The sequence below is a fragment of the Rhinoderma darwinii genome, chromosome 10, assembly GCF_050947455.1.
Source record: "Rhinoderma darwinii isolate aRhiDar2 chromosome 10, aRhiDar2.hap1, whole genome shotgun sequence".
In the NCBI taxonomy this organism is placed as follows: domain Eukaryota; kingdom Metazoa; phylum Chordata; class Amphibia; order Anura; family Rhinodermatidae; genus Rhinoderma; species Rhinoderma darwinii.
This window is the reverse complement of record NC_134696.1, coordinates 100,934,917-100,995,864: the sequence shown is the minus strand read 5'-3', so window position 1 is coordinate 100,995,864 and position 60,948 is coordinate 100,934,917. Positions and strand designations below refer to the sequence as shown.

Below are 60,948 nucleotides of genomic sequence, written 5' to 3'. Positions count from 1 at the left end.
GAGCCCAGGTGCTAGTAATACCTCCACGATTGTGCAGGTCATCAGGCGCTTATCGATCTCCTCCACATCCGCCTCAATGGACATCTTCCCGTTCCCAAAGCAACAGGGCAGATCGTTGCCTCCACTTTCCCTCCTTCCTTTCATATGTGTAAGCTGAAGCGCTGCCCTACAACTGATGAACCTGGGCAAGAAAAGCCATACGGGTCACTTGTTTCTCTATTTCTTGCCGGATGACTCCTCGCCAACTACAACTGGGCAACGTAGGCAGCGACCATGGCAGGAGTATTTGGAGAATATAACACCTGCTTCCTGTATGGCGCACGTCATGTATTTGGTGGTGCAAAGTTTTAAAAAAAATATATTGTGGCCTGACCATGTCCCAGGAAAGTGTCCGCACGTTTCAGCCATTCTTATGTGGTCAGGAACGCCCTCCTGGACTTGCAGCGACAGACCGGTCCGCCTTGATCGGTGACATTTCCTGGACGAACATACGCTGTCCCATGTAGTCATGGCGGTGGAAGTGGTGGATAATATATATATTCTGTTTAAGATAACACCAAACCTGTTGCTACTCCCCAAAAAGGGAAATTTTTTGAACTGCTTGTCAAAAAGCCATTGTTTCTCCTGATGTCACCGTGTGTATAAACATGGGAAGGCATCTGCCCCCAAAATGGGATAATTTTTGGATCGTGTTTTAATTTTAAAATGCAAAAAATATCTGACGGTGCGGTGTGTTATTTAACAGGCTGTCTGTTACCACCGGCCACCATCCGTTTACCCATGGCCGTACATGTCGCTGCCACGCTGACATTACTAATGCGGTCTTGGTGATAAGGAGCTTGTAAGGGGCTGGATACAGTCCTAGAAGACCCCACAGGGCCATGCATGACTTTTTAGCCCAATCGGGGCACTTTTGATTCGCAAAGAATTTATTCAAATAGATTCTAATGGTTTTCTATTATTTTATTCTGTATTTTCAAGTAAAACGCTATCTAAATGCTGCAAAGACTCATAAAAAAACCTTTGAGTCCTTCTTTCTCCGCCCACTAAAAAAATGATTGACAGCTTTCTCTATGAGTGGTCGGGAGAAGCAGGACTCACAGGCTTTCTCTATGAGTGGTTGGGGAAGCAGGACTCACAGGTTTTCTCTATGAGTGGTCGGGGGAAGCAGGACTCACAGGCTTTCTCTATGAGTGGTCGGGGGAAGCAGGACTCACAGGCTTTCTCTATGAGTGGTTGGGGGAAGCAGGACTCACAGGCTTTCTCTATGAGTGGTGGGGGGAAGCAGGACTCACAGACTTTCTCTATGAGTGGTCGGGAGAAGAAGGACCACAGGTTTTCTCTATGAGTGGTCGGGAGAAGCAGGACTCACAGGCTTTCTCTATGAGTGGTTGGGGGAAGCAGGACTCACAGGCTTTCTCTATGAGTGGTGGGGGGAAGCAGGACTCACAGGCTTTCTCTATGAGTGGTGGGGGGAAGCAGGACTCACAGGCTTTCTCTATGAGTGGTGGGAGGAAGCAGGACTCACAGGCTTTCTCTATGAGTGGTTGGGAGAAGAACGACTCACAGGCTTTCTCTATGAGTGGTCAGGAGAAGCAGGACTCACAGGCTTTCTCTATGAGTATTTGGGGGAAGCAGGAATCACAGGCTTTCTCTATGAGTGGTCGGGAGAAGAAGGACTCACAGGCTTTCTCTATGAGTGGTGGGGGGAAGCAGGACTCACAGGCTTTCTCTATGAGTGGTGGGGGGAAGCAGGAATCACAGGCTTTCTCTATGAGTGGTCGGGAGAAGAAGGACTCACAGGCTTTCTCTATGAGTGGTTGGGGGAAGCAGGACTCACAGGCTTTCTCTATGAGTGGTGGGGGGAAGCAGGACTCACAGGCTTTCTCTATGAATCCTGATAACAGTTAAACAGCTTTTTACACAAAAATACTTATATCAAATCTTAGAAAACTACACTCCAAGCTCAGCGTCTCCCCCTCTACTATATCCTACCCTCATATAGAAACTTGACATATCTTCTTTAAGTGTAGGGATCCCCCATGAAAGTTATGAAACCTATTGATAATGTATCACCTAATTGTTTATCTCCATGGTTCCATACCAGAAATAAGTGCCAGACTATTGGAAACAGATTAGAGGGACTTCACATTTGTATGTATTGGAGTATAATGTACTGTGATGGGCGAGAGATTATAGTATAGGACGACAATACAAATAAAAGAACTATTTTTATGATTGGCTTCGGATGTTTCCCTTTATTGACATATAAGGTACATATGAGCCACACAAGAAAATTTATATATGAGTCTCCCCTGTGTCCCAAAGTCTTACATTCAGATGAAGAATTCTCTCATTGTAGGATATTGGAAATAATGGAAGATGTTAGAATTTTATAATAGATAATGCTCTAGATCTAAACTATGGAATAAACCAAAAAGAATCCTTCCCCCTAAATTTAAAGTACAAATCAAGTATCTCTTATAAATCAAACGTCCAGGCAAATAATATTCCATGTGGGTCTGTTAATTTTAGGACTGCTCCATCGAGCTACATATGGCTATAGAGGACCTACCCAAAAAATGATCTGTTGGCATGTCATAGATACACGTTAGAAGACCACAATGGTGGAAGTTGTAAGCTTAGACCAATGGTAATATCAATAACAAAGGACTGGAGCTTCTTATAGCGTGCCAAAACCCCTCTGGCGCCAATCTGAGATACTTGTTACTGGAAATCTCTGACTCAATGATCTATGACAAGTCAGAAGAAGATAGGTTAGAGAAATTACTGCTAAATCGCTATCAAAATTACCATTAAAATTCTAGACTATACTGTCCCGGCTTCTGATTCCTTGGCAATTAATCTCTTGCCAGGCTTAGAAGTTCCTCGTTCCTGCTCGAGTTTTTGGTCAAGTGGTTGGAGCACCTTCTTCTTTTTAAATCAGAGGGTTCAATAGGTTGAGTTGCCACCAACTTCTAAGAGAAAACTGCCCCACACCCAAAGTTCCATCTTCTTGTCCAAAAAGTTGAGCAGGAACGAGGACATATACAGTCTGGAAATTGGAAATCTTCATTCTCAAAATCCTTTCCCTACTCCTTGTGAATAACGATGGACCCTGGAGAAGTAAGAATGACTGCAGAGAACACGAGAGCTGAGCTATTTATTTAATGTCTGGCTAAAAGGAAAGAATGGAGGATCCACAAGCAAAGGAATGATAGACACCGTTGACTGACTTCAATCTTTTGACCATGGTTGAGGGTTCAGTAACACTGGAGACCAGAGAAGGACACCATGGAAGGAACCCGAGAAGAGAAGTCTTCTTCTGATCCTGGAGGAAATCTGGCTGGAAGAATTTGGCCGGATTTCCATCATGTGACACCAGAAATGATGAAGTCTGGAGACGTTTTATACCTTTTTGGATGATGCGATGGTGGAACATAAAGGGATAGGTTTGGTCTATCATTTATACCTAAATAATATTGTGTGAGATAGATGATAGGCTGAGAGAGTAATGCAAGCAAGGGAAAGAGGTCCGAGGCTCTAAGACCCATCACTAGATCTTTAGGTGGAGACCTAACAGTCTTTCTCGTTGATCTGGCACAAGTAGTGTCGACCTGCGGGCAGACAGACAAGACCTTCATCGCAGTTCTTGGTCTCGCACTCCACTGCCCCGCTGCGTTTACAGGAACATTTATCGGCACAAGCTTCGTCACTCCAAATAATTTGTCCATAATGTAGGAAACTATCTGGAGATAGAACAAAAGCAAAGAAAGAGCTTTATGAGCAGATCTGAAACATGATCTCCATCAAGTCCATATTCGTATTTAAATTACTTCCTACAGAAACGTTGGTAGAAGTTACTTTCCTTTCTGGCAAAAGTCTGGTTCTTTCATGGCAATTGTCAAAACATGTAAATCTACATTATAAGTTTACATACAGTATGGGGACAGGTCTGCTCACCTATTAGCCAAAACGGCGCCAAAAAATATATTGTGCCGTTTGGCTAATAGAATCATTCACAGAAAACACCGGACTCAGTGATTGGCGGGCCGCTGTAGATACAGGAACACAGCAGCCAGCCGCCAACCACACCCCTGAGGAAAAGGGGAAACACTCCCCCGAGGAATACACCGGACTCACAAATATGAGTCCGGCACATTTATAGATTGCTCCTATTATGATAACGGCACAACATTTTTATTGTGCCGTCTTGGCAGATAGGAAATCAGACCCTAGTAACCAAACTTGTCTCAAATGACTCAGTTGTTGAGATTAAAGGGGTCTTCCTAAGACATTGATGACATACCGCTAGAATATTCCATCTATGGCTGATTAGTGAAGATCCATCCCGACAATTGACGTATGGCTTCGAAAGCTACACACTGAAATTATCCATTCCCCATTCGCCTGGCTTATGCCAAAAGAGCACGGGCATACCTTTTTTTTGGAGTAAAAGTGAGTGTGGTAGGCTACGCTATTCTATACAGTAAAAAATGTATACCGTGCAGTATACGGTTTTTACAATGGGATCCTATTAGCGACATATCCATTTGTATGCCTATAGGGTACGATACGTTGCAGCCTTTCATAGGGGTATATACTGAGAGACCCTTCCGATGTAGGGCACTAACGTGTTGTGTACCCTTCGTTCTATACATCGGTAGGAATCCCACAGTTCGGACTCCCACAGATCAAACATTGGTGCAATATCTTAGCAATATGTGATCAATGTCTATAGTAAGAAAACAGCTCTGTACAATGCAGAACAGATGCTTGAGCGCCGCTGGATTAGGGACCCCCCATACTAGTGATCGCTCGGGGACCACTATAACTCTAAATACACACCTAGGAAAATGCAGCCACCGGGCACCCTGAATTGATTCACTTGGAAGACCCAGCGTCCAGGCATCCCAGCATTAGTGGTAGTCTTAATATTTAATACATGCTCAGTTCTGGAGAGGGGCATGTTGAAGTATTCCTCACCCGTGTTAAACCCGGCCTGTTTGAAAGAAAAGTTCATTAACTTGGTATTACCAAGCACAGGGGCATAATAGCCCTCCCCCAATCTATAATGATGCTTAACTGTTGGCAGCCAATGGTCTTTTTCTCCATGACACCTATTTTCCCACACCACCAAATATGTGTCAGCCTCCTCCACCCCCCAATGTAATGTCCCTTCCCCTTTACAGATGTCATGTAATAACTAAACTCCAACCTGAGTGGCAAAAATTTTGGAAAATGTCGGCTGGAAGTGATGCATCATGGGAGAACAATTTGAAACTTTTTGTTTGTACATTTGTAGTGCCCTCAATCGGTCTTGTGTTTCCCATTAGAATTTTACCGCTGTGCCTTTAAGAAGCGAACTCCATATAAATACCTGGGCAGGGATGCCTCCAAGACCGGTCAGGGGGTCTCCTCCGCTAGCTGTGCCTGTTGTCCATTGAATATCATGGTAGTTAAATATAACAACAGACCTTAGACCGTCAGCTACAAGGACGACCTGGAAGGTGTTCGTCTGACGAGAGAAATTAGAGAGGAGCATTTGTTAGACCTTGAGATTTTCGGTAACTGCCACTTAATTAGGTAAAAATTATAGGCGCCATCAGACGACTTTGACCAACTGATCTCAGGGGAAAGAGATCTACAAAGTTGAAATTTTTAATTGATCACTATTGCTTCACCCAAGATAAGCTGGTGCCGAGTCCGTGTGACCTCAGAAGCCTAAATATTTTTGAAAAAAGATTTTCAATCACGGGAATGGGAGTTGGCGTCCCTTGGGGCTCCCTCAAGCTCGCTCTGGATATTCACCTTGTTGGATTCAGTTCCATGATACGCCACATTGTCCCAGGTTGCAATGAAGGCCCATTCTGCTACAAAGTCTAGATTTTCAAACAATTTGTTTATATCATCAGATAAACGCTTCAACAAATCCACATCTTTCGTCTGCCTGTAATATATCAACCCTTCACATTCATTATCCACGTCTCCCCAGAATGGGCAGATCATACAGAAATCATCAATGGGGAATGCATCGGGAGTGTATTCAGTCACCGGCCCTTTAAATGAGATAGCCCCATTGTTGTTTACCTGTTAGTAGAAAGAAAAAGAGAGTTAACAATGAGATGACAAGCAACGAAGACAATGACCCCATAAATAGTGTTATCCAGAGAGTGCCCCCATAAATAGTACAAGAGTACCCCCCATTATCAGTGTCAGACAGAGAGTACACCCATTAATACTGCCATCCAGAGAGTGCCCCCATAAATAGTACAAGAGTACCCCCCATTATCAGTGTCAGACAGAGAGTACACCCATTAATACTGCCATCCAGAGAGTGCCCCCATAAATAGTACAAGAGTGCCCCCCATTATCAGTGTCAGACAGAGAGTACACCCATTAATACTGCCATCCAGAGAGTGCCCCCATAAATAGTACAAGAGTACCCCCCATTATCAGTGTCAGACAGAGAGTACACCCATTAATACTGCCATCCAGAGAGTGCCCCCATAAATAGTACAAGAGTACCCCCCATTATCAGTGTCAGACAGAGAGTACACCCATTAATACTGCCATCCAGAGAGTGCCCCCATAAATAGTACAAGAGTACCCCCATTATCAGTGTCAGATAGAGAGTGCACCTATGAATACTGTCAATCAGAAAGTGCTCCTATACACAATACCAGAGTACACCCATTATCAGTGCCAGCCAGAGTGTATACCGATAAATAATGCCATCCATAAAATGCCCCCATAAACAGAACGAGAGTACCCACATGAGCAGTGCCAGCCAAATACTGTCACCCAAAATGTTCCCCTCATAAACAGTATCAGATTACCCACATAAGTAGTGCCAGCCAGAGAGTACTCCCATAAATAATGCCATCCAGAAAGTGCCCCCATAAATATTACCACAGAACCCACATGAACACTGCCAGCCAGAAAGTGCCCCTATTAATACTGTCGGCCAGAGAGACGCTCCATGAATAATGCCAACCAGAGAATGCCCCCACAAGCAGTGCCAAGGTATCCCCATAAATGGTACCAGAGAACTCACATAATCAGTGCCAGTCAAAGAGTTCCCCCATTTACCAAGGCATCCAGAAAGTGCCCTTATTAACTATGGCAGCTAGATTATGCCCATACATAATGCCTGCGTCCATAAACAGTGTCAGACAGAGAATGTTGCAATATACAGAAGCAGACAAGAGGGCCGCTATAAATGGTGTCAACTATAAGATCCCCACTTGGACAGTGTTTTGTTTAGCCGTGCGGTCATCTACATGTCTGCCCTGCTGGGGATTTGGGAGATCTTTTTTGGGAGACAATGCGCGAGAGTCAGTAGTGGATTGAATATTAACATGGGGTCACATACTTCCACAAGACTGGACACTCCCATGGCAAGCTATACCCATGTGCACTCACAGAAACAGTGAATGAAATATTGCATTCTTGCTATATTGTACTCCGAAAACTTTTACGAGGTGTCACCCTTTAAATCCCCTGGGCTGTGGATCTAATAAGTGGTTTGTCTTGGTTTTTATCAATCTCGTGGTCGTGTCGTGGACTTGTAACCCAGCAAAAGGATTGTATGGCATTGAGAAATGGGAGGTTGTGGCCGGCCACTAGAGGGCGCTGTGAGGTTAGTACATCGACAGTGTTTAGTGTGTGGAGTGATATACAAGAGAGGTCTAGTAAGGAAGTGTCGGGGGAGAGGTCTGAGAAGCGCTGGACAGGAAGAGACAGAGACTGGACTGAGAGAGCTGTAGCAAGTAAGGAAGACATTGTGGCTCAGATAACTGTAAAAGATAAAGAGCATTCTGGCCAGCAGCAGAGCATAAGTAATGTGAAGTATCAGACACGCATTTACTGGAGTTCCAAGTTAAGGAGATCCGGCTGTTAAGAGGAGAGTGTTTAGAGCAAGAAGCTGAAGACGCCATTTTTGAGCATAAGGTAACATAGAGCATTAAGTGCCGGATCATCAGAGAGTGCATTGTATTACATTGCCGGACCTCAAAGATCACATTACACTAAACCTGGAAGCTAAGAGACTTTATTATCCTAAGGCACCGGATAAAGAGAACATATTTTAATCATTACGGATTATAAGAGACTGTGTTATATTGAAGTGCCGGATAAAAGCAGAGACTGTATTGTTTACCGAGCACCAGTTATATTTTGCCTAGAGCTCAAGTTTTCACTGTTGTCATATTTTCTGCATGTTCAGTAAAGACAAAACGAATATAATCCCGGTGTCAGTAATTATTGTCCTTAAAGTCATATTACAACTTGGCGTAGTGCGGCAGGATGGATGCAGATACAATGGACGAGACAACATTATCATCCAGTGTGACCCATCCAATGATACCGGTGGGAGCCCTCTTAAATCATTTGCCAAAGTTTAATGGATCTGATCTATTGTTGGAAGATTGGAGTGAACGGCTGGAAGGAGCGGCACGGCTCTGTAATGTCGCTCCACATTTAAAAGTAGAATTGGCGCTAAGTACCTTAGAAGGAGAAGCTAGGAAAACCGTTTTGTTACAGCCAGCACGACATCGACAAACCTTCGAACAAATTCGGCAGCTATTAGATGATGTGTATGGGGATACGTCCTCTGAGGGCATGATAAGGAAGCGATTCTTTGCCCGCCAGCAGAAAGAAGAAGAGACACTGGCGCAGTTTGCAAATGGATTACAGGAAATAATGGCAATGTTGCAACGTAAAGAAGAACAATCAGCCGGGTCCTTTACCAATGTACACGTAGTATTGCGGGATCAGTTTGTAATAGGTCTCAAGAATCCACCGTTAAGGAGAACTCTGAAGGAAAAGTTAAAGAAAGAACCAGATATGACGATTCATCAATTATTGACGGAAGCTATCGCATTGGAAAGAGAGGAATCGGCCAGCACTGATACGGTGGTCAGGCAAGCAGAAATTGTAACCAAGAAGAACCCCGACATGGAGGCAAGGATGGAGTCATTGGAAGGTGCCATGAGAGAGTTGAAAGCCGCTATTACTAATAAGCCTGACCCTGGAACTCCAGTTCGATACTCACAAGAGAGACAGTCGTTTGCGGATAGAAGGAATCAAGGTAGGAATGCTCCAGACCCTACCATCTGCTATAATTGTGGCCGAGCAGGACACATTGCTAGAAATTGCATGCGTTCTCACTATCAGAGCAATCGCAGGAATTTAAACTAGAACGACCTGTAGTTGAGGGGCAAACTACAGGAGAGTCCACGGATACATGCCCTGCGTTAGATGCTACAGATATAGTGGGGGAATGTCCCGTCGTTGTAGCAAAATTCAATGGCGTTGAGTTGTCATGTTTAATCGATACTGGATCTCAAGTGACCACTATGGATAAAGTTGTGTTTGAAACTTATTTCCCTTCCTTGTTATGTGAGAAGAGTGACACTTGGATAAGACTCAAGGCAGCTAATAGTTTACCTATCCCTATCCTGGGAGTTATACAAATGGACATTTCAATATGGAATCGTGATTTGAACAAAAAGGGGGTTATCATAGTAGAAAAAGCTATGGACTCTGACATTCCCGTGATTCTAGGAATGAATATATTGCGGGACTTAGATGGAGTAATGTCACAAGAGCTGGGCCCAAAATACTGGAAACAAATACCCACTCAACGACCTTCTCAAATGGCTTTACAGCGCACTTTAAAACATTGTCGCATTAATGGAGAACTGTTAAATTGGCCTGGAAGGGTAGGACTGGTTAAGATACCAGCCTCTCGAAGTATACAAGTACCAGCAGGCCATGAAATGTTGTTACCCTTGCCAGTGGGTACTAATAAAGTGTTAAAGGGCACCACTGTGTTAATTGAATCAGCTCTGCAGAAAGAAGGAGTAGCCGTGGCCCGGTCGATATGCAAGGTACAGGCTGGACAAGTATTATTACGAGTGGTTAATATCACGAAACAAAATGTAACCTTATTTCCCCGGGAACTAGTAGCTGAAGTGTTTCCGGTGAGGGAGGAACAAGTGGAAAGCCGTTCAGATTGGCAAGTGAGTTATCCTTGTGAAAGTGTAGCTGTGGTTACAGTGTGTCGAGCCACCACTCAAGCTAATGACACCATTGGGAGGCGATTACTGGAGCAAATACCTTTAGAAGGAACGGATTTGACTACCAGGCAAATAGATGAAGTGGCGGGAGTGTTAGGAGAGCACTACAAGGCTTTTTCCAAGAATGAAGCAGACTTTGGGTTGACAACAACTTTAGAACATGAAATACATACGGGAAATGCTCACCCGGTACGAGAACGATACCGTACCATTCCGCCCGCTTTTTATCAAGAAGCCAAAGTGTTGCTAAAACGCATGCTAGACAGTCATGTTATCCGACCCAGTAAGAGTCCATGGGCTTCTCCCATAGTATTAGTAAAGAAGAAAGATGGAAGCTTGCGGTTCTGTGTAGATTACCGGCGATTGAATGCCTGCACCGTCAGAGATGCATACCCTTTACCACGAATAGAAGACTCTTTGCTGGCTTTGGGTAAGGCCAAATACTTCTCTACCCTGGATTTGGCCAGTGGGTACTGGCAAGTACCAGTTGCAGAAGAAGATCAAGAAAAGACTGCATTCATCACCCCTATGGGGTTATACGAATTTTTGAGAATGCCGTTCGGTCTAACCAATGCACCAGCTACATTTCAGCGCTTGATGGAAGTTTGTTTGGGAGATTTAAACTTTGAATGTTTGCTCATCTACCTAGATGACATCATTATCTTCTCAGACACTTTCACAGAACATTTGGAAAGATTGAAAGTGATTCTTACGCGTATCGAAGAACATGGTCTAAAACTAAAACCGGGCAAATGTCACTTGTTTAAAGAAAGAATTGAGTACCTGGGACACGTGGTTACTAGAGACGGTGTACAACCAATGGATGCCAAAGTACGAGCCGTGCAACAATGGCCGGTACCAAAGACAGTAACAGAGCTTAGAAGTTTCCTAGGACTGATTGGATATTACAGACGGTTCATACAGAATTTTGCTAAGGTGGCTGCTCCCCTATATGTGTTACTGAACGGAACCAAACCGGGAGTCGATCATAAGAGAAGTATCACTTGGGGAATAGCGGCTGAACAAGCCTTCCAAGAGTTAAAAAGACGACTAACTGGTGCTCCTGTCTTGGCGTATGCAGATTACTCTCTACCATTTGTTTTGTGTACCGATGGAAGTTTAAAAGGATTAGGAGCTGTTCTTTCTCAAGTGCAGAATGGACGGGAACGTGTCATTGCTTATGCCAGTCGGACGCTGAGAGATGGGGAAAAGAATCCGGACAACTATAGCTCATTCCGGTTGGAACTTTTGGCAGTCGTATGGGCGGTTACCGAGCGATTTGCAGATATCTTGCTGGGCGCAGAGTGTGTGTTATGGACTGACAATAATCCATTGGTTCATTTAGACTCGGCTAAATTGGGTGCTATGGAGCAACGTTGGCGAGCGCGACTTAGCAAATTTAAATTTACTGTAAAGTACCGCCCAGGACGAGCTAATGGGAATGCAGATGCCCTGTCCCGTAATCCAGTAGATTTGCCTGAAGGACTGACTGAAGAGGAGTTAGAGGAAACAGAGACTCCTAATTTCCTTGGCAATGAAGTACATGATCAGATGCCAGGTGAGAATATTCAAAGTGCTCCGGTGCATACTGTGGAGCCCATAAGAGAAACCATCGATCAATGGACTGCTGAAGAATGGAAGAAACAGCAGTTGCAAGATATTCAAATTCGGACTGTAAGAAGATGGGTGCTAGAGAGATACCGACCCAATCAACGAGAGCGATTGCGATTGTCTGGAGTGGGACAGAGAATATATCGCCAACGAGATAGATTGGCAGTAAAACAAGGGATATTGTACCGCCGAGTATTCCTACCGACCATGGAAGGACCCGTCTGGCAAGCTGTGTTGCCGGAGCGAGAGTTAGAAAGTACGGTTAAGTGGATGCATGAGAAAAAGGGGCATTATGGTCCTGAAAAGACTTTCCGTTGGTTGCAACAATTCTACTATCATCCTCTGCTGTTTGCAGTGGCACAGAAAGTGTGTCAGAACTGTAGAAATTGCACCCTGGCCAGAGCGGCTGAACAACAAGCTCCGGTGGGCCATATACAGACGCATTATCCATTACAGTTGGTCATGATGGACTATTTGACAGTAGATGAGTCTTTACAAGGGTACAGATATTTATTGGTTGTGATAGACCACTTCACCAAATTCACAGTGGCCGTACCTACCAGAGATCAAACGGCTGAATCTGCGGCACAGGGATTGTGGACTCATTTCATCTTACCCTATGGATGTCCTTCACAGCTTCACTCTGATCAAGGAGCTTGTTTTGAGGGGCGAGTAATAGAAGAATTATGCAGATTGTACCAGATTAAAAAGACCCGCACGACCCCGTATCACCCTCAAGGGAACGGGGCCTGTGAAAGGATGAATCGGACCATATTGCAGTTGTTGCGAACACTGGAAAAACAAAAAAAAGAGAGATGGCCTGACTACATTGCAGAATTAATCTGGATCTATAATAACACTGTACATGCCACTACTGGATATTCTCCTTTTCTGTTAATGTTCGGAAGAAATGGACGATGTCCCCTAAATTTAATGATGCCTATCCCGGAAGAACAAGAAGAGTGGATTCCGCAGACCTGGATGTGGGGTCATCGACGCAAGGTACAAGAAATGTATAATTTAGTGGCGCAGAGACTGGGGCCTCATGATCTTACAGTAAATCAGAAATTGAAGGAACTACCTTTGCAAGTGGGTGATAGAGTAATCGTGCGAAATCAGGGTGCAAGAAGAGCAGGAAAGCTGCAATGGAAGTGGGAAACCTTGGCGTATGAGGTGGTGCGTCAGCCCAATCCATATATTCCTGTATTTGTGATCAAGCCGGAGGGTAGTAGTGGCCCTTTGAAAACCGTACACAGAAATATGCTGAGACCCTGCACATTTATAAGTCGTGAACCAGAAGCAAACACTAGAGATCCTCCTGTTGCAACACCCGTTCCCATAGATGAAGGTTGGTGGAGTCCGCCGGTTCAAGTACCAGAGAGACAAGAAAGTACCAGTGAAGTACAAGAAGAGAATGTTACTCCTGTGGAAGAAGAGTTGTCGCAGGTACGTCATTCTCAACGATCCAATTTTGGAAGACTTCCTTCTAGGTTTGAAGGATTTGTGACGCCACAGCAAGTTGCCGGGACGGCAACTGATAAACCTGGGGGAAAAGATGTAACCCAGCAAAAGGATTGTATGGCATTGAGAAATGGGAGGTTGTGGCCGGCCACTAGAGGGCGCTGTGAGGTTAGTACATCGACAGTGTTTAGTGTGTGGAGTGATATACAAGAGAGGTCTAGTGAGGAAGTGTCTGGAGAGAGGTCTGAGAAGCGCTGGACAGGAAGAGACAGAGACTGGACTGAGAGAGCTGTAGCAAGTAAGGAAGACATTGTGGCTCAGATAACTGTAAAAGATAAAGAGCATTCTGGCCAGCAGCAGAGCATAAGTAATGTGAAGTATCAGACACGCATTTACTGGAGTTCCAAGTTAAGGAGATCCGGCGGAGTTAAGAGGAGAGTGTTTAGAGCAAGAAGCTGAAGACGCCATTTTTGAGCATAAGGTAACATAGAGCATTAAGTGCCGGATCATCAGAGAGTGCATTGTATTACATTGCCGGACCTCAAAGATCACATTACACTAAACCTGGAAGCTAAGAGACTTTATTATCCTAAGGCACCGGATAAAGAGAACATATTTTAATCATTACGGATTATAAGAGACTGTGTTATATTGAAGTGCCGGATAAAAGCAGAGACTGTATTGTTTACCGAGCACCAGTTATATTTTGCCTAGAGCTCAAGTTTTCACTGTTGTCATATTTTCTGCATGTTCAGTAAAGACAAAACGAATATAATCCCGGTGTCAGTAATTATTGTCCTTAAAGTCATATTACAGACTTACGTAAAGATCCCTGTAAATTTCACCAAAGAAGGTAAATGAATGTGTCAGGGCGATGCTGTCTGTGCCACCGTCATCCTCAATTTCAGTGGTCAGGTCATCATAAGCCGGTCCATAGGGGTAAAGGAGCGAGCCTGCGGGAGAGACACAGAGATGTGACAGTGCACTGGAGAAAACCATCCCAAATACCAACCCCAACCCTAAAATCCAGACAGTAATACACATTGGCTTAGTTTTATTAAGCTGCACAGCACACATGGTAAGTTAGTGCCCCCCTTTAAGAGAACCTTATATAAATCCCATTAGGAGATCCCAAAAATGGACCTGCAGAGAGGGTTGGAGGGGGCACTGCTTGTTTATACGTGATACATCCATAGGAATCAATTTATCAATCTCATCTACAATACAAATCGTTTTTATCCATTAACAAAAGTGAATGAACAGAAAATAAATCTGAATCAAATCAATATTTGGTGTGACCCCCCCTTTGCCTTAAAAACATCAATTCTTCTAGGTACTTGCACACAGTTTTTGAAGAGACTTGGTGGGACGTTGTTCCAAACATCTTGGAGAACTGACCACAGATCTTCTGTGGATGTCGCTTCCTAAAATTCTACTATCTCTTCATGTAATACCAGACAGACTGGATAATGGTTGAGATCTGGGCTCTGTGGGGGCCATATCATCACTACCAGGGCTTCTTGTTCTTCTTTACACTGCAGATAGTTCTTAATGGCAATGGCTGGATGTTAGGGGTCGTTGTCCTTCTGCAGAATAAATTTGGAGTCTTTCAAACACCTCCCTGATGGTATTACATGATGGATGAGTATCTGCCTGTATTTCTCAGCATTGAGGACACCAATAATCCAAACCAAATCCCCAACTCCATATGCTGAAATGCAGCCCCAGACTTGCAAGTACCCTCCACCATGCTTCACTGCTGCCTGCAGACCCTCATTATTGTACCTCTCCCCAGGACCTTCCACCATGCTTCACTGCTGCCTGCAGATCTTCATTATTGTACCGCTCTCCAGGACCCTCTCCCATGCTTCACTGCTGCCTGCAAACCATCATTATTGTACCGCTCCCCAGGACCCTCCACCATGCTTCACTGCTGCCTGCAGATCTTCATTATTGTACCGCTCTCCAGGACCCTCCACTATGCTTCACTGCTGCCTGCAGACCCTCATTATTGTACCGCTCTCCAGGACCCTCCACTATGCTTCACTGCTGCCTGCAGGCCCTCATTATTATACTGCTCTCCAGGACCCTCCACTATGCTTCACTGCTGCCTGCAGACCCTCATCATTGTCCCGTTCTCCAGGACCCTCCACCATGCTTCACTGCTGCCTGCAGACCCTCATTATTGTACTGCTCTCCAGGACCCTCCACCTTGCTTCACTGCTGCCTGCAGACACTCATTATTGTACCGCTCTGCAGGACTCTCCACCATGCTTCACTGCTGCCTGCAGACCCTCATTATTGTACCGCTCTCCAGGACTCTCCACCATGCTTCACTTTTGGCTGCAGACACTCATTATTGTACCAATCTACAGGACCCTCCACCATGCTTCACTGTTGCCTGCAGACCCTCATTATTGTACCACTCTCCAGGACCCTCCACCATGCTTCACTGCTGCCTGCAGACACTCATTATTGTACCGCTCTCTAGGACCCTCCACCATGCTTCACTGCTGCCTGCAGACACTCATTATTGTACCGCTCTCCAGCACCCTCCACCATGCTTCACTGCTGCCTGCAGACCCTCATTATTGTACTGCTCTCCAGGACCCTCCACCATGACTCACTGCTGCCTGCAAACACTCATTATTGTACCGCTCTCCAGGACCCTCCACCATGCTTCACTGCTACCTGCAGACACTCATTATTGTACCGCTCTCCAGGACCCTCCACCATGCTTCACTGCTGCCTGCAGACCCTCATTATTGTACCGCTCTCCAGGACTCTCCACCATGCTTCACTGCTGCCTGCAGACCCTCATTATTGTACTGCTCCCCAGGACCCTCCACCATGCTTCACTGCTGCCTGCAGACCCTCATTATTGTACCGCTCTCCAGGACTCTCCACCATGCTTCACTGCTGCCTGCAGACCCTCATTATTGTACTGCTCCCCAGACCTTCAGCGAACAAACTGCCTCCTGTTACACCAAATATTTCAGATTTGACTCCTCAGTCCAGAGCACCTGCTGCCATTATTCTGCACCCAAGTTCCTTTGTTTTCATGCATAGTTGAGCCGCTTGGCCTTGTTTCCACGTGGAAGTTATGGCTTTTTGGCCGCAATTCTTCCATGAAGACACTTCTGGCCAGACTTCTCCGAACAGTAGATGGGTGTACCGGGATCCCAATGGTGTCTGCCAGTTCTGAGCTGATGAGACTGCTGGACTTCTTCAGATTTCAAAGAGAATTAAGCATGATGTGTCCTTGATCTGCTACTCTACATTTCCTTAGCCGACCACTGCGTCTATGCTCCTCAACGTTGCCCGTTTCGTTGTGCTTCTTCAAAAGAGCTTGAACAGCACATCTTGAATCCCCTGTCTGCTTTGAAATATTTGCCTAGGAGAGACCTTGCTGATGTAGTATAACTACCTTGTGTCTTGTTGCGGTGCTCAGTCTTGCCATGGTGGACCTGTGACATGAAACTGTCTTCCAGAACCTCACCTTTGAAGCAGAGTTTGGCTGTTCCTTACCCAGTATTAAGCCATCTATTTCTGTTACAGTTATTGACTGTGTTTTGACCTACATATGAAAATGATGATCATTATCACCTGTTTGATTTAATTGGTTAATCATACACCTGACTATAATCTTACAAAATCCATAACTTTGTGCAAGTGTACCTAGAAGAATCTATGATGTTTTGAAGGCAAAGGGTGGTCACACCAAATATTGATTTGATTTTGATTTCTCTTCTGATCATTCACTTTGTATTTTGTTAATTGATAAAAAAAACTATTAACACTTCTATTTTTGAAAGCATTCTTACTTTGCAGCATTTTTCCACAACTACCTAAAACTTTTGCACAGTACTGTATAGTCCCACAAACCCTTTTTAAAAATTGGTGCTCACATATCATGTCTTTGTATGCCTGAAGAGAAGGTGCAATTAAGTCAGGAAATACGTGCCTGACTTAATTAACATGTCCCCTTTTTTTTTTAAAGGGGAAGTGTCAGTCCACAATACTGTAAAACCTGTATCGTACATCTATGGCAGATATTAGTTTTTAAAAAATTGGCGCATATGAACCGATACCAGGCTGGACAGGCTTCACTCCACTTTTAGAAAAAAAAAACACAGACGCCATTATTTTTGCAAGAGAAGCAAAAAGTGATAATTCTCCAAAGCTACTTACAGTACCTGGGTGTGTATATGCCATTGAGAGAACTGACGGCAGCGCTGCAAAACAAGTGTGGACAGAGATTAGTAACTGGTAACCGTTAAAGGGGCCGTAAACCTCAGTCTATCATCAATTTGAATGTGATATATTGTTCTATGTTATCAGCCATTTCAGGCTGGGGAGACGCTGGCTGTTGGGTTCTTCAATGGGATGAATGACAGGAAGTGCAGAAACCTCCCCCTCCCCCGTGATCCCTACTTTATGTCACATATCTTCAGTGTTGGGATCCTTTAGCCGCAGAAACAACCACATTTAGATAAATTCGGATAAATGGAACCGATTTTCAGTCCCAGAAATTTCTGCAACAAAATCTGCTGCGTGCGACTGCATCATTCTAAGATTATTAGGGCAGCACGGGGGGTCCTGGGTTCAAATCCAACCAAGGACCACATCTGCATGGAGTTTGTATGTTCTCCCCATGTTTGCGTGGGTTTCCTCCAGGTACTCCGGTTTCCTCCCACGCCCCAAAAACTTACCAATAGGGATATTAGATTGTGAGCCCCAATTGGGACAGTTAAAATGAGGACTGCTGTACAGCGCCATGGAATATGTTGGCGCTATATAAGTAGCTGAAATAAATAAATAAATAAAGTTAAGGGTTTGTTCACACAACTTATTTTCAAGCGTAAAAGCATCATTTACGCTCCAAAATACACTTGAAATACGTCTGCCAACAGTGTCCTATTGATTTTAATGGGAAATATAATGTGCTGTTCACACGAGGCGTATTTTTGCGTTGCTTACGTTTTTAGAGCTGATTATCCATTGATTCTACAAAAAAAAAACGGCCTAAAAAAATAAGCTTCAAATTAAAAAAAAAAAGCTTCATTTTTATAGCCTCGTAATTTTCAGCCATTTTTTTCTAAAATTTTTACGTGTGAACATACCCTCAGGGTTGCTGGCCCTTTAAGTAAGGCCCTATTCAGACGAGCGTGTCCGTTTTGCATCCGCAAAAAAACGGACTGTATTTCATGCATTTCCGTTCCGTGTGGCATCAGTGTTCCTGTTTTGTTTTTTTCTCATCATTTCTTTCGCAACTGGTGCATAAAAAACACGGACAGAACATCGATGTCGTCCGTTTGCAGTCCGTGTTTTTTACAGACAGGACACGGACGTATATTACGCTCGTCTGAATAAGGACTTAGAGTCGATGGTTTATTATACTCAAAGCTTTAGACACAAGACCAGCGGTCCATATACTTACCCAGGAGCAAGACCATAAAACAGCTGCAGGTTTCCATGTTAGAGTTTATTTCCCTCTGAAACACAGGAGGACGTCACACAATGAAGTAGAAATAATGTGACGAGTCCTGAAACACTGGAGCAAGAGATTATAATCCTATAATGTACAGCAAGACCGTCCTGTGCGGTACCAGAGAAGCAAATAACATTACATTCACCATCGCAAACTGATGTATCTAATCCTATCATGTGTGATACTGTCTGCTGAGCTGTGTATCTAATCCTATCATGTGTGATACTGTCTGCTGAGCCGTGTATCTAATCCTATCATGTGTGATACTGTCTGCTGAGCTGTGTATCTAATCCTATCATGTGTGATACTGTCTGCTGAGCTGTGTATCTAATCCTATCATGTGTGAATTTTGTCTGCGGAGCTGCTGTATCTAATCCTATCATGTGTGAAACTGTCTGCTGAGCTGTGTATCTAATCCTATCATGTGTGAATTTTGTCTGCGGAGCTGCTGTATCTAATCCTATCATGTGTGAAACTGTCTGCTAAACCCATGATCTAAGCCTATCATGTGTAATACTGTCTGCAGAGCCAAGTATCTAATCCTATCATGTGTAATACTGAATACTGTCTGCTGAGCCACTGTATCTAAGCCTATCATGTGCGATACTGTCTGCTGCACTGCTGTATCTAAACATATCATGTGTGATATTGTCTGCTGAGACGCTGTATCTAAGACTGATGTGTGATACTGGCTGATAAACCGCTGTATCCAATCCTATCATGTGTGATACTATCTGCTGTATCTAATCCTATGTGTGATACAGTCTACTGAGCTGCTGTATCTAATCCTATCATATGTGATACTATCTGCTGTATCTAATCCTATGTGTGATACAGTCTGCTGAGCTGCTGTATCTAATCCTATCATGTGTGATACTGTCTTTTGAACGACAGGTTGACAAACAGTGGAAGTATACTGAAATATAGGGGTCAGCAACATGTGGCACCAGTGAAACTGCTGGCATGTGGGGCATGTTTGCTGCCAGACTTCCCTTTCACGGTGTCCAGTGCCGTTGTGTGCGTTGCGGCGCTGATCACCAGTAGAGCGGTGCTTTATTGTGTTTGACACTGCTGAACACTTGGCTAGCACACACAGCAGCACTGCTCTCTCTCTCCTGGTGATCACGCTGCAAGGACGGAGTCTCCTCTGTGCGCACGTCAAAACTGGTGCTCAGTAGCCATGGTCTCTCCTATGTGCAGTCCCCCTAGCTGGTGCTCAGTAGCCGTGGTTTCTCCTAAGTGCAGCCCCCCTAGCTGGTGTTCAGTAGCCGCGGACTCTCCTATGTGCAGTTCCCCCTAGCTGGTGTTCAGTAGCCGCGGTCTCTTCTGTGTGCAGTCCCCCTAGCTGGTGCTTAGTAGCCGTAGTCTCTCCTGTGTGCAGTCCCCCTAGCTGGTGATCAGTAGCCATGGTCTCTCTTATGTGCAGTCGCCCCTAGCTGCTGCTCAGCAGCCGCAGTCTCTCCTGTGTGCAATCCCCCTAGCTGGTGCTCAGTAGCCATGGTCTCTCTTATGTGCAGTCCCCCCTAGCTGGTGTTCAGTAGCCACGGTCCCTCCTTTGTGCAGTCCCCCCTAGCTGGTGTTCAGTAGCCACGGTCTCTCCTATGTGCAGTCCCCCTAGCTGGTGCTCAGTAGCCGCGGTCTCCCCTATGTGCAGTCCCCCTAGCTGGTGCTTATTAGCCACGGTCTCTCCTATGTGCAGTCCCCCTAGCTGGTGCTCAGTAGCCACGGTCTCCCCTATGTGCAGTCCCCCTAGCTGGGACTCAGTAGCCGTGGTCTCTCCTATGTTCAGTCCCCCTAGCTGGTGCTCAGTAGCCGCAGACTCTTCTGTGTGAAGTCCCCCTAGCTGGTGCTCAGTAGCCGCGGTCTCCACTATGTGCAGTCCCCTAGCTGGTACTCAGTAGTCGCGGTCTCTACTGTGTGCAGTCCCCCTAGCTGGTGCTCAGTAGCCGCGGTCTCTCCTGTGTGCAGTCCCCCTAGCTGGTGCTCAGTAGCCGCGGGCTCTCCTGTGTGCAGTCCCCCTAGCTGGTGCTCAGTAGCTGTTGTCTCTCCTATGTGCAGTCCCCCTAGCTGATGCTCAATAGCCGCAGTTTCTCCTATGTGCAGTCCCCCTAGCTGGTGCTCAGTAGCTGTTGTCTCTCCTATGTGCAGTCCCCCTAGCTGGTGCTCAGTTGCCGCAGTCTCTCCTGTGTGAAGTCCCCCTAGCTGGTACTCAGTAGTCGCGGTCTCTCCTGTGTGCAGTCCCCCTAGCTGGTGCTCAGTAGCCGCGGGCTCTCCTGTGTGCAGTCCCCCTAGCTGGTGCTCAATAGCCGCAGTCTCTCCTATGTGCAGTCCCCCTAGCTGGTGCTCAGTAGCCGCTCTATCTCCTATCATTCTTCACCTGATTAATGACATAATCTTTCTTTATAGGGGGGAGTTCCGCTTTTCTGATACAAAACTCCATGTCGCCTGTATACCCATAAGAGGGAATTTATTAGGAACAGCGGTCAGATACCAGTCTTATTCTAAAACACGCATGAGAGTTATATTATAACATTTATCATTACAATAAAAATTCTTTAATCCGGCGTCAATGGGACTATTTAAATGCCAGATTATAAAATATTCTGGATTACCGGATAGAGAAACTTCAGGAAGGAAACTCAAATAAGATGTGACCACAAAAACTACTATTATCTTATATTGCAGCTCTTTGCTGGAAACAAGGACCAGATTATCAAACATTGTGGATTACTGGATGCTGGATTAAAGGAATTTCACTCTATATTATTATTACCTTTTCTGTTTTGTTCTGAGAACTTCCAAGTGCAATTATTGCACTAAAGGGGTTTTCCCATTAGAGACATTTATGACATATCCACAGGATATATAATAAGTGTCAGATAGATGCGGGTCCCACCTCTGGGACCTGCACGTATCTCTAGAACGGGGCCCCTAAACCCCGTTCTGATGCTCTGTGTTGCGGCAGAAGCAGGTGAATTCTGACCATGAAAAAGATTATATATTGGTTACTCCCGGCCATATAACCAGAAAGTGTCCGGGAGGCAGCGAGAGCCGGGAAGGGCAGAACGGGGTTTAGGGGGCCCCGTTCTAGAAGTGGGACCCGCATCTATCTGACATTTATGACATATCCTGTGGATATGTCATAAATGTCCCTGATGGAAAAAGCCCTTTAATGGAAAAATTGTAAAATTTGTTGAAAAACTTCTGAAGGCAAAAAGTTGAAATTGTGGAACCAGAGAGAACTTGCTGTGACCTTGTGATATGACCTTCTATGTGTCCTTTTATTATCACATTCTAAAGTCAAAATCGACATAAGATGTTGGTAAAAACTTTACTTGACTTATTTTGTAATAATATTGAGTTACATATTTCCTTCTCCATTCACATCCAAAGCTGCATCAATACTTTTTCAAAGAGTAGCGTATTGTGAGAGCTCATAGGCACAAACAGTGGAATTTGGAAGCAGCCCTGGAAGTGAATGGAGGAAACAGCATGAAATAACTCAACACAAACCTGCAATGCAAAGTGTTTGTAGCCACAGATGTAGCAGAGTTGAAATTATAATTTTACTCTGTTGGGCTGCATCATTCGTCCCTCATCCTAAATCACTAACTTAAGAGTTGTAGCCACAATGCAAACATTTTTACCAACCCCCGTCATGTGCCATTCACAGTAGTAGTGGCAGAAGGACCATTGGTCTTATTTAGGAAATGCAACCTCTGCACCCGCAATAGTCGTTACGCCCCTGGTTAAGATAATATTTTAGGGTCACCCTATTGTGATCTCACCATAAGTTATTTGAAATTACAAACTCAGCTCTGCTACATCTGTGTATATTTGGAAATTGTTGTATAAGCCTCTCCTGACCGGGTAACCTAAAATCTTCTGTGGTGTTATTATAAGCAGTCCTAGAGCGTTATACACAGATAAACATATCCCGCTGCATGAAGCTGCTCCTACCTCCTCCTCCTGTGCTTCTCCGCTGTAGTGAAGGGCAGAGCCTGCAGGTATCACACAACTTATAACTGTGGATTTGGGGGAGTTTCTTACATGACAGCACACTATTCCATTATGTCGTGTTTGTTTGCATATTAATGATGGTCCATACAGTATAATGCCCCCACACAGTATAATGCTCCCATAGCTAACCCCATACAGTATAATATCCCCATAGCTGCCCCCATACAGTATAATGCCCCCATAGCTGCCCCCATACAGTATAATGCCCCCATAGCTGCCCCCATACAGTATAATGCCCCCATAGCTGCCCCCATACAGTATAATGCCCCCATAGCTGCCCCCATACAGTATAATGCCCCCATAGCTGCCCCCATACAGTATAATGCCCCCATAGCTGCCCCCATACAGTATAATGCCCCCATAGCTGCCCCCATACAGTATAATGCCCCCATAGCTGCCCCCATACAGTATAATGCTCCCATAGCTAACCCCATACAGTATAATATCCCCATAGCTGCCCCCATACAGTATAATGCCCCCATAGCTGCCCCCATACAGTATAATGCCCCCATAGCTGCCCCCATACAGTATAATGCCCCCATAGCTGCCCCCATACAGTATAATGCCCCCATAGCTGCCCCCATACAGTATAATGCCCCCATAGCTGCCCCCATACAGTATAATGCCCCCATAGCTGCCCCCATACAGTATAATGCCCCCATAGCTGCCCCCATACAGTATAATGCCCCCATAGCTGCCCCCACACAGTATAATGCCCCCATAGCTGCCCCCACACAGTATAATGCCCCCATAGCTGCCCCCATACAGTATAATGCCCCCATAGCTGCCCCCATACAGTATAATGCCCCCATAGCTGCCCCCATACAGTATAATGCCCCCATAGCTGCCCCCACACAGTATAATGCCCCCATAGCTGCCACCATACAGTATAATGCCCCCATAGCTGCCCCCATACAGTATAATGCCCCCATAGCTGCCCCCACACAGTATAATGCCCCCATAGCTGCCCCCATACAGTATAATGCCCCCATAGCTGCCCCCATACAGTATAATGCCCCCATACAGTATAATGCCCCCATACAGTATAATGCTCCCATAGCTGCCCCCATACAGTATAATGCTCCCACACAGTATAATGCCCCCATAGCTGCCCCATACAGTATAATGCCCCCATACCGTATAATGCTCCCACACAGTATAATGCTCCCATAGCTGCCCCCATACAGTATAATGCCCCCATAGCTGCCCCCATACAGTATAATGCTCCCACACAGTATAATGCTCCCATAGCTGCCCCCATACAGTATAATGCCCCAATAGCTAACCCCATACAGTATAATACTCCCATAGCTGCCCCCATACAGTATAATGCCCCCATACTGTATAATGCCCCCATAGCTGCCCCCATACAGTATAATGCCCCCATAACTGCCACCACACAGTATAATGCTCCCATACAGTATAATGCTCCCACACAGTATAATGCTCCCATAGCTGCCCCCATACAGTATAATGCCCCAATAGCTAACCCCATACAGTATAATGCCCCCATAGCTGCCCCCATACAGTATAATGCCCCCATAGCTGCCCCCATACAGTATAATGCCCCCATAGCTGCCCCCATACAGTATAATGCCCCAATAGCTAACCCCATACAGTATAATGCCCCCATAGCTGCCCCCATACAGTATAATGCCCCCATAGCTGCCCCCATACAGTATAATGCCCCCATAGCTGCCCCCACACAGTATAATGCCCCCATAGCTGCCCCCACACAGTATAATGCTCCCATAGCTGCCCCTATACAGTATAATGTCCCCATAACTGACCCCACACAGTATAATGCTCCCATAGCTGCCCCCATACAGTATAATGCCCCCATAGCTAATTCCACACAGTATAATGCCCCCATAGCTGCCCCCATACAGTATAATGCCCCCATAGCTAACCCCACACAGTATAATGCCCCCATAGCTGCCCCCACACAGTATAATGCCCCCATAGCTGCCCCCACACAGTATAATGCCCCCATAGCTGCCCCCATACAGTATAATGCCCCCATAGCTGCCCCCATAGCTGCCCCCATACAGTATAATGCCCCCATAGCTGCCCCCACACAGTATAATGCCCCCATACCGTATAATGCCCCCATAGCTAATCCCATACAGTATAATGCCCCCATACAGTATAATGCCCCCATACAGTATAATGCCTCCATAGCTAACCCCATACAGTATAATGCTCCCATAGCTGCTCCCACACAGTATAATGCCCCCATACCGTATAATGCTCCCATAGCTGCTCCCACACAGTATAATGCCCCCATACAGTATAATGCCTCCATAGCTAACCCCATACAGTATAATGCTCCTATAGCTGCCCCCATACCGTATAATGCCCCCATAGCTGCCCCCATACAGTATAATGCTCCCATAGCTGCCCCCACACAGTATAATGCTCCTATAGCTGCCCCCATACAGTATAATGCCCCATATATGCCCCCACATGCAGTATAATTTGCCCATACAGTATAATGCCCCATAGTTGCCCCTACAGTATAATGTCCCCATACAGTATGACGCATATATGCCCCCCAAATGTAGTATAACGCTCCCATACAGCATAATATCCCATAGCTCTCCCCATACGGTATAATGCCCCATACAGTATAATTCCCCCGTAGCTGCCCCCATACACTATAATGCCCCATAGCTGCCCACACAGTATAATACCCACATACAGTATAATGCCCTCATACAATATAATGCCCCCTTAGTTACCCCCATACCTAGTATAATGCCCAAGAAAAAAAAAATACTCACCTAATCCAGTTCCCCTGACGAGTTGAGGAGATCCCTCGGCTCATCTGGTCTGCGCTGTGAGTGGCCCGGTGCAGACAGGGGTGATGACGTCACTGCATTGCTCACAGCCGGTTTTACATAGTGAATGGTGAAGCAGGGAGCTGACAGCTCCCTGTCTCACCATTGGATTCCACTGTATCTGCATCCCGAGGACACAGATACAGTTGAAACTGGGACATACTACCAGCCATCCAGGACTGTCCCGCTGGATACAGGACAGTTGGAAGGTATGCCTTATCCAGAAAGCGTCTGGAGGAGGCCCAAACCTCTCGAATCTCATTTTAAATGCCCATCTGGTGGATGCCCACTGTACAGTCTGCTAATATTGCAAGGTGGGCAGAGGTGTAACTTAAAGCTCCTGGACCCCAATGCACAATCTGAAGCAGGACCCGCACGTACCACATTACTGGTGTCTTCCCTTGTGGCAGAGGGAACTTTGGGCCCCGGGTACGACTTCTACCTGTGCACCCCCCATACCTACACCCTTGAAGGTGGAGTAATGGAGGCTCTTAGATGATAGATGTCAGGAAGGGGGGGTTATTGGTCAACTATCCCATTTGTGGTTCCTAAAGTCCAGCTCTGTATTTTACTCAAAGTTATATAAATTCAAATGTATATTAGAATATACATGATCAATACCGGCCGATAGCTTGTGCTGTGATTGGATTGCCCTCTGAAGCTCCCCTTTCTTTTTTTAAAGAGCTTCTGCAGCAGCAGTTTGTATTATAATTAATAATAATGTACCCCCTACAATAAATTACTAAACACTCATTTGTTCAAACATTAAAACATACATAGCTATGTTCCAGCAGCCATTTGTAGCAGCTATGGAGCTATCATTTGGTCACAGAGTCACCGAGTCTTTAAAGAAGTTTACATAGAATTCAATCGTAGCCCGAAAGAGAAAAGTTTGACAAATCAGGGAAGATTGTGTTTTATTCAATGGCTGGATCACAAATTTTAGTACATTTCTATATTGCGGTTGTGAACGCCCTAGATCAGGGGGGAGGGGGTTTTATGTACCGGTAATGGAAGATGTTGTCTCTCTGCTGATGATTTTCCTTTTTCCAAGGACATATCACATGACTTATTCTTGCAAATTTGTATTCTGAATTAGCATAATTTTCCAGATGTATTCAAATGGTGGTCACACAGACAGGAAGTGGTGGTTGCTAGGTAACCTAAACTCACTCACCCAAAAGAATACCCCATCAGGGAGCTGCAAGAAGAGAAATAAATATAGATTGTGCAAAAGTACGTAATACTAAATAAAATACTGTAAAGTTAGACCTTAAAGGGGTATTCCCATCTGAGACCTTTATGGGGTCCAATCCCCGTTTTACCAGGTCAGGTGGCCAAGTCTATTGTAAAAAGTATCTGAGAGATTGTAGAAACCTACCCCAAAAAATAACCATTGGGAATCCTTTATGCGGCGTCATATGTCCCTGACCCTCGGGGCTATACGCGGGATGAACAAGCAAAGCTACAAATTTAACAGGGGAAAGCGATCACTCATCTGGGACACGGTTCAATGGCGGCTTCTAATCCATAACGTGTGTGCACAAGAGATTGACAAAGGTTAAAGTCATTATAGGCGTACGTAAGTGACGTTCTCAGCCGCTCCATTGGCCACTACCATTTTACTGTGCTTCATGCTTTTGCCCGCGACCGTCTAGCAGTCACGGATCTGTTTGACGAGTCGTCCATCATGCATAATACAAGGATTAAAAGGGATTTAAAGTCATAAAAAAAAAAAAACTTCAATGTGACGATTCTAAATACATTGTAGTCGATTTTCAAAAAGGTTGGAGTCAACTTTTTGAGCCAGTCTTTGAGCTTCGAGGGCTCCGAGAAACTTTGGAGGGGATTTATACAAAGTGGGGCAGAGTAAAATTTGAAGAGTTAACCCATCAGGTCATAGAGAGGTCTTTGGTTTCCAGCTGTGTTTGGATTCGGGGAGGGGGTCACTCGAAAGAAACCTAATAAAATGACAAAGTCTAAATGGACGTTGAAATGGATTGGGACCCTTGACCATGGTGGGTTTTGTCAAATAGATTTAGTCCTCCAAAACAGACATAGCTACTCCAAAAGTCTTTAGAAAAACATCCAGTGGTATTTACCACACCACAAATCTGGCACCGGGATCATAAGTCCACTTATAAATCAAAAATGTTGTGTAGTTAACCCCTTGGTTCAGGAAGCCGAGCTCTATGGGGATGTTTAGTGGGGTCTTTTCACTAGAGCCGTTTTAGTTGCCCATGTGCCGGGCCGTGGCAAAGAGGGGGAAAAAGGTGGTCACTGACTAACAAGATCTAAAATAAAAAAAGTTCCACTTTACCCCCTTGTCCCCGCAGAGCCGCTAATTTGTTGATCAGGGACTTGAGAGCCAGTCTTAAAGGGAACCTCACAAGGTTTTCTTTTCCTTCCTGGAATTGATCGGCAGCACCCAAAAATCATCTGTGCCCTTGCTTAGCAAAATGGCCCAGGAGGCCGTGGGTGACAACTCCAGAACTCCCCCGTTCTATATGCCCAACATTGTCGCCAAACAATTTTTTAAGTACTGCTGATAGTTCAGTTGATGCACCAAGACTTTCACCCCTCTGGACTTTTTTCAGGCAAGATCTAGTTTAGATTACCCAGAGAATATTTTTAAAAACCAGTGGGGGAAGAAGGCAGCTTTTTTTTTTAATGGGGTTGTCTACTATGAGGAAAATTATCCACCCCGGACCCTCCTATATTAGCCAGAAATAACCGCTACCTCAAAAGGGCCGGATTTGATGTGAAGGACCTGATGCAGCCATGTATTACAGAATACAGTAATTGCCCATTTATTATATTTCAACTAGAGCTTTGAATGATACTTGTTCTGAAATGGCCCAAAACAAAAGGGGTGAAAATGGTTTAGAATTGAAAACCTCATATAACAGATCTGAGTCTCTGGTAGAGAAACGTCGTATGTTGATCCATTGGGTTGAACCGGGAAAGGTTTAACATGGGAATAATAATGAGTCACACGTTTAAAAGGTAAAGTTCAGAGAGAGCAACTAAGATCCTGGGCAGAACCAAGAGCATCTCCGCCCTGACCATCTGTATCACACAACCACCGAGCATATCAGAGGCTGTAATATGCTTAACGGAGCACGGAGAAAGCTGTCCTAGAGCCAAGAGATACATCTACAGCACACAGAAACAACATGCCCTCAGCCGCATGACGCAGCTTGTATAACCCACTAAGGTAACACTGAATATAATACTGCTCCTATATACAAGAATATAACTACTATAATACTGCCCCCTATATACAAGACTATAACTACTATAATACTGCTCATATATACAAGAATATATCTACTATAATACTGCCCCCTATATACAAGAATATAACCACTATATTACTGCACCTATATACAAGAATATAACTACTATAATACTGCCCCTATATACAAGAATATAACTACTATAATACTGCCTGTATATACAAGAATATAACTACTATAATACTGCCCCCTATATACAAGAATATAACTACTATAATACTGCCCCTATACACAAGAATATAACTACTATAATACTGCTCCTATATACAAGAATATAACTACTATAATACTGCTCCCTATATACAAGAATATAACTACTATAATACTGCCCCCTATATACAAGAATATAACTACTATAATACTGCCCCTATATACAAGAATATAACTACTATAATACTGCCCCTATATACAAGAATATAACTATTATACTACTGCTCCCTGTATACAGGAATATAACTACTATAATACTGCCCCCTATATACAAGAATATAACTACTATAATACTGCTCCTATATACAAGAATATAACTACTATAATACTGCTCCTATATACAAGAATATAACTACTATAATACTGCTCCCTATATACAAGAATATAACTACTATAATACTGCCCCTATATACAAGAATATAACTACTATAATACTGCCCCCTATATACAAGAATATAACTACTATAATACTGCTCCTATATACAAGAATATAACTACTATAATACTGCTCCTATATACAAGAATATAACTACTATAATACTGCTCCCTATATACAAGAATATAACTACTATAATACTGCCTCCTATATAAAAGAATATAACTACTATAATACTGCTCCTATATACAAGAATATAACTGCTATAATACTGCCCCTATATACAAGAATATAACTGCTATAATACTGCCCCTATATACAAGAATATAACTACTATAATACTGCCCCCTATATACAAGAATATAACTACTATAATACTGCTCCCTATATACAAGAATATAACTACTATAATACTGCCTCCTATATACAAGAATATAACTACTATAATACTGCCTCCTATATACAAGAATATAACGACTATAATACTGCTCCTATATACAAGAATATAACTACTATAATACTGCCCCCTATATACAAGAATATAACTACTATAATACTGCTCCTATATACAAGAATATAACTACTATAATACTACTCCTATATACAAGAATATAACTACTATAATACTGCCTCTATATACAAGAATATAACTACTATAATACTGCTCCCTATATACAAGAATATAACTACTATAATACTGCTCCTATATACAAGAATATAACTGCTATAATACTGCCCCTATATACAAGAATATAACTGCTATAATACTGCCCCTATATACAAGAATATAACTACTATAATACTGCCCCCTATATACAAGAATATAACTACTATAATACTGCCCCCTATATACAAGAATATAACTACTATAATACTGCCCCCTATATACAAGAATATAACTACTATAATACTGCTCCCTATATACAAGAATATAACAACTATAATACTGCCCCTATATACAAGAATATAACTACTATAATACTGGCCCCTATATACAAGAATATAACTACTATAATACTGCCTCCTATATACAAGAATATAACTACTATAATACTTCTCCTATATACAAGAATATAACTACTATAATACTGCTCCTATATACAAGAATATAACTACTATAATACTGCCCCTATATACAAGAATATAACTACTATAAGGGCATGACCACACATGGCGGAATTCCTCCGCAACTGTCCGCATCAATGCCGCACAGAATCTGCGTTGCAGATTCTGCAGCGGATCTGCACAAAATGTGCAGAAAATTGATGCGGACTGGCCGCTGCGGACTGGCCGCTGCGGACTGCAGGAAAAGTGCTTCTCTTCTCCCTATTCAGTGCAGGATAGAGAGAAGGGACAGCACTTTCCCTAGTGAAAGTCAAAGAAATTCATACTTACCGCCCGTTGTCTTGGTGACGCGTCCCTCTTTCGGCATCCGGCCCGACCTCCCTGGATGACGCTCCAGTCCATGTGACCGCTGCAGCCTGTGCTTGGCCTGTGATTGGCTGCAGCCGTCACTTACACTGAAACGTCATCCTGGGAGGCCGGACTGGAGACAGACGCAGGGAGTTCTCGGTAAGTATGAACTTATATTTTTTTTTACAGATACATGTATATTGAGATCGGTAGTCACTGTCCCGGGTGCAGAAACAGTTACTGCCGATCGCTTAACTCTTTCAGCACCCTGGACAGTGACTATTTACAGACGTCTCCTAGCAACGCTCCCGTCATTACGGGAGCCCCATTGACTTCCTCAGTCTGGCTGTAGACATAGAAATACATAGGTCCAGCCAGAATGAAGAAATGTCATGGTAGTAAAAACAATACGCTCCGCAGCACACATAAGATCTGCGGACTTCATTGCGGAATTTTGACTCTCCATTGAAGTCAATGGAGAAATTCCGCCATGAGTCCGCAACCAGTCCGCCACTGCTCCGCAACAGACAGAGCATGCTGCGGACACCAAATTCCGCTCCGCAGCCTATGCTCCGCAGCGGAATTGTACGCATCGTGTAAACGAACACTGCTAAATTAAAGTGAAAGTCAATGGAGAAACGGCTCCGCTGCGGATTAACGCTGCGGAGTGTCCGCAGCGGAATTTAAGTGAAATTCCGCCATGTGTGAACCCGCCCTAATACTGCTCCCTATATACAAGAATATAACTACTGTAATACTGCCTCCTATATACAAGAATATAACTACTATAATACTGCCCCTGTATACAAGAATATAACTACTATAATACTGCCCCCTATATACAAGAATATAACTACTATAATACTACCTCCTATATACAAGAATATAACTACTATAATACTGCCCCCTATATACAAGACTATAACTACTATAATACTGCCCCTATATACAAGAATATAACTACTATAATACTGCCCCCTATATACAAGAATATAACTACTATAATACTGCCCCCTATATACAAGAATATAACTACTATAATACTGCCCCTATATACAAGAATATAACTACTATAATACTGTCCTCTATATACAAGAATATAACTACTATAATACTGCCCCCTATATACAAGAATATAACTACTATAATACTGCCCCTATATACACGAATATAACTACTATAATACTGTCCTCTATATACAAGAATATAACTGCTATAATACTGCCCCTATATACAAGACTATAACTACTATAATACTGCTCATATATACAAGAATATAACTACTATAATACTGCCCTCTATATACAAGAATAGAACTACTATAATACTGCTCCTATATACAAGAATATAACTACTATAATACTGCCCCCTATATACAAGAATATAACTACTATAATACTGCCCCTATATACAAGAATATAACTACTATAATACTGTCCTCTATATACAAGAATATAACTACTATAATACTGCCCCCTATATACAAGAATATAACTACTATAATACTGCCCCTATATACACGAATATAACTACTATAATACTGTCCTCTATATACAAGAATATAACTGCTATAATACTGCCCCTATATACAAGACTATAACTACTATAATACTGCTCATATATACAAGAATATAACTACTATAATACTGCCCTCTATATACAAGAATATAACTACTATAATACTGCTCCTATATACAAGAATATAACTACTATAATACTGCTCCCTATATACAAGAATATAACTACTATAATACTGCCTCCTATATACAAGAATATAACTACTATAATACTGCTCCTATATACAAGAATATAACTGCTATAATACTTCTCCTATATACAAGAATATAACTGCTATAATACTGCCCCTATATACAAGAAAATAACTACTATAATACTGCCCCCTATATACAAGAATATAACTACTATAATACTGCTCCCTATATACAAGAATATAACTACTATAATACTGCCTCCTATATACAAGAATATAACTACTATAATACTGCTCCTATATACAAGAATATAACGGCTATAATACTGCCCCTATATACAAGAATATAACTGCTATAATACTGCCCCTATATACAAGAATATAACTACTATAATACTGCCCCCTATATACAAGAATATAACTACTATAATACTGCCCCCTATATACAAGAATATAACTACTATAATACTGCCCCCTATATACAAGAATATAACTACTATAATACTGCCCTATATACAAGAATATAACAACTATAATACTGCCCCTATATACAAGAATATAACTACTATAATACTGCCCCCTATATACAAGAATATAACTACTATAATACTGCCTCCTATATACAAGAATATAACTACTATAATACTTCTCCTATATACAAGAATATAACTACTATAATACTGCTCCTATATACAAGAATATAACTACTATAATACTGCCCCTATATACAAGAATATAACTACTATAATACTGCTCCCTATATACAAGAATATAACTACTGTAATACTGCCTCCTATATACAAGAATATAACTACTATAATACTGCCCCTGTATACAAGAATATAACTACTATAATACTGCCCCCTATATACAAGAATATAACTACTATAATACTACCTCCTATATACAAGAATATAACTACTATAATACTGCCCCCTATATACAAGACTATAACTACTATAATACTGCCCCTATATACAAGAATATAACTACTATAATACTGCCCCCTATATACAAGAATATAACTACTATAATACTGCCCCCTATATACAAGAATATAACTACTATAATACTGCCCCTATATACAAGAATATAACTACTATAATACTGTCCTCTATATACAAGAATATAACTACTATAATACTGCCCCCTATATACAGGAATATAACTACTAAAATACTGCTCCTATATACAAGAATATAACAACTATAATACTGCCCCCTATATACAAGAATATAACTACTATAATACTGCTCCTATATACAAGAATATAACTACTATAATACTGTCCCCTATATACAAGAATATAACTACTATAATACTGCCCCTATATACAAGAATATAACTACTATAATACTGCCCCTATATACAAGAATATAACTACTATAATACTGTCCCCTATATACAAGAATATAACTACTATAATACTGTCCCCTATATACAAGAATATAACTACTATAATACTGCCCCCTATATACAAGAATATAACTACTATAATACTGCCCCTATATACAAGAATATAACTACTATAATACTGTCCTCTATATACAAGAATATAACTACTATAATACTGCCCCCTATATACAAGAATATAACTACTATAATACTGCCCCTATATACACGAATATAACTACTATAATACTGTCCTCTATATACAAGAATATAACTGCTATAATACTGCCCCTATATACAAGACTATAACTACTATAATACTGCTCATATATACAAGAATATAACTACTATAATACTGCCCTCTATATACAAGAATATAACTACTATAATACTGCTCCTATATACAAGAATATAACTACTATAATACTGCTCCTATATACAAGAATATAACTACTATAATACTGCTCCCTATATACAAGAATATAACTACTATAATACTGCCTCCTATATACAAGAATATAACTACTATAATACTGCTCCTATATACAAGAATATAACTGCTATAATACTTCTCCTATATACAAGAATATAACTGCTATAATACTGCCCCTATATACAAGAATATAACTACTATAATACTGCCCCCTATATACAAGAATATAACTACTATAATACTACCTCCTATATACAAGAATATAACTACTATAATACTGCCCCCTATATACAAGACTATAACTACTATAATACTGCCCCTATATACAAGAATATAACTACTATAATACTGCCCCCTATATACAAGAATATAACTACTATAATACTGCCCCCTATATACAAGAATATAACTACTATAATACTGCCCCTATATACAAGAATATAACTACTATAATACTGTCCTCTATATACAAGAATATAACTACTATAATACTGCCCCCTATATACAGGAATATAACTACTAAAATACTGCTCCTATATACAAGAATATAACAACTATAATACTGCCCCCTATATACAAGAATATAACTACTATAATACTGCTCCTATATACAAGAATATAACTACTATAATACTGTCCCCTATATACAAGAATATAACTACTATAATACTGCCCCTATATACAAGAATATAACTACTATAATACTGCCCCTATATACAAGAATATAACTACTATAATACTGCCCCTATATACAAGAATCTAACTACTATAATACTGTCCCCTATATACAAGAATATAACTACTATAATACTGTCCCCTATATACAAGAATATAACTACTATAATACTGCTCCTATATACAAGAATATAACTACTATAATACCGCCCCCTATATACAAGAATATAACTACTATAATACTGCCCCCTATATACAAGAATATAACTACTATAATACTGCCCCTATATACAAGAATATAACTACTATAATACTGCTCCTATATACAAGAATATAACTACTATAATACAGCCCCTATATGCAAGAATATAACTACTATAATACTGCCCCTATATGCAAGAATATAACTACTATAATACTGCCCCTATATACAAGAATATAACTACTATAATACTGCCCCTATATACAAGAATATAACTACTATAATACTGCCCCTATATACAAGAATATAACTACTATAATACTGCCACTATATACAAGAATATAACTACTATAATACTGCCCCTATATACAAGAATATAACTACTAATACTGCCTCCTATATACAAGAATATAACTACTATAATACTGCCCCCTATATACAAGAATATAACTACTATAATACTGCCCCCTATATACAAGAATATAACTACTATAATACTGCCACTATATACAAGAATATAACTACTATAATACTGCCCCCTATATACAAGAATATAACTACTATAATACTGCCCCCTATATATAAGAATAGAACTACTATAATACACTCCTATATACAAGAATATAACAACTATAATACTGCCCCTATATACAAGAATATAACTACTATAATACTACTACTATATACAAGAATATAACTACTATAATACTGCCCCCTATATACAAGAATATAACTACTATAATACTGCCCCTATATACAAGAATATAACTACTATAATACTACTACTATATACAAGAATATAACTACTATAATACTGTCCCCTATATACAAGAATATAACTACTATAATACTGCCCCTATATACAAGAATATAACTACTATAATACTGCCTCCTATATACAAGAATATAACTACTATAATACTGCCCCTATATACAAGAATATAACTACTATAATACTGCCCCTATATACAAGAATATAACTACTATAATACTGCCCCTATATACAAGAATATAACTACTATAATACTGCCCCCTATATACAAGAATATAACTACTATAATACTGCCCCTATATACAAGAATATAACTACTAATACTGCCTCCTATATACAAGAATATAACTACTATAATACTGCCCCCTATATACAAGAATATAACTACTATAATACTGCCCCCTATATACAAGAATATAACTACTATAATACTGCCACTATATACAAGAATATAACTACTATAATACTGCCCCCTATATACAAGAATATAACTACTATAATACTGCCCCCTATATATAAGAATAGAACTACTATAATACACTCCTATATACAAGAATATAACAACTATAATACTGCCCCTATATACAAGAATATAACTACTATAATACTACTACTATATACAAGAATATAACTACTATAATACTGCCCCCTATATACAAGAATATAACTACTATAATACTGCCCCTATATACAAGAATATAACTACTATAATACTACTACTATATACAAGAATATAACTACTATAATACTGTCCCCTATATACAAGAATATAACTACTATAATACTGCCCCTATATACAAGAATATAACTACTATAATACTGCCTCCTATATACAAGAATATAACTACTATAATACTGCCCCTATATACAAGAATATAACTACTATAATACTGCCCCTATATACAAGAATATAACTACTATAATACTGCCCCTATATACAAGAATATAACTACTATAATACTGCCCCCTATATACAAGAATATAACTACTATAATACTGCTCCTATATACAAGAATACATAGTTACATAGTTACATAGTTAGTACGGCTGAAAAAAGACACATGTCCATCAAGTTCAACCAAGGGAAGGGAAAAGGGAAGGAAAAATTTCTACACATAGGAGCTAATATTTTTTTGTTCTAGGAAATTATCTAACCCTTTTTTAAAGCCATCTCCTGTCCCTGCTGTGACGGCTCCTGCGGTGTCTCCTGTCCCTGCTGTGACGGCTCCTGCGGTAGGCTATTCCATAGATTCACAGTTCTCACTGTAAAGAAGCCTTGTCGCCTCTGCAGCTTGAACCTTTTTTTCTCCAGACGGAGGGAGCGCCCCCTTGTTTTTTGAGGGGGTTTTACAAGGAACAGGATATCACCATATTTTTTGTATGTGCCATTAATATATTTATATAAGTTAATCCTGTCCCCCCTTAGTCGTCTTTTTTCAAGGCTAAATAGGTTTAATTCTTTCAATCTTTCCTCATAACTTAGATTCTCCATGCCCCTTATTAGCTTCGTTGCTCTTCTTTGTATTTTTTCCAACTCCAGGGCATCCTTTCTATGAACTGGAGCCCAGAACTGGACTGCATATTCTAGATGAGGCCTCACTAATGCTTTGTAAAGTGGCATTATTACATCCCTGTCCCGCGAGTCCATGCCTCTTTTAATACACGACAATATCCTGCTGGCCTTTGAAGCAGCTGATTGACACTGCATGCTGTTATTGAGTTTATGATTTACAAGTACACCCAGATCCTTCTCAACAAGTGAATCCGCCAGTGTAGCGCCCCCTAGGACATATGATGCATGCAGGTTGTTGGTACCAAGATGCATAACTTTACATTTATCTACATTAAACTTCATCTGCCAAGTGGACGCCCAAACACTTAGTTTGTTTAAATCTGCCTGTAATTCATGAACATCTTCCATAGTCTGAACTATATTACATAGCTTGGTGTCATCTGCAAAAATAGAAATAGTGCTATTAATCCCATCCTCTATATCATTAATAAATAAGTTGAATAATAGTGGTCCCAGCACTGAACCCTGGGGTACACCACTTATTACCGGGGACCATTCAGAGTAGGAATCATTGACCACAACTCTCTGGATACGGTCCTTGAGCCAATTCTCAATCCAATTACAAACTATATTTTCTAAACCTATAGTCCTTAATTTACCCATTAGGCGTCTATGGGGGACAGTGTCAAATGCCTTTGCAAAGTCCAAAAACACTAAATCCACAGCGGCCCCTCTGTCTAGGCTTCTGCTTATCTCTTCATAAAAACAGATTAGGTTAGTTTGACAACTTCTGTCCTTAGTAAAACCGTGCTGGCTGTCACTTATAATGCTATTTATTGTCACATAATCCTGTATATAGTCCCTCAATAGCCCCTCAAACATTTTCCCCACGATGGATGTTAAGCTTACTGGTCTATAATTACCCGGGGAAGACCTAGAGCCCTTTTTGAAAATAGGCACCTCATTTGCCCTGCGCCAGTCCCTTGGCACTATACCAGTCACTAGAGATTCTCTGAATATTATGAAAAGGGGGACAGAAATAACTGAACTAAGCTCTTTAAGAACTCTAGGGTGTAACCCATCTGAACTACTATAATACTGCCCCTATATACAAGAATATAACTACTATAATACTCCTCCTATATACAAGAATATAACTACTATAATACTGCCCCCTATATACAAGAATATAACTACTATAATACTGCCCCCTATATACAAGAATATAACTACTATAATACTGCTCCTATATACAAGAATATAACTACAATAATACTCCCTATATACAAGAATATAACTACTATAATACTGCCCCCTATATACAAGAATATAACTACTATAATACTGCTCCTATATACAAGAATATAACTACTATAATACTGCTCCTATATACAAGAATATAACTACTATAATACTGCTCCTATATACAAGATACTGCCCCTATATACAAGAATATAACTACTATAATACTGCCCCCTATATACAAGAATATAACTACTATAATACTACCCCTATATACAAGAATATAACTACTATAATACTGCTTCTATATACAAGAATATAACTACTATAATACTGCTCCTGTATACAAGAATATAATTACTATAATACTGCCCCCTATATACAAGAATATAACTACTATAATACTGCTCCTATATACAAGATACTGCCCCTATATACAAGAATATAATTACTATAATACTGCCCCCTATATACAAGAATATAATTACTATAATACTGCCCCCTATGTAGAAGGTAAGACGACGCATCTGTTAAGGAAGAACGTTGATACTTTAGAAAACAAATCTTTATGAATTTTGTTTAAACCTACAAACCGGGCATACATTTTTCTCATCAGCGGTTACTAGTGAATTGGTAGTAAATAGGGAAACATGATTTAATTTCATCAGGACCCAAAAGTGACAGACCCCCCCCCCCAGCCCACTCGTAACAATCAGTGCAGATAGTAAATAAATGTGCGTTTTTTTTATTAAACTTTATTTGCGAACGGTAAGGGTATGTTCACACGCAGCAGCAAAACATGTCTGAAATTACAGAGCTATTTTCGCCTGAAAACAGCTCCTGATTTTCAGACGTTTTTGTAACAACTCGCGTTATTCGTGCCGTAATTTACGGACGTTATTGGAGCCGTTTTTCAATGGAGTCAATGAAAAAAGTCTCCAAAAACGTCCCAAGAAATGTCCTGCACGCGTCTTTTTACGTGCCGCATTTTGACAGCGATGCGTAAAATTACAGCTCGTGGGAACAGAACATCGTAAAGCAATGGGCAGATGTTTGTAGGCGTAATGGAGCCGTTTATCAGGCGTAATTCGAGGCGTAAAACGCCTGAATTACGTCTGAAAAACGCGCGTGTGAACATGCCCTAAAACATTATAAATTCATGGATCAATTTAATCCTCTGTAATCCATCACACTGGATAAACTAGAACTCCTCATTGTGTCTCGTGGTCTTGGTCTCCGACATTTTCCACTCCGGGCTGGGAAAACTCGGCTACTACTGGTGCGTGAGCGGCCATATTGGTTGTCATTCATCTATTCCTAAAAACTGATGTAAGAAAAGGCGAATGAGAAGGTTTAGACTTAGGTTGTGTTCATATGTTGTGGGATATGTGTTCAGAAACCACACGCGTTTTGCGACGCGGTTGTTTTTTTATTTACACTGAAACACATTTTAATGTGTGAACCCAGACTTAAAAAGGGGGTTGTAGGAGATGAATAAAAATAAATTATATATATATATATATTTACATCTCCTACAACCCCCTTTTTATGGCTTTGTTCACACACACATTCTATATATATATATATATATATATATATATATATACACACACACACGATCCAGAAACAGCGCCACCCCTTGTCTACAGGTTTTGTGCGGTATTGCAGCTCAATCTCAAGAATTAAAATTGTGCGGAGCTGCAATACTTTAATACGCTTTAACATAAGAAATTAAATTTACTGGAGATTAAAAAAATCAATAAAAAAAATATATGGAACAATGGAGGGAGACACACTTCATCCACAGGGCTATATATGGTTTTGATATTCCACCACATCCGAACTGTCCTGATAGACTCGTGGCATGTCCACGATGCCATGCACCCAAAACTAATCTTTTTCATGGTTTGTGGACTTGCCCCAAATTATTGACATATTGGAACGAGATTTCTGGGGTTATTATAGATACATGGGAGGTGGCGGTCGCGGTGGAGCCATTGCCCCTTTTGTTTCATGCCTTCCCTGATACTCAGCATGTTCCTGACGCACTTCATTCCTTCCCTGATACTCAGCATGTTCCTGACGCACTTCATGCCTTCACTGATACTCTGCATGTTCCTGACGCACTTCATTCCTTCCCTGATACTCAGCATGTTCCTGACGCACTTCATGCCTTCCCTGATACTCTGCATGTTCCTGACGCACTTCATTCCTTCCCTGATACTCAGCATGTTCCTGACGCACTTCATGCCTTCCCTGATACTCTGCATGTTCCTGACGCACTTCATGCCTTCCCTGATACTCAGCATGTTCCTGACGCACTTCATGCCTTCCCTGATACTCTGCATGTTCCTGACGCACTTCATTCCTTCCCTGATACTCAGCATGTTCCTGACGCACTTCATGCCTTCCCTGATACTCCGCATGTTCCTGACGCACTTCATGCCTTTCTTCTGGTGGCCAAAAGGTCCTTGCTTGCCCTTTGGCTTAAGCCACAGCTACCGTCCGGTCTAGAGGTTATTTCTCAGCTCAAAAAATATATATATAAGGATCGGCTGGATATTGAACGAACAGCGGAATCTGGTTTATCGAAATTTTTCAAAAAAATGGAAAGTTTTTATATGTAAACATTTCCAGACCGACGAAATAAAAGATCTGATGACACCGTTCTATTATACCGCATGGTACCTGACGAGAGATGTGGCAGGGACACTAGGAATACTGAAAAGGTGACTCGGTTAGGAGCCAAGGGGTGACCGGGATTCATCTTTCTTTCCAGACCCGGTACGGTTATATGACCATTTTACATTTGATATCAGAAACTTGCATTCATCGGAGGTCAGGGGGGGGAGTTTCAAGGGGTTAAAAGTTGATAATGTTAGTCATGCATGGAACTCTGTCAAATTAGTCTGTCAGCTCTTCACAAAATTGTATTGGTGATTTGTTGAATACTTTGAATAACTCACATGTAATGTCCAATACAATTACCACCTCATAGTGACGCTACATCTTTGACATGGTAAATTCAAACAAACCTCCTTAGGGTGATGCGTCTTCCTTACCCTATTGAGGTATTTTTCATTTAATTTCTTACTATTTGCACTGCAGAAAAACTTTCTGCAGTGGAAACAGTCAACAAGCTGCTGTTGACAGATCTTATGTCTGTACTTAGTATGCTGAGTGCACAAGGGTGTTCTGTTGGATGTTCATGACCATCAGGTAATCAGCCGCACTACTCCGGGCATCCGTAAAAATAAGGAAAAGCGTCCGTAGCCCATAGAAAATGATCCATAATTACAAATAAAACATACGGTCGTGTGCAGGGGGCCTTAGTTTTTAAAAAGATGTAGAATAAGATCAGCAGCCAGCCTGCTTGTTGACAGTTTCCATCATTTTTCCAAACAGTCAGACCATATTAAGAGTGAGATATATTAGTACATGAACGAGCTCTAGAAAAATCTTTAACACCTTCCCGACCGCCCACTGTCTTTTGACGTCAGGCGGTGCGGGTGCTTAATCTACAGAGACGTCTTTTGGCGTCGCTGCAGATGAGGCTGATGAGCGCTCGTCCTCTAAGCAGGAGCTGTTACTAACAGCTCCTGGTCTCAGAGCAGCCTCCTGAACACAGCTGGGGTCGGCAAACATTCCAACCCCAGCTGTTTAACCCTTTGATTACCGCAGTCCGTGACCACGGCAAGATCAAAGGGAATTCCCCTCTGATCGCATCACCGGGATTCCAGTGATGCCATCAAACACCGGGGAATCCCTCTGCAGTCAGCCCTGGGGACCTAGAAAGGACCCCAGGGCTGTCTGTTCCGTGTGCCTGCTGTTCGGGCACATTATGTGCTGCCCGATCAGCAGCCTGTGTCATTGTGACACAGTGTAATGTATTAGCGTACAGAAGTATGCTAATACATTACAAGTAAAAAATAAAGTTACAAATAAAGTTATCCCCTGATGGGATTAAAAAAAAAAAAAAAAAAAAAAAAGTAACAAAACAAATAAATAAATAAAAAAAGTCCCAAAAAGAGGCTTTATTTTGCATAAAATACATTTTATTGCCCCTACACTAAATAAAAACAAAAAAACCTACACAGATTAGGTATCTACACGACCGTTATAACCTGAAGAATTAATCTAATGGGTTATTTAGCGTGAAACGTAAACGGGATAAAAAAAAAACAAAAAAAAACTATTCCGAGAATCGCTTTTTCCTATATTAACGCCGTAAAAAAAATATTTTTTACCACCAATCTGTGGGGAAAAAAATATATACTATTTTTCTCGCATAAAACAAGGCCTCATACGGCCACGTCAATGACAAAATAAAAAAGGTTATGGCTGCTGAAGCGCAGAGAGGCAAAAACAGAAAAATTGAGCTGGTCATGAACGTCTTTTCAGGCCCGGTCATTAAGGGGTTAATAAAGTTCTACTTGAAGATATTTACATCGGATCGATTCATCCCACATAAATATGCGATCATAATTGCGGGGGGTCGCAATCCGTATTTGTAACGCAGCTCCTACCGTATACATCTTTGGTGACAGCCTTCAAGATTATTTTTGGTCAGCGTCATTAAAACGTGGAAGGATTACACAACTAAAAAAGTTAAAAGCTTCCGTTTCTGGCAAAGCTGGGTGACAACCAACATGGCCGACTTTAAAAGGGGTAGTCACCCAAATTTTCCAGGGTCTCAAAAAAGGTCAAATTTGCTTAGTTACGCACCACTAGAAAGCTTTGCCATTTAGGACTTTAGAAAAGATGGGTCATAAATCCCTTGTGAGCCCTTTTGATCGTCACCCAGCTTTCCCAGAAACGGATAAAACTGCTAAAAAGAATATTAAAAGTCTTTACATACAAAAGGTGTTTCGAGGGCACATCATTTTGGTGTTTTTGGGGGTAAAGGGTAATAATATTGGGTGTATTTAGTCATCAGAATTCCATCGCTTTCAGCTTGCGAGTTTCTGCTTCGCTCAGCGGCTCCCGCGCCAAAAGCTTATGGTGAAGTTTATGGTGTTTGCCGATTCCCAGCTTGGGTAGTCCTCGGTTTAAGCCCTCTAACAAAACGCAGGCCTTGCAGAGTCCCTGGCTGGAGATGTAGCCGCAACGCGGGCAGGTTCCTTGCACCGGCATGCGGACGTCTTCCTTCACCGACAGGTTCTCCCCGGAATGGACGATGTCCACGATGGCGCTGGCCCGCAAAGCCTCCAGATCTTTCAGAAAAGCGCGGGCATGGCCTCGATAGGCATTAGGGGAGTAGACGCACTCGGTAGAAAAGTAGTCCAGCTTCTTAAAATAAGCGTAAAGCACGATCTCCTTCTCGTAGGCGTATTTCAGGGGCTTGCATCGCGGGATGGCGCCTTCGCTGCCGGTAGTTACTGCCGTGCAGCGCCGCAACCTTGCAATGTCCCCTCGGAGGAAATTCATCAGGACGGTCTCGGCTATGTCGTCTGCATTGTGACCTGCGGATACAGAACCAAGAGGTCGTTAAGTAACATGCCATTGATACAAGTCTGTGCAGTCTGAAGAGGCAGTCCCCTGTACGGCATTGGTCCCAGGAAGCTCTATATACTGTATACGCAACTACAGCGTCCACCGTTTTTTTTTATGCTGAAACGATAGACTTTTGTATTCTCCTGCCGCTTCCGGTTGTCTTGGCGAAAACATATAACAAGTCTGTGAAGCGTGCAAAGGCAGTCCGCTGTACAGTAGAGAGAGCTTCCGGCAACCAGATCCATATACTCAAATAGTAATCACCAAAAAGAAAGTCAAGCAGTTTCAAAAGACCCTGCCAAATACAAACAATGGGGAAAGGGTTAAATACAAGGAAGAATACAAATGTATCAAATATCAGTTACATTATGGACTAAATGTGTCAAATCGGTCTTAAAGGGAAAGCGTCCGTGTTCTTTTCCATTGTTAGAGTCTCTGCAGCCATAATAAATATTCCAGAATATTAAAGGGCTTTTACCGGGAAAGTGTTTGATCGGTGGAACCCGAGCAGATTCAGAGAACGGGCCGGTTCTGGTCTTCATTGGAAAGATATGATCACATGACCACAGATAAATGGCCTGGATAGGAGGCTATTCCCTTCGCACGCTCGTCCTAAATTTTCTAAAACCGTCCGACCCTTTAAAGGCCCGGTTCCCACGGGGCGGATACGCTGCATAAAAAAAAATCACGCAACGTGTCAGACCTGAAACCCGCAGTACATTCCATCGGAAAAACCGCACCACATTGTGGTACGGTTTTTTTAACGGAATATCCGGGGCGGAAGAAAGCCGTCCATACTTAGCCCCTCCTTCCTCTAACGTCCGCTCCGGCCTCCCTGGAGGATGTTGCAGGCCATGTGATGATGAGGCCTGTGATTGGCTGCAGCGGTCACATGGGATGCAACGTCATCCCAGGAGGCCGGACTGCAGGGAGGAGGAGGGTGTTCTGGGCATGTAGGATTCTTTTTTTTTTTTTCGTAGTTGCGTTTTGTGGTGTAATCGCTCCGAATATGCCGCAAAAGTCACAACACTTTCTGTTGTGGCTTTTGCAGCCCCATTGAAAACCCGCGACGGAAAAAGCGACAGAAACTAAGCATAAATTGTTATGCTGCACAATGAAATTCCGCGCCGCAGGTTACCTCCGATCCCGCTAGGAGTCCGGCTGTGTATGGAAGCCGCGCACCCGATCCCACAGGTACAGCGGCCGTACCCACGAGACCATCGGAACTGAAATATTTGTCATAGAGAAGTAACTAGCACTGGCCTGTGACCGATATATGTCACGTGGTATGAAGGGGGTTAAAGCTCAGCTTCGCTTGCGATCCCTATCTTCTACTCTACTCACATCCAGAGCTGCATTCAGGATTTTGCTGTACGGACACTGAACCAACATCTTGCTGCCTACACATGGACTGCATTGTGGAGATTTAGTATGTAAACAGCTCATAAAGTGCTCCACTATTAGGGGCGTGTCTGACAACACGGCGCTGACAGATTCCAAGCAGCAGCCAGAAGAAAACTAACCGCAGCCCTGAATGTGATTTGAGTCAAATGTGATGTAGCTCTATAACTTAAGGTGCTGCTCGGTAGGGGTGCCACCTTATAAATGGTCATCCACCTTGTGGAGAAGAGGACTACCCCTTTACATAAAGTGTCCTAATTGACGACAATACGTTACTAACCTGTGCAGATCTTGTGGACCCCCAGCATCATGGCACCGCGGTCCAGAGCTTGCCTTCTGAATACCCCACAGAAGGTGCAATTATTCTTGAGTCCCACTTGCTTGACGATCTGGTCCATGGTCCAGCCATAGAGTTCTCGATAAGACACGATCTTCAGGGGCAGCTCATACTGCTGTTGGTTCCGTTTCACGGTCTCCAAGGAGTCATCTCTGTATCCCGAGATCCCTTCATCCACGGAGATGAGAACGAGCTCCAAACCATAGCCGTAGCGTTCATTCAGGACTTTTAAGACGTGGGCGAGGACTGTGGAGTCTTTCCCACCCGAAGCTCCGATGCCAACCTTCTCCCCCGGCTGGAAGAGCTTGGCCGATACTACGGTGTGATGGATCTCCTCCTCGAAGGCATGGAAGAAGCATTCTTTACACACCGAATGGCCGGTCTTGGGTCTCCGCAAGACTGCACGTTGTGTCTCACAACTGCTGCAACTCGCGGGCATCCTGGCAGCTCTAATACAAAAAGAAACGCGTCAGGAAACGATGACCTAGGCGGTCTACTGGATATCTGCCAGCGAAGCATCTACAGACTCAAACTGGGCCCTCAACTTAATCTTCTCAGCCTGGAAGAGCCGGGCCAACGAGGACTAGAGATAAAGCTGGTGGAGGTCCCAGAGGGATTCTAAAAATGGTAGGAGAAACTTTTGGCACTGCTAAGAGACGTCCGGCGCAAAAATGGTGTGGTTTTTGGCCCCCCTCGGGCTCCAGGTCTAACTACTACCTTTGAACCCCCTATAACTACACCCCAGTCTAGTCCCTCTACCCCAGTCTAGTCCCTCTACCCCAGTCTAGTCCCTCTACCCCAGTCTAGTCCCCCTACCCCAGTCTAGTCCCCCTACCCCAGTCTAGTCCATACAAGATGCATTCCTACCTCTATGACTATTGGGGTATGTGCACACGGAGTGTTTTCAGCCGTTTTTTGGGTGCGTAAAACGTCCCGAAAAATCGAAAGCAGAACGCCTCCAAACATCTGGCCATTGATTTCAACGGGAAATACGGCGTTCTTTTCCGACGGGGCAGTTTTTTTACGTGGCCGTTTTTCAAAAGCGCCAGCGAAAAAGAAATGCATGTCACTTCTTGAGCTGTTTTTCATTGACTCTATAGAAAAACGGCTTCAAAAACGTCCGTAAATGACGCAGCGAAAAACGCTAGTGGCTTAAAAAACATCTGAAAATCAGGAGCGGTTTTCCCTTGAAACAGCTCCGTATTTTACAGCCGTTCTTACTTTAGCGCGTGAACGTTGCCTTAAACTGGTTGTACAGGATTAGAAAAACATGGCTGCTAACTTAAAGAAACAGCGCCACACCTGTGCATGGGTTGTGTCTGGTATTGCAGCTCAGCCCCATTCACTTTAACGGAACTATGCTGCAATACCAGACACAACCCATGGACAGGTGGGGCGCTGCTTCTGATCCTGTACAACCAGTTTAATATTCATGTAGGCAGGAAGGCATCTTATATGGACCTTCCTGGCACTGCCTATATATATATATATTTTATGACTGCGAAAAAAGAAACGGTGCAGGCAATAAATACTAAACCACCGAGATCCCCGCCGATCGCTACAACAGGGGATCCCCACTTCTGTTCAGCAGGCGTAGAGTTGTATCGTGTGGCAGTCACTACTCCACACAACTACTCCTTGCTGAGCAGTGTGGACATGGCCCCCAGCTCAGCGATTGGTCCCCCACCGGTCTAACATTTATCCCCTCCCCCCCGTAGATCCTTTCAAAAAGGTTTTCTATTCAAGTTCTGCAACTTTATAAAAGACTTTGCTCTTCAGTTTCTCCCCATTTTCAAAGACCTATGCTTGCCATCAGTGAATGAAATCATTTTGGTTTACACCCAGAAGCGGATAACCCCTCCTGACCTAGTCTTGCCCACACAGGTGCATGGCTCGGTACAAGACAGAGCTCTGATAGGAGGAACAATTTGTTACAGTGTATCTTAACAGGACACGATCAGGAGGAGTTTTCAACAAACATTGAATGTTGTCATTCACTGAAAGCAAGCACAGATTAGGCGAACACGTATTCCATCAGTCAGGTTAGTAATTTCTGGTTATTGCACTCCGGATAGAGAACATTTGACCCAGAATTTCATACGTGGGGCAATGCACGTTGTCTGTGGGGATGCTATTCACTGACAGACATGCTAGATAACGAGAAAACATCCTATTACATTAATAAGGGAGCGGGGAGAAGTCTGTGCCTGGCTTTATATAGGGTTCAAGTAACCAGATGCAACGCCCCACTATTGGGTCGTGGAGTCCTAAAAATAAAAAATAATAATCTGTGCCCCCAAACGCTAGATCTCACAAGTCTCCAGCGCTGGCCGTGCGCCCTTCCAAACTAGTCCCCGCAGAAGAAAGGAGGGGACGACCAAAAGAGAACCAAAAAAAAACTTGTCGAAGAAAACGGAGCGGGTGTTGCAGGAGCGGAGGGTCAAGTGACCGCCGACATGTGGACGTCCTTACTATCGAAAGTGCCCAGGAGATGGGGCCAGAGGTAGGAGAGTAATAAGAAGAAAACCGCAACGTATGGACCGAGGATCAACGCTGGACAGAAGATGGTAAAGAACCGGACGGAAGAGCCGACAAGGGACCCAAACCCCCGAGTCGCACGTCTCTGGCAGCTCCACTTTTCAGGAGTTTGAACATCTGAGGGTGATTGGTGGAGAAGTGGGTCTCCAGCGCCAGGTCCCGCACGTTCTGGCTCCGTTCTCCAGACAACACTAAGGCGTGGCAGACCTCACAGAACATGTGCACGCTCCCTAGAAGACGTTCCCGCAAAGCCTGGCAGTACGCAGCAGACCCGGCACCAATTTGACTCGGTTTATCGGACTGGAAGCTGGAGGTGGTAGAAGGTCCGGACGAAGTAGCGGGAGCCGTCGTGGCCGGACGTTTGGGCTTTTCATCCTCGTCATCTGAAGACGAGGGGAAGACACCTGGTCTTTTAGAAGGTGCGCGGGCGTGGCGGCTTCCACTACCAACACCACCGCTTTCGGAGGACAGCGCAGCAGATGTCGTATTGGGGCCACAATATCCTGAAGCCACCGCTTGTTCATAGACCTCTTGTCTGGTCATGCTATGCCGCCTCTCAAGGTGAGTAAAGAGACAGGTGGTGCCGACCTTGCCAGGATTAATCCCCCTTCGCACTTTGGCTCGGCAGAGCATACAGGTGACAACCAGCTCACGCTGTATGTTGGAGGATCCACCAGGGACTCCAAAGAAGCACCAGGCAGGTGACCCAAAGGCCCAGGGACTAGTAGTCACTCGCTCGTTGTCCACATTCGGGAGTGCCTGACCCTCCTCTGAAGGCTGGTTCCCACCCGTACCGCCCGCTTCTGGACCCGAGTTGCTGCTCGTCTGGGGAATACCGGCAGTGGTGTCAGCATAGCCATCGGCCAGTGGAAGCAGCGACATAGCCGAAGACGATGGCACCGGGACACAGGTCAAAATCGGCAAGACTCCCGGCACCGTCTGTAGCACTTAGAAGACCATGCGACTATTTGCAAGATCTCCAAAAACACTCGGTCCCAACTGCGTCTACAGCCGCAATGACGTCACTTGTTGGATCTCCTGACTCGGCCCTCTGACAGGAGGAACTTTTCATCCTGTAACAAAAGCAACAAGATCTTCAGTGTCTTCCCCCGAATCTCAGGTCCAAAAAAAAAAAAAAGAAGATGGTAAGAACCGTAGCGCTAGGAAAGAAGCCAAGTCCCCGGCTCCTACTGCCCCAATACTACAGGGGTAATTCATGGTGAAGAGGCGGCCTGGTAGCTGGGGGTCCCACAAAGCTCCGCAGGGTGCTCACTCATTTTTTGGGGATGCCTATAGTCCCTCCGCGGGACCAGACGATGTCAGTCTGAGGCCGTGCCCAGAGGACAGGTCATATATGATAGGAGGCCGCGCACACACCGTTCTATGGGAGCAGCGGGAAGAGCCGAGCGCACCCTCACGTTTCCATAACTCCCATACAAGTGCATGGAGAGAGCGGTGCGCGCGTTCACACTGGAGTCATGGGTTCTGTTATTGCAATTTAGAAGAATCCCTTCAGTGTACATTAAAGGGTTAACCCGATCATACCACAAGGATACGCCATAGAGGCTTTCGATAGGGACGACCCATTAAAAATGTGAATTTTTTTTAAATATATTTTCTAGGCGGAGATCTGATCAACGTCAAGTTATAGGCCCAAAGCCTGAGGCTGCACTACTGAGAGATTCTGATGACAACGTCTCTGTTCTCATTTCTGTCTGTGCAGTGTTGTCATGGGGACATGGTGCGGATCCAATTTACCAGGTACATCAGCGTTCCCACATAAACCCACCGCCAGGCCATGTAGGATATAGGCATTGATGTGGACCCTGTTGCCCTCTCAGGAGGCCGGGGAGGGGGGGTCATTAAGTACCAGGGCCCGGATTGAGGAACATACATGGGACCACTGATTAGTACTTATAAATATGATAGACCCCACTAGTTCAGTTCTGGTTGCCCCACAGACGGCCATAGTGCAGGCACGGAGCAGGTCCCTATTCTTGGAGATAGGAGCCGGCCATAATTATTTAGAACAGAAGCCATTTTTTTTGGTCAGCGTTGCTCCGCTCCGGCTAGTAGAGGGTTAATGATCGGCTTTACCACGTGCTGCAAATAACATGGGCGCTAAACCGTGATCGGCTCAGCGGCCGGTTACAGATCCAGAGACGGCCACAACCAAGAAAAAATGCCGCAAAAATCCGCAATTATTGTGTTTTTTGTTTTTTTTAAAAGTGCCATATTTAGGCTTCAATGGAGAAAAAAAACCTAAAAAACGGACTACGGTACCGACTGCAACGCCGCAGGCTGAACCATTTAGGTGATCGGAGTGCGGGATTCAGCTAGAAAATGGGGTTTTTATTCAAGAAATCTTGACTACAACGGCAGATTAACACAGCGCTAATCACTTTTTCATCGGTTGAAGTCCGACAGCTGGGACCGCCAACGATATGGAGAGCGAAGGGGCCGCACGGCTTTAGTTTAGGGATCACAGGGGGGGGGGTCTCGGCACTTCTTGAGATGGGTATACCCCTTTAAGGCTATGAGGCCCTGCACTACAAGTCCCCTTCAGTCTAGCGGTAGAGGAATCGCAGCCCAAGGACCCCTCAACAACACGTCAGGGGGCTCTTAAAGGGATACATACCCGTAAACGAGAGCATAACACGGGATCATTTTTGCGCTCGCATTACAACCACAAATCCCAGACCGATCGCAGATCTATTGAAACGGACCAATGACATCATTGGGATTTATTGGGACAGGATTTTCCACCATCATATGGGTACAAAAACGCACCCGTATTACACTTGTGTAAAACCGGCCTTACGTGTGGATGCTGCTTACACCTCCGTATGAGACATTTCAGCATGGACTTGCCCTTTAAACTCCTTATATCAGGGTAATATATGATAAAAGTGAACGTACCCATAAACACTATAAATGACTACCCCTATACAACAGGCATTATACCTAAGAAATAGGAGTGATAACCCCCTGACCCGTTCCATTCTCCCTTCTCACCTTCCTGGTCTTTTCTCTGGTCGATTCTATCCAGACAGCACGACCCAAGCACGTTTATTCTCCGGTTCAGCCCCCAAATCCCGTGTGAAACTACAACTCCCGATACGCAACGCAGTTATCCACATTCAGCGATACGTATGTGGGATGCCGGGAAATGTAGTTTTTCTAATGCGCTGTAGGACGTTGCATTTGGTGGCGTCAAAATCACATGACGCGGGCAAACACGTGATCCCGAGACGGACATTTTCTAGGAGCTCAATCTGATGACGTCTACGTGGTTGGCGCACGTAAAATGGCTCCTAATGAGAAGACATAAGTTGGGAAAAGCTGATTTAATGCGTGTAAGGGATATAATAATAAGTAAAAATGTAATTATTTTTTTTTATTTCATTCTGTCTTGCAATTGGCAAAGTTTGTAATATTTTTTAGGTAATTCTGATTTTGGACACTAGAGGGCAGTACAGGACCATGTCATTGACGGAGATGTGAACAAAGCCCAAAGTGAAAAAAGTACCATGCTGCGCTAATGTTTCTGGTAATGCCATGGAATTAAAGTCAATGGATTCTGTAGAGCACCAATGGTGTCCGTCACGCAACGGTACCGGCACTTCTGGTGTTTTCGTTATTTAGCACCTCTTACGGAACAAAACAACGGAAATTCAGACGCAGATGTGAATCGGTCCTTATACGTTTGTCTCTCAATCTCAAGGGCGTACATACGATAGAGCCAAGGAAAATGCTATGGGGCCCTAATGAAGGCTCCCCCATCGCATGGTCTTCCACATTGGCCAATCAAGGAAGGATTAGCAGCTGGAGAACTACAAGTCCGTTCATCTGTAAGAACGGAAGATCGACAGGGATCAGGCTGTCCTTTGATGAGAATGATGACGTGAATCAACACCAACAGGGGGCGCCATTTTGCTCTTGTTATGGGGAAACCTCATTTATTGACATCCACAGGCTAGAAAACCTGTCCTGACCTAATACTTCTCGCAGCTGCCATTTTGTTACAATTGCCTCCAGTCTAAACAGCCTGGACTCCGGACTCATACGTTTTATCTGCACTGATACATTGTAACAAACTATCAGGACATGAGAGAGATGTTTGCTGACGTATTTAGCTAAAATGTAAATGTCTAGACTGGACACAACTGTAACAAACCCTCAGCTGCTAGAAGCATTAGGTTAGGATGCTCTGGATATAAACAAGAATGTTCACGTTTACTGACAGCAAGCAGAGATCATAAAAATGGGGACAATTTCAAACCCAAAGTCTATTGTAAAGTTACCGAATTTTTTATTATACAACTGGAAAACGACATTTAGGGCAAAAGCGTCCGAAACCGCGCCAAAAACACATCCGAAAACGCCTCCCATTGATTTTAACGCAAGCGGGAAAAAAACACTCGCAGGAAAAAGAAGCGACATGCCCTTTCTTCGCGCCTTTACGTCTCTGACCTCCCATTGACATCAATGGGAGGCAGAGAAAGCGGTTTTCGCTTCATTTTTTTATGGCCAAAAACGGCTCAAGAAGTGACCTGCACTTCTTTTTCGCGGGCGGTTTTTAACGGGGCCGTTTTTTCAAAATGGCCGAAAAACTGCCTAAAATAAGCCGTGTGAACATACCCTATGGTCCCACGCATACGACCGTAAAATCGCCCCTAAATTACGGGCCCGTTCATTTCTATGGCCGACGGACACCTTCCCGTATGTCTTCGGGAGGGTGTCCGTGCCGTAGAAACCAGACGAAAAAAAATAGGACATGTCCTATTTTTTTTCTTTTTTACGGACGGTGCTGCTATACTTTATAATGGCAGCACGGCTCGTAAAAACGGCCAACAAAAGAGGGAGGGGCCATCAGTGACTGCAATTTCCATGGAGTGGCCGCAGATTTTCCAAAAAGTTGTAACTCTGAAAATCAACCGCTTATAACTGGCTGGATAGATGCCAGGGCTCTTGAGATGGAACATCCCTTTAAATGCCAGGTGGGAGGAGCCAGACTCCATCTGCTCCTCATATGGCTACATTTAATAATACACCAGGCTGCGCTCCCGGACATGTCTTTCTTGCGGCGTCTATAACCATCTGGTATTAATAGAACAATTTCACAATAAGTTCCTAATAATTTTTCAGGAATGTGAAGCCCACGTGTTCCTCAGATATTCCGGCTGGAAATTTAAAGGGGTATTCACGGGATATGTCATAAATGTCTGATAGGCGCCGATCCCACACCTATCTGGAGAAAGGGGTTTTTCAACCCCCTGTCCCACCTGGCCGGATGGGCGTTAGGGGACCCCAGTTCTTCAGATAGGTGCAGATCCCAAATGTGGGACCGCACCGATCCGGTGGATCTAGGAATATGCCTTTAAAGTCCCTCTCCAGGCTCCTCCCCCTTATTGAGGCGTATTCTCCTAGCGCCCCAGCTCCTGGGAAAGTTGTGTGACAACCTATTATGACTCTCAGCGCCAGTCACCCAGCTTTCTCCAGAGCCTTGTCATGCAGCGATACCCCCTTCTTCATACAGCCGGGCGATCCTTTCAGGATTGTAGGAATGCTGGGTGACAACCATTCAAGCTCCACCGTGACAGGTCACCCAGCTTTTCCAAACTCCTGCTTATATATATGCCGTTATACATCCCATTCTCTGCCATAGGGCAGATTTGCTATTCAGTACTTTGGAAAGCTGGGTGAGAACCCCTGAGGAGGCTGCCATGGGGGCAGGACTATGAGTTGCCACCCAACTTTCCCAGCTAAGGAAATGCACTTCTATATATAGTAGTTTCTATTATGATAATGAGTCCGGGGGTGGAATGAATATGAAGATTGATGCGGCGCAGTCATCGCGGTCGTCATGTATTGACTCTGCATTCCTGACTGGATTTATCTCTCATCCTGTTCTCTTCGCTCCTTACCATTTTCATCAGGTCAATCTGCGCAGACGACTGATACCTGGATCACTGCCCTGATCGAATACATTTACTGGTTTTGCCTGTTTCCCGGTATTGGTCGACTAATGGCACGAGAAAAAATTCTGTCGTGGCGCCATTTACAGTATATACACACAGTGGGCTCACGTTATTATGACCACCACTAATACCCAGAGTACCCAACGGGGGCAGCACGGACAGCAGTAGACCGGCGGGGAGTGATCAATAAGGTGCTGGTCGGTGGTCTCCGGTATCTGGCGCCGTGCTGACTGCAGAGCATCTGGAGGGTGCGCGGGGGAGGATCCAGAGAGCGATCAAGGCGATCGAGGTCATACAGATGCTAAATTGGATTCGTCTGGTGAATTAGGGGGCCGGGGAAGTCCTTGGAGGTCTTGGTCAGGTTCTTCCTGTCGGACATTTCTAGCCGTGTGACATGTCGCGTTGTCTCGCTGGAAGATTCCATCTGCCCCGGGGAAGACAATCAGCATGTAGGGGGGGACGTGATCTGCAGCGATGGATTCATACCCAAATTGGTGCCTTCCACATGGATGAGTGGCCCAGAGAACGTCCCCAGACCATAACGCGGCCGCCACCAGCTCGTGTTCTTCCAGCAATGGTTGCCGGGTGTTTGTTCTCGGATGTTTCCCGCCTGACGCGCCAACGTCCATCCGTTCCATGAAGCAGAAAACGTGACTCATCGGAGAAGACGACCCTTCACCAATCATCGCTGGTCCAATTCCGATCCTGCCGCGCAAACTGAAGCCTTTTTTTCTGCCGCACCTTTGTTACATAGGAGCAGTGACCGTCCGTCGTCTCCGGAGCCCCATACTCAGTCGGGTTGGCTGAGCTGTTGTATTAGACACGTCTGGTCGCCCCCTGGTTGATTGTCACGGTGAGCTGCTCCACTGTAGAGTGTCATTCAGCCCTCGCGCACCTTCATAGCCGACGTTCACCCCTCACATCAATGTCACTTGGTGCTCTGGAGTTTCCACGTCGGTTATTCCCAATGGCGCCATTTGTCCACTCACGATACAGTCACCACAGCAGCACGTGTGAGAAATACTCCACCCTGGGCCGAAAACCAATAATCATCCCTCTGCAACTAGATAAATCGCCCATTTTACCAATGACAACGAGTGATCTGTGATCAGACAGCCGATCCCACACCTTCTATACCCACCAAGCCACCGCACATCATGGGCTGCGTGCTGCCGAAGTCGAAAGTGGAAGGTGGTCATAATAATGAGACTCTCCTGTATGTATATATATATATATATATATATCTACAGAAAAAGTTGTGTTAGGCCCCCGTCCACCGTATACACCGGATGTGTTCATAGACTTCTATGAACCGGACATGGTTATCCCACAAATAAATGTATACTGCACTGCGTGGTATATCCTTTTTATTTTTTCACAATGCCACACCTATGAAACTGTTTGGCATACGTGTCGAGAGATGTGCCTGCGATATACACCAGACACAGAATGAACAGGGCAGAGCTGCAATCAGAATTCTGTTTGTGGACAGACACATTCCTAAGGGCATGCCCAGACGTGGCGGATTTCTTCCGCAACTGTCCGCATCAATGTCGCACAGAATCTGCGTTGCAGATTCTGTTGCGGATCTGCCTAAAATGTGCAGTAAATTGATGCGGACTGGTCGTTGCGTATTGAGGTGAAAGTACTTCCCTTCTCTCTATCAGTGCAGGATAGAGAGAAGGGACAGCACTTTCCCTAGTGAAAGTAAACAAATTTCATACTTACCGGCCATTGTCTTGGTGACGCGTCCCTCTTTCGGCATCCAGCCCGACCTCCCTGGATGACGCGGCAGTCCATGTGACCGCTGCAGCCTGTGATTGGCCTGTGATTGGCTGCAGCCTGTGATTGGCCTGTGATTGGCTACAGCCTGTGATTGGCCTGTGATTGGCTGCAGCCTGTGATTGGCCTGTGATTGGCTGCAGCCGTCACTTAGACTGAAACGTCATCCTGGGAAGCCGGACTGGAGACAGAAGCAGAGAGTTCTCGGTAAGTATGAACTTATATTTTTTTACAGATACATGTATATTGAGATCGGTAGTCACTGTCCCGGGTGCAGAAACAGTTACTGCCGATCGCTTAACTCTTTCAGCACCCTGGACAGTGACTATTTACAGACGTCTCCTAGCAACGCTCCCGTAATTCCGGGAGCCCCATTGACTTCCTCAGTCTGGCTGTAGACCTAGAAATACATAGGTCCAGCCAGAATGAAGAAATGTCAAGTTAAAAAACCAATACGCTCCGGAGCACACATAACATGTGCATGACAGCTGCGGACTTCATTGCGGAATTTAGAATCTCCATTGAAGTCAATGGAGAACTTCCGCAATGAGTCCGCAACCAGTCCGCAACATCCATTGTATGCTGCGGACACCAAATTCCGCACCGCAGCCTATGCTCCGCTGCGGAATTGTCCGCAACGTGCAAACGAACCCTACTAAAAAGCTGTGGAAGGCAATGGAGAAACGGGTCCGCTGCGGATTAACGCTGCGGAGTGTCCGCAGCGGAATTCCAGAGCAATTCCGCTACGTGTGGCCATGCCCTAACCGCGCAGCTCAGTTATATCAGAGCTACATCTCCCTACATCACATTACTGTAATGCTCCTGCGCAGGGGCGTTTCTAAAGGCTCATGGGCCCCGGTGCAAAAGTGTTTCTTGGGCCTCCCCCCATAAACTTCTTCTCATGGCCGACGGCCCGCAGCTTTCAGATGCATCGCTGGGTCTCCTAAGTGACAATGATGCAGCACCAGAAGCCGGGGGCGTCACAAAACTCTGAAAACGTCAGGGGAAATAGCCCCAATACATATGTCCCCCCCCCCAAAAGAATATAACTACTATAATACTGCCCCTATATACAAGAATATAACTACTATAATACTGCCTCCTATATACAAGAATATAACTACTATAATACTGCCCCTATATACAATAATATAACTACTATAATACTGCTCCCTATATACAAGAATATAACTACTATAATACTGCCCCTATATACAAGAATATAACTACTATAATACTGCCCCTATATACAAGAATATAACTACTATAATACTTCTCCTATATACAAGAATATAACTACTATAATACTGTCCCCTATATACAAGAATATAACTACTATAATACTGCCCCTATATACAAGAATATAACTACTATAATACTGCTCCTATATACAAGAATATAACTACTATAATACTGCCCCCTATATACAAGAATATAACTACTATAATACTGCCCCTATATACAAGAATATAACTACTATAATACTGCCCCCTATATACAAGAATATAACTACTATAATACTGACCCCTATATACAAGAATATAACTACTATAATACTGCCTCCTATATACAAGAATATAACTACTATAATACTGCCCCTATATACAATAATATAACTACTATAATACTGCCCCCTATATACAAGAATATAACTACTATAATACTGCTCCTATATACAAGAATATAACTACTATAATACTGCCCCTATATACAACAATATAACTACTATAATACTGCCTCCTATATAGAAGAATATAACTACTATAATACTGCCCCTATATACAACAATATAACTACTATAATACTGCCTCCCATATAGAAGAATATAACTACTATAATACTGCCCCTATATACAAGAATATAACTACTATAATACTGCCCCTGTATACAAGAATATAACTACTATAATACTGCCCCCTATGTACAAGAATATAACTACTATAATACTGCCCCCTATATACAAGAATATAACTACTATAATACTGTCCCCTATATACAGGAATATAACTACTATAATACTGCTCCTATATACAAGAATATAACTACTATAATACTGCCCCTATATACAAGAATATAACTACTATAACACTGCCCCCTATATACAAGAATATAACTACTATAATACTGCCCCCTATATACAAGAATATAACTACTATAATACTGCCCCCTATATACAAGAATATAACTACTATAATACTGCCCCCTATATACAAGAATATAATTACTATAATACTGCCCCCTATATACAAGAATATAACTACTATAATACTGCCCCCTATATACAAGAATATAACTACTATAATACTGCTCCTATATACAAGAATATAACTACTATAATACTGCTCCTATATACAAGAATATAACTACTATAATACTGCCCCCTATATACAAGAATATAACTACTATAATACTGCTCCTATATACAAGAATATAACTACTATAATACTGCCCCCTATATACAAAACTATAACACTGCCCCCTATATACAAGAATATAACTACTATAATACTGCTCGCTATATACAAGAATATAACTACTATAATACTGCCCTCTATATACAAGAATATAACTACTATAATACTGCTCCTATATACAAGAATATAACTACTATAATACTGCTCCTATATAAAAGAATATAACTACTATAATACTGCCCCCTATATACAAGAATATAACTACTATAATACTGCTCCTATATACAAGAATATAACTACTATAATACTGCCCCCTATATACAAGACTATAACTACTATAAGGGCGGGTTCACACATAGCGGAATTTCACTTAAATTCCGCTGCGGACACTCCGCAGCGTTAATCCGCAGCGGAGCCGTTTCTCCATTGACTTTCACTTTAATTTAGCAGTGTTCGTTTACACGATGCGTACAATTCCGCTGCGGAGCATAGGCTGCGGAGCGGAATTTGGTGTCCGCAGCATGCTCTGTCTGTTGCGGAGCAGTGGCGGACTGGTTGCGGACTCATGGCGGAATTTCTCCATTGACTTCAATGGAGAGTCAAAATTCCGCAATGAAGTCCGCAGATCTTATGTGTGCTGCGGAGCGTATTGTTTTTACTACCATGACATTTCTTCATTCTGGCTGGACCTATGTATTTCTAGGTCTACAGCCAGACTGAGGAAGTCAATGGGGCTCCCGTAATGACGGGAGCGTTGCTAGGAGACGTCTGTAAATAGTCACTGTCCAGGGTGCTGAAAGAGTTACGCGATCGGCAGTAACTGTTTCTGCACCCGGGACAGTGACTACCGATCTCAATATACATGTATCTGTAAAAAAAATATAAGTTCATACTTACCGAGAACTCCCTGCTTCTGTCTCCAGTCCGGCCTCCCAGGATGACGTTTCAGTGTAAGTGACGGCTGCAGCCAATCACAGGCCAAGCACAGGCTGCAGCGGTCACATGGACTGGAGCGTCATCCAGGGAGGTCGGGCCGGATGCCGAAAGAGGGACGCGTCACCAAGACAACGGGCGGTAAGTATGAATTTCTTTGACTTTCACTAGGGAAAGTGCTGTCCCTTCTCTCTATCCTGCACTGAATAGGGAGAAGAGAAGCACTTTTCCTGCAGTCCGCAGCGGCCAGTCCGCATCAATTTTCTGCACATTTTGTGCAGATCCGCTGCAGAATCTGCAACGCAGATTCTGTGCGGCATTGATGCGGACAGTTGCGGAGGAATTCCGCCATGTGTGGTCATGCCCTAATACTGCCCCCTATATACAAGAATATAACTACTATACTACTGCCCCCTATATACAAGAATATAACTACTATAATACTGCCCCTATATACAAGAATATAACTACTATAATACTGCCCTATATACAAGAATATAACTACTATAATACTGCCCCTATATACAAGAATATAACTACTATAATACTGCCCCCTATATACAAGAATATAACTAATATAATACTGCCCCTATATACAAGAATATAACTACTATAATACTGCTCCTATATACAAGAATATAACTACTATAATACTGCCCCTATATACAAGAATATAACTACTATAATACTGCTCCTATATACAAGAATATAACTACTATAATACTGCTCCTATATACAAGAATATAACTACTATAATACTGCCCTATATACAAGAATATAACTACTATAATACTGCCCCTATATACAAGAATATAACTACTATAATACTGCCCCCTATATACAAGAATATAACTACTATAATACTGCTCATATATACAAGAATATAACTACTATAATACTGCTCATATATACAAGAATATAACTACTATAATACTGCTCCTATATACAAGAATATAACTACTATAACACTGCCCCTATATACAAGAATATAACTACTATAATACTGCTCCTATATACAAGAATATAACTACTATAATACTGCCCCCTATATACAAGAATATAACTACTATAATACTGCTCCCTATATACAAGAATATAACTACTATAATACTGCCCCTATATACAAGAATATAACTACTATAATACTGCCCCCTATATACAAGAATATAACTACTATAATACTGCTCCCTATATACAAGAATATAACTACTATAATACTGCTCCCTATATACAAGAATATAACTACTGTAATACTGCCCCCTATATACAAGAATATAACTACTATAATACTGCCCCCTATATACAAGAATATAACTACTAAAATAC

General features: G+C 43.0%; 2 protein-coding genes across 5 annotated transcripts; both read right to left on the bottom strand.

Annotated features, from left to right (window-relative positions):
- Positions 1-2,320: 2,320 nt before the first annotated feature.
- LOC142661638 (alpha-tectorin-like) lies at positions 2,321-22,634 on the bottom strand. Of its 2 annotated transcripts, XM_075839058.1 has the most exons (9): positions 22,606-22,615; positions 18,595-18,649; positions 17,867-17,959; positions 17,351-17,389; positions 13,977-14,107; positions 5,812-6,090; positions 5,381-5,518; positions 4,849-5,002; positions 2,321-3,749 (listed from the first exon to the last, which is right to left on the bottom strand). In XM_075839058.1, exons 2-9 carry the CDS (start codon positions 18,629-18,631, stop codon positions 3,577-3,579), a joined length of 1,044 nt encoding a protein of 347 aa, XP_075695173.1. In that variant the 5' UTR covers positions 18,632-18,649; positions 22,606-22,615; the 3' UTR covers positions 2,321-3,576. The 2 variants fall into 2 exon arrangements, with proteins under 2 accessions (XP_075695173.1, XP_075695174.1); XM_075839059.1 differs by lacking the exon at positions 17,867-17,959 and having other exon boundaries at positions 22,606-22,634.
- A 20,142-nt stretch (positions 22,635-42,776) lies between these two features.
- CTU1 (cytosolic thiouridylase subunit 1) lies at positions 42,777-51,660 on the bottom strand. 3 transcript variants are annotated; one of them, XM_075840413.1, is made up of 3 exons: positions 51,528-51,629; positions 45,918-46,423; positions 42,777-44,205 (listed from the first exon to the last, which is right to left on the bottom strand). In XM_075840413.1, exons 2-3 carry the CDS (start codon positions 46,411-46,413, stop codon positions 43,676-43,678), a joined length of 1,026 nt encoding a protein of 341 aa, XP_075696528.1. In that variant the 5' UTR covers positions 46,414-46,423; positions 51,528-51,629; the 3' UTR covers positions 42,777-43,675. The 3 variants fall into 3 exon arrangements, with proteins under 3 accessions (XP_075696528.1, XP_075696527.1, XP_075696530.1); XM_075840412.1 differs by lacking the exon at positions 51,528-51,629 and having other exon boundaries at positions 45,918-46,756; XM_075840415.1 differs by lacking the exons at positions 42,777-44,205; positions 45,918-46,423 and adding an exon at positions 47,689-49,585 and having other exon boundaries at positions 51,528-51,660.
- Positions 51,661-60,948: the final 9,288 nt, after the last annotated feature.

Bases quoted from the DNA above. Each gene is read 5' to 3' on its own strand.
- CTU1 (XM_075840413.1), bottom strand. From the start codon at position 46,413: ATGCCCGCGAGTTGCAGCAGTTGTGAGACACAACGTGCAGTCTTGCGG. The intron at 44,206-45,917 runs GTTAGTAACGTA...CTGTATCCGCAG, and splicing joins GGTCCACAAGATCTGCACAG to GTCACAATGCAGACGACATA.
- LOC142661638 (XM_075839058.1), bottom strand. From the start codon at position 18,631: ATGGAAACCTGCAGCTGTTTTATGGTCTTGCTCCTGG. The intron at 17,390-17,866 runs GTAAGTTTTTGG...CTTGTTTTGCAG, and splicing joins ACAATCTAATATCCCTATTG to CGCTGCCGTCAGTTCTCTCA. The intron at 5,519-5,811 runs GTGAATATCCAG...TTCTCTCGTCAG, and splicing joins ATGGAACTGAATCCAACAAG to ACGAACACCTTCCAGGTCGT.